The sequence below is a fragment of the Balaenoptera musculus genome, chromosome 15, assembly GCF_009873245.2.
Source record: "Balaenoptera musculus isolate JJ_BM4_2016_0621 chromosome 15, mBalMus1.pri.v3, whole genome shotgun sequence".
In the NCBI taxonomy this organism is placed as follows: Eukaryota; Metazoa; Chordata; class Mammalia; order Artiodactyla; family Balaenopteridae; genus Balaenoptera; species Balaenoptera musculus.
Genome location: NC_045799.1, coordinates 88,233,884 through 88,301,746, shown reverse-complemented (window position 1 = coordinate 88,301,746; position 67,863 = coordinate 88,233,884). Strand labels below are relative to the sequence as shown.

The 67,863-nt window shown below is 61.3% G+C and overlaps 3 protein-coding genes and 1 long non-coding RNA gene across 18 annotated transcripts in view; 1 reads left to right on the top strand and 3 right to left on the bottom strand.

Annotated features, from left to right (window-relative positions):
* Window positions 1–15,722: 15,722 nt before the first annotated feature.
* PDGFA (platelet derived growth factor subunit A) lies at window positions 15,723–34,014 on the bottom strand. Of its 10 annotated transcripts, none has more exons than XR_005016539.1 (8): window positions 33,885–34,012; window positions 32,677–32,806; window positions 31,141–31,237; window positions 26,324–26,428; window positions 24,667–24,854; window positions 18,904–19,030; window positions 18,472–18,587; window positions 15,730–16,563 (listed from the first exon to the last, which is right to left on the bottom strand). XR_005016539.1 is itself a non-coding variant. In XM_036826434.1 (8 exons), exons 2-8 carry the CDS (start codon window positions 32,737–32,739, stop codon window positions 16,487–16,489), a joined length of 666 nt encoding a protein of 221 aa, XP_036682329.1. In that variant the 5' UTR covers window positions 32,740–32,806; window positions 33,885–34,014; the 3' UTR covers window positions 15,730–16,486. The 10 variants fall into 10 exon arrangements, 6 of the variants coding, with proteins under 6 accessions (XP_036682329.1, XP_036682330.1, XP_036682333.1 ...); XR_005016538.1 differs by having other exon boundaries at window positions 15,730–16,497; window positions 33,885–34,011; XM_036826434.1 differs by lacking the exon at window positions 18,472–18,587 and adding an exon at window positions 16,838–16,912 and having other exon boundaries at window positions 15,730–16,497; window positions 33,885–34,014.
* A 2,523-nt stretch (window positions 34,015–36,537) lies between these two features.
* On the top strand, window positions 36,538–38,352 carry LOC118881471. Its single transcript, XR_005016542.1, has 2 exons — window positions 36,538–36,784; window positions 37,115–38,352. It is a non-coding gene; the product is annotated as an uncharacterized LOC118881471 (long non-coding RNA).
* Window positions 38,353–42,558: 4,206 nt separating this feature from the next.
* On the bottom strand, window positions 42,559–48,278 carry LOC118880626. Of its 4 annotated transcripts, XM_036824338.1 has the most exons (4): window positions 48,195–48,278; window positions 44,478–45,011; window positions 42,973–43,057; window positions 42,559–42,762 (listed from the first exon to the last, which is right to left on the bottom strand). In XM_036824338.1, the coding sequence occupies exons 1-4, from the start codon at window positions 48,232–48,234 to the stop codon at window positions 42,753–42,755; spliced, it is 669 nt and encodes a 222-aa protein (XP_036680233.1). In that variant the 5' UTR covers window positions 48,235–48,278; the 3' UTR covers window positions 42,559–42,752. The 4 variants fall into 4 exon arrangements, 3 of the variants coding, with proteins under 3 accessions (XP_036680233.1, XP_036680232.1, XP_036680234.1); XM_036824337.1 differs by lacking the exon at window positions 42,559–42,762 and having other exon boundaries at window positions 42,788–43,057; XR_005016352.1 differs by lacking the exons at window positions 42,559–42,762; window positions 42,973–43,057; window positions 48,195–48,278 and adding exons at window positions 43,560–43,671; window positions 45,510–46,956.
* Window positions 48,279–57,327: 9,049 nt separating this feature from the next.
* The window catches only part of PRKAR1B (protein kinase cAMP-dependent type I regulatory subunit beta), an 86,383-nt gene continuing 75,847 nt past the window's right edge, over window positions 57,328–67,863 (bottom strand). For 2 of the 3 annotated variants that reach the window (XM_036824129.1, XM_036824130.1), the window contains exons 10-11: window positions 59,028–59,109; window positions 57,328–58,699 (exon numbers count right to left, since the gene is read on the bottom strand). In XM_036824129.1, the coding sequence (XP_036680024.1) occupies window positions 58,527–58,699; window positions 59,028–59,109 (255 nt within the window). In that variant the 3' untranslated portion in view covers window positions 57,328–58,526. Of the gene's footprint in view, window positions 58,700–59,027; window positions 59,110–67,573; window positions 67,728–67,863 lie in introns of those variants that run through there. The other variant, XM_036824131.1, reaches the window with a different exon arrangement.

The following is a 67,863-nucleotide window of genomic DNA, read 5'->3' as shown; positions in this document are numbered from 1 at the left end:
ATGTGTGTCCACCGAAAGCCCAACTAAAAATCATTCTGAGATCATGTTTTCAAAGCCCTACGTAATCCTCACGTATCTGGATGCTCCGCATTCTTCCTGATGAACCCAAAGGCGTCACCTTTAAGGTAATCGCGTGACTTGTGCGAAGCACCCTGGGTCCCTCGGAGCCAGCACCACGGCATTCCTGCTCCCAGGACCCCGGACTCGCGATTACATAACCCTTGCTGGAAGTCTGAGCTGACGGACTGCCCTGCCGAAGTATGACTACCACCAATAAAACATTTTATTGCCCAATCAGGACTGCTGATAGAGTCTATATTTAAAGCAATTCTGTTAACCCTGGGAAGTGAATGCTCACTTGGCTCTGGGGCAGCTTGCAAAGCAGAGACAGTGGTTTCGGCAAACCCCTGGAGTCTTGTAAATTCAAGAAAGAAAAACTGGACGTCAGGAAAGCCAGGGCACTTGGGCAGAGCTCTCAAGGGCACCCCTGCCCTGGATGCTTCCCGGCCCTGGAGCCAGACGAAGTCGGGAAGGCCGGCCCGGGGCAGCTCTGGCTGGCAGAGATAAGACAGGAATATGAGCCCCACACGGTACAAGTGCCACAAAACGGTGCCCCAGGTGTCCCCAACCCACGGAGCCCCTCGGCCAAGCTCAGGGCACAGGCAGGCCCTCCGTGGGCCTGTCCCACAGGGCAGGACTCTCCCCGGGACTCAGCGGCCTCATAGGGCTGCTTCCGACATGGCAGCACTGGTCACGTGTTGCCACTTACATGTAAACAAATAAAAGTAAGTGACACTTCAGACACTTAGTCCCTTGGTCACACAGGCCACGTTTCAGGTGGCCATGGACACACATGCTCAGTGGCTGCCACATTGGGCCCTGTCCACACGGGTGAGCGTGTCCATCGTGGGGGAAAGTTCTTGTGGGCAGAGCTAGGCTCGCGGTGAGAAGGCAGGACCGCGTGGGTCCAGAGCTGAGGGTCCGGACGCTGCGTCGGCTGTTTCCTCCTGGAGGCTCTGGGGAGGTCTGGTCCAGGCCTCTCTCCAGCTTCTGGTGGCGCCGGCACCCGTGACGCCCCTTGTCGTGTAGAGCAGCCCCGACCTCCGCCACCATCATCACAGGGTCCCTCGCCCCAGGCCTGTGTCCACATTTCCCTCTTCTTGTGAGGACACCAGCTGTCGATTCCAGGCCACCCCACGCCAGTATGGCCTTGACTTAACTAATGACGTCTGCAAAGTCCTTATTTCCGAATAAGGCCACAGCCACTGGTCCCAAGTGGACATGAATTCTGGGGGGGCATTCCTCAACCCAGCGTGCCCCTCAGCCCGCCAGACTGCAGCTCCCTCTGCCTCGGGCCACCAGCCGTGCTGTTTTACAGAGTAGCCATCTGTCTCCACCTCCAGGTCGTAAGCCCCGGGGTCAGCACCTGACCTGTCACCCCTGCACACCCAGAGCCTGGCCCATGGTGGGGCTCAACAAATACTTGCTCATGAATGAATGAATGAATGAGTGACAGAGGGGCCACATGGGCTGATTCCAGATCTCTGAAGGTCCTAGGTCACACCATCCACCCCAAGCAGAAAAGGTGCAGATCCAGGGAGATAAAGGCCTGGCTCTGCTGGGTGACCTGGTCGGAGCCCTGTCTCTATGATGGGGGAGGGGAGGCTCCCTTCCAGGTTGGCCAGGGGGCCAGGTAAGTTGATGGGCAGGGTCTCCAAGACGGCCCTGGGCAAGGGGTGTGTGTCAGAGGAGAGCTGTCGGGGCCTCGTACAGCGGCCCTGGCGGACCCCTTCCACAGAGGCTTTTGCCCAGCAAGGTGGGTGCTCCTGCCGCCCCCTCCATCCCAGAGTCACAGGAGGTGCTAGCTGCCCAGGAAGCTCCCGGAAGGCGGCTGCCTGGAGCAGGTGCTGGACCTCCTCACATGGCCCGCCCAGGCCAGGGGGAAGGAGGCAGAGGGCCAGGGGCAAACTCTGGCCTGGCAGCTCCCCAGGGGCTCCTGGGCAGCTCGAGTTTCTAAGGAGTATAAACTGTCTTATAAACTAAGATAGCAACTCTGATGACTGAAGACATAAAAATAGCTGTGCTTACTCAGTCCCTTCTCGGGGTTCTGTGGGAAAGAGTCCGGCGGCCGGAGGGCTGACCCCAGGGCCTTGTGCTCACCCAGGGCTCGCACAGCTCATGGAGAAAGCGTGGGAGGACCTCCAGGAGCTGGGCGCCATGCAGCTGGAGAGCGGCTGGGAGGCCCACCCTCTGCACTGTCCCTTGGTGACGAGGAGGGGGCACCACTCCAAGGGCACTGGCTGCCCTAGGGGCTCAGGTCTGGCCACAGCTTCTCTGGCCCCTCATTCTGTCACTTCCTCTCCTAAAACTGCCTTTTCCCAGCCTCTCCTCTGCCCAAGGAGCAATCCTTTGACCCGCTTTTAATGTTAAGAAGGGAAATCTTAATACACAAGTACACACATGTCCTAAACCAGTTAGGATGTTCTGGCTGCAAGTACCAAAGAAGCAACTTGAAATGGCTTTAAAATATATTATGTCACGTGACAGGAAGTTTGAGTTGGTGCACAAAGCTTATGTGACATCACAGGACTTGGGGTCCCTCCTCTTCTCTGCTCTGCCATCCTCACCTGGCCCTAGTCCTCAGAATTGGCTCTCATGGTTGCAAGATGACTGCCATAGCTGCAGACATCACATCCTTATCCACCAACCTCTAAAGACACACCTGCCTTGCGCCTGTCTTTTAAGAGCCAAGAAGATGTTCCCAGGAAACCTCAGCAGTATTCTCTAAAGTCCCATTGCCAAAATTATTACAGGAAGTTTGTCTTTTTTCTTTATGTAAAGTGAACATTTATTCTTTCTGTAATAAGAAAAAAAATTAACTCATTTTTCTAAAGAAACTCTCTTTTCAGTAGAGCACAGGCTCTGGACCCCAAACTGTGGGTTCCGTCCTTCCAGGGCAACCCCAGGGTGTGCAGGGAAAATCTGGGACAAGGTGGGTTTTCTCCTGGGCCTGACAGGGCCTCTCACTCTCCTAAGCCCTACTGGGATGTTCTGGTCGGTGGGCAGCAGCCTGCGTGCTCATTCAGGGACCCAGGCTCCAAGTGACCAGGGCTCTGCCTCCCTCGGTCCCTCAGATGTCCCTCCACTCAGTGGCAGACAGGGAGAGGAGGGCGAATGGGGGTGGAAGGGCAAGCCCACACAGCATCCGTCTTCCTTCTCAAGCTGCCACAGCCCAGCCCACCACAGACACTGGGTCTCAGGTCCTCCTAACACACCCGTGACCCCATACCACTCGGCGACAGACCACCATGCACAGTGGTTGTTTCCCACAGAAGCAGGAGTTTTCAGGGCTCGGACCCCAAGGCCTCCGATGGCAGCAGGAAGCATTTTAAGCCTCACCCTGGCTCTTCCAGGAGAATAACGCCAACTCGCTGGGGTTTGTAAGAAAAAGGACACCAGTGACCTGTGTCCGTGGAGTCTCGTCTGCTCTGGCCGGCTCACGGGGGGTCACTGCTGCCCTCCGAGGAGCTGGTCTTGGCGGGGGTGCCTGCCTTCCCCCAGCTGGCCTGAGCGCTGTCCCCCCAGTGCTGAGCAAACCCTCCCCTTTGGTAAAGCATTTTGCATGATGGGGGGTAAGGACTGAAGCACCGTTGTTGTTTTTACTAAAACACAAAATTAATTAATTCAGCTGTTTCTCCTGACCTCGAAATGTCGGAGGAGCAGAGCAAGTTATGAGAGATGAATTATTCATATCTTTGGAATCCGTTCTCCCAAACCTGTGCAAAAATAAATTGGGTTTTCCTCCGAAGATGGGGCTGTTTCACCTGAGGGCCTGTGAGTTTGAGAAATGAGACTTTACAGGCAGAGACCACAGACTCCCACCGTGGTCGGGACATCAGGGAAGGGCAGCCACGTGGACGGCCCGGCAGCGGACACAGAGGACACGGGAAGTTATGCCCCAAGGGTGTCCTGTCCTGGGCAGAGAGAGGCGGGGACGAGGGGACACATCCAGGCAGAGGATGAGGGTCCAGGCCCCGAGGTGCTGACCTGCTCTGTGGCCTCACCACCCCCGCCGCTCCCCACTTTTCTCGTCTGTAAATGAGTCTGCTCGGCACCAGCGTTCTGTGACTCCGACCCAGACCTGCCTGGTGGGTTTCCTTCAATTCGTCTGGCTCAGTGTCTGGATCCCCCACCCAAGGCGGGAAGCCTTTGCTGGCCTTCGGAGTCACACAGGTCCTCCCAGGTGGACATCACCCTTGGGGCTGTGGGAAGGACCAGGGTGTCCAAGAGTTTTTACAACGTTGGCGGGTGGAGCATTTGGTCTTGTCGATATCTCTTATTTAGCTGTTCTGATGGCTAATGGGGTCGAACACCTTTCTCTGGGCTTATTTGCCACCCATACGTCTTCCTTGGTGAGGCGACCAGGGGTGTCTGGACCGGGCTCTGAAAGCCTTTCCAGAGGGGCTCACTGACCAGGGGCCGGGCGACCACACAGGGGCGTGCGAAGCTGCCTGGCCCAGTCTGGGTGGGCGGCTTTCTCTCTCACCATGGCCAGGAGCTCTGTCCCGGGCCTCTGCCTGGTCCTGACCTGAAGGCCCCCAAGCCCGATTCCTCACTTCTTTTTTTTTTTTTAATTTTATTTCTGGCTGCGTTGGGTCTTCATTGCTGCGCGCGGGGTTTCTCTAGTTGCGGCGAGCAGGGACTGCTCTTCATTGCGGTGCGCGGGCTTCTCATTGCAGTGGCTTCTCTTGCTGTGGAGCACGGGCTCTAGGCGCGTGGGCTTCAGTAGTTATGGCGCGTGGGCTTCAGTAGTTGCAACACGTGGGCTCAGTAGTTGTGGCTCGCGGGCTCTAGAGCGCAGGCTCAGCAGTTGTGGCGCACGGGCTTAGTTGCTCCGCGGCATGTGGGATCTTCCCGGACCAGGGCTCGAACCCGTGTCCCCTGCATTGGCAGGCGGATTCTTAACCACTGCGCCACCAGGGAAGTCCCGCGATTCCTCACTTCTCAATAAGGTGATGACCGCACGGCCATGTGTCCCACGCTCAGCTCGCAGTGCAGGGCGTGACCAGAGCTGATCCCACCGCCGCCAGCGTCGCCTCCACCCCTGTGAGCTGGAGGGTCTGGAGGCGCTGGGAGCAGGCCTGTGCCCTTTCTGTGTGCGGGGTGCCCCCACCCAAGCAGTCCCAGTAGAGAAGCCAACACCAGGTGCCATTTTCCAAGGATGCCAGGTTTTCTTTGCTTCCAGAAAGCCAGCCCTGGGGCCAATCGGCCGCCAAGGGAGAGGGCAGGGTATCTGGGGGCCGAGACCAGCGCTGGGAGCAGGACTGGCCACCCCAGCCAACAGGGGCAGGGAGGCTGGCTGGAAGCGCCTTCCCCTCCTAGAAAGCAGAGGCCTCGATATGAGCGAGTTGGGAATGGCCTTGGGGCCCAGCCCAGGGACCTTGTGAGCCCCACTGGGGAGGGGTCCCCCAGAAGCCTCTGCCCCCCACTTCTCCTGGGCCTTTAGTTTCTGCTGTTCGTGGAGCACCTTCGGATGCCCACATGAAAGGGCTGCCAAGGGCTGGGGTCAGTGGGAGCCCTGCTGCGGCTCCTGGTTTGGTTCAAAGCAGGGAGGCCCCGGGCTATGAGCTCTAGGCCCCCAGCAGGCCCAGCCCTGGACACGGAGGGGCACGGGGCAGATAATCCGGCCGCGGTTCCCTCCCTCTAGACCTGGGAAGCAACGATTTGGGGGCGCTGTCAGCCAGCTGATCAGAAGAGCCTGAGGAGGCACCAGACGGCTGGGGGGGGGTGGGAACCGAGGACCCACGTCATCTTCTCGAATGCTCTTGCTTTGCTACGTCCATTTGGAATAACCCCTTCTGGAAGATTAGCAAGCCTTGCTGCATTAAAACCGTTGCTTTTAGGAGAGGCTCCTTTAATGAATTTATAGCGGAATGTGAAGGGATCTTCACATTCATTTTCTGCCACGCCTGTCATGTGTCCTAGGCACACTGCAACATTTTGAGACTGGTCTTCAACTAACGAATGGTAGTGGGTAGAAAACAGTGTACGACCGAGGACCGACCTGGGACGCTGGCCCAGAGGTGGGGTGGGGCAGTGGTGGGCATCCGGAGCCTGCCCCGTGGCCCTGGCAAGACTGGGGCCGGTGGGATTCCTGACCCTCCAGGTCGTCCCTTCCTCCCGCACCCAGCGAAGCCCCAGGCTGTGAGCAGCCGGCGCCCGTCCCCTCGGAGCCCTGGACCCCCCCACGCCCCAGGCCGGACCGTTCTCTGCTCTGACCCCTGGCTGCAGGCCAGTCCCAGGCACTGCGGAGGGAGGCGGGGGGCAGGGGGTGCCAGGCACTCAGCCCCTACCCCGAGGTCACTGCCTTTAGCAGGAAAGAGGCCTCAGGCCCAGCCGAGGGCAAGAAGGACGGGCCCAGGATGGAGCCCAGGAGCAGCAACGTCGGGCTGGCTGACGCTGGGAGGAGCCTGAGAAGAAAGTGTTTCCTCTCCGCAGCCACTTTCCTTCTGTCCCCAGACACGGGTGGCTTCCCAGAGACCCACCCCGGCCACAGTGTCCCGAGAGCCTGCGCGGAGCTGGGCCACGTCCAGGCCAAGCCTCTCACACCCTGGACCAGGAGGGAGGCAGCGCCCGACAGAGGCCCGGCCTCCAGGAGAAGCAGGAAGGCCCAGGCGGCACGGTGGGCAGGAAACCAGCTCCTGATCCCGCTAATTAATGGCTTCAAACAGCTCTGAGAAGCAAGCCAGGCCCAGGAGCGTCTGGCCTCGCGACGGCAGCCTCTCTGAAGGATGGCTTTGCCTAACTTTTGTTTTAATGTTTGGAAACCGAAGGCTCACCTCCCCTAATCTCTCCATATTCGCAGAGCTTGATAACAGGTGCTCTGGGGGATGGGGGACAGAGGAGGGGCCGAGGGAGAGGGACGGTGGGCAGCCCGCCCCACCCTCCTCACCCCCTCCAACTCGCCCTGGTGCCCGGGACCCTCCTGCCCCTGCCTCACCCACGGCCCCTGCTCCCCACCCTGGGTGCCCTCAGCAGGCCTCCCCAAGTTCCGGAGAGAAAGGAGACCCTGAGGGTTCAAACACAACCTGGCTCAGGCTCAGGTTCTGATGCCTCCGCTTCCAGGATCTGAGGCCAGTTCCGTACAGAACCCTTCTGGAAAACAGAGGTTGCTGTGGCCCCAGTCCCGGGGGTGGCTGTGAGGATTAAAATATAAAGCGCCTCACACAGCTTCAGGACCCAACCGCACTAGCCAGCGCTGCCTTCTCCTCCAGGCCCCCACTTCAGTCTAGAACTGTGTGTGTGTGATTAATGTAATGCCCGACTCTCCCCCTAACGGTCAGTTCCACGAAGGTAAAGAGCCCTGGCGCCCAGCACGGCGACAGGCCCTGGTAGGAGCTGAAGAACTACCTGTTGGGTGGGTGGGTGGCGTTTGGAAGAATAAACGGGTAGATGAGGACGGAAGGACTAACCGATGGATGAGAGACCTGCGGAACCGGACAGGCAGCTCCACTCTGATGTCCCACTGAGGTTCCCTCGAGGGACACCCAGCCGACACCTGACGAGAGGAACCGTCTCCCCACTGGAACGCACCCGTGCTTTCTCCCTCGCTGTGGAATCCGGGCTGACATGGGAGCACAGGTGCACAGCAGGGCTGCAGAGAGAGTGCCTGAGAGCGGTCCTCCCATCCCGTGCCCGCTGACCAGGCGAGGAAGATGAGGCACAGACGTCACCTCGCAGGTGGCTGGCGGGGAGAGTCTGGCGCCTGGGGTGGGGGAGGCCTGCCCTTAGGCCTCAGGCAGCCCTGGGCTGTGTTTGCTCAGGATGGAGGGTGAGTGCTGGTTGCTCCGTGCAAGGCTTCCTCCCTCACCCCCCAGGTCCCTCCCGGACCCTCCCCCTAGTCCCCCCAAGACCGCCCAGCGGCTGGTGCGGGATGGAGTCGCTGTTTGCTGTTTTGTGAGAAATCCATTTACTGTCTTCATTGCTTGGGAAGTATAATCTCGAGCCTGCAGCTTCCTAAGGCGTTGCCATGGAGATGAATTTTCTGTCATAAATAAAAGTATTCTGGGGTCAGGAGATCTCAAGCATAACTAGGACAGATTTTGAGGGGGAAAATGCCAGAATTTTTCAAACACGCGAGATGCTGATTGGGCTGCTTTTTTCCGGAGGGTGTTTCTCAGGCTGTTGTGAATTTGGACAGGAGCCCAGCCACCTCGGAAAGCGGGTCTGTCCCCCCACTGTCCCCTCCTCCCCCTGGTAGTGCTGGGGCCCCCAGCCACCAGGTGTTGTCGGGGGAGGTCTGGGGCCCTGGAGATGGTTGGTTCCCAGGGGTCCTGCAGCCACAGGAGGAACCTGTGGTGTTGCTGTGTTTCCTCAGACAGGTCACGTTCCCTCTCTGGCCCTAGACCCAGCTGGCTCACCCTGGGGTCTCAGCACATTCCTCACGCCCCCTCTAAGGAGCCGGAGGGGGAGAGGGTGTGACTTCCGAGGAGCCCCTGACCGGTCCCCACATGCAGCCCGTGGAAGTTAGCTTTAGGGATTTCCTTTGTTCAGGGTCACCGCAGGTCGGTCAGGGGGGAGGAAGGTATGCAAGCCGAGGGGCCCCTGGACACCACCCAGGCCAACAGGCAGGCCTGGAGCCGAGGGCTGTTTGCCAAACCGCCCCGCCACCAGTACTAGGTAAACAGAACCCTCTGCCCCCAGGGCCTTCCCAAGGTAGCTGCAATCCCAGTGCAGCCCCAGGCACTGATGGGCTCCAAAAAAATGAAGGGGGTGGAGGGGGGAGAGAAGAGGGGGAGGGAGGAAGGAGGGGGAGGGGAGGGAGGAAGGAGGGGGAGGGGGAGGGCCTGCTCTGGCAGGTGACGTCTTTGCAGTTTGTTCCCCAGCATGTGGTCCCTGTCCCCATTTCCCCATCTAGGAGGGTCTACTTCACGTGAGAAAACCTGGCCCGGAGGCCCTTAAGATGCCCAGGGGGACGCCCTGAGAAAGCTCTCCTTAACCTACAAATATTCTGCAAACACAGCCCCATCAGCACGGGACAATACCCCAGGGGGCCCTCCAGGGCTGGGGCTCAGGCCCAGAGAGGGGATGCCTTGCTCAGGGTCAAGCCCCCCCCCCCGTACAGCCTCCCCAGACCTGCTCTAAGCCCGGGGCTCTCTGCCTTGTGCTGAACTGTGACACTATTTATTCGAGCCCCTCGACGAAGGCAAAAGTTTCAACCTAGAAGGCAGAGCTGCTGGGATGCACAACACGGTCTAGGTCGGCTGGGGTGCTTCCCCGCTGAGGCCGAGTGGGGCCCGTCCTGGGGCAAGGACCGGTCATGGGACGTCTCACCACGCTAGACGCACAGCCTGGCACCTCCTTTCTCTGCAGGAGGGTCTGTCTCTATGTGCTTGTGCAGCCCCCATGGCCTCTGTGAGAGGGGTGCTGGAGTGCCCACACGCTGCTGGCGGGATTGCAAGATGTGACAGACCTTTAAATGTGTGCTTCCACTTCTAGAAAGATTTTGCACCCAGGAGCCAGAGCCTGCAGGGAGAAGGCCACAGAAGGACCTGTGAGACGGCGGTCTCAGCCAGGTGCACTCCTGGGAAGCCAGCAGAAATCATGGTTTTGAAGACTATTTAGGAACCTGGGGAGGTGCTCTTCTCATGAGCAGAGAGAAAACATAGATAGAAGTACATACAGGAGTATTCAAGGGAAACTAGAAAATACTTTGAGGTGAATGGAAATGCAAACACACACACCAAAACTCTGGAGATGCAGCTAATGCAGTGCTTAAAGGGAAATTTACAACTGCAGACCCCTATGTTACAGGAAAAAAGAGAGATCTCAAATCAATAACTTAATCTTCCATTTTAAGAAACTGGAACAACGGCAAAATCAACCCAAAACAAGCAGAGGAATGAAAGAATCAAGATTAGAGGGGAAATAAATATTGAGATTATTAACAGAGGCAAAAATTGTTTCTTTGAAAAGATCAACAAAATTGATGAAACTTCAGCTACACTGACCAAGAAAAAAAGATTTAAATTACTAAAATCAGAAATGAAAAAAGGGAACATTACTACTAACCTTACAGAAAGAAAGAGAATTATAAGGGAACACTCTAGACAATTGTGTGCTAAGAATTAGATAACCTAGATGAAATGGAAAAATTACCAAAACTGACTCAAAAAGAAATGACTCCAAGAAAAATGAAGGTCTATAACAAGGAAAGAGATTGAATTCATGATCAAAATCTTTCTACAAGAGAAGGCCAGGCCCAGATGGATTCACTAGTGAATTCTACCAAATATTTTTAAAAAGAATTAACACCAGTGCTCCACAAACTCTTCCAAAAAATATAAGAGGAAGGAACTCACTCTCATAGAATCATTATTTTTATGTGTTGATACTAAAACCAAAGACATTACAAGAAAACACAGACCACTATCTTTATGTAGAGACGTAAAAATCTTCAACAAAATATTAGCAAACCAAATCCAACAACATATAAAAATAATGATTATACCCTATGACCAGGTGGATTTACCCCAGGAATGCAAGTCTGGTTCAACATACCAAAATCAGTCAACGTTTTATATATATATATATATATGCACTATATTAATAGGATAAAGAAAAACATATGATCATCTCAGCTGATGTGGAAAAAGCATCACTCAGAAAAAATCCAACACCCTTTCATGATAAACACTCAGCAAACTAGAAACAGAAGGGAACTTCCTCACCCTGGACGGAACCCACGGCTGGCACCATATTCAATGGAGAAAAACTTAAAACTTTCCCCCTAAGATCAGGAGCAAGATAACAATGTCTGCTCCCCCACTTCTCCCCACTGTACTGGAGGTTCTCGCCAGGGCAATCCAACAAGAAAAAGAAATAAAACACATCCAGATTGAGAAGAAAGCAGTCAGCTACTCCTATCTGAAGGTGACCCGATCTTGTACATAGAAAATGCCAAGACCCACACAAACATTAGGGCTAAAAACAAAGCAGCAAGGCTGCAGGATCGACACATAAAAACCAACTGCATGTTGATCAATACTCACCAGCAACGAACAATCCAAACATTAAGTTAAGAAAACAATTCCACTGACAACAGTGCCAAAAAGAGAGGGGGCCTGTGTGAGGTCACTGACCTCCCTCTCTCACACCTCAGGGGGCTGCCCCGCCGTACACTCTGCTGGGACAGGAATGAATGAATGAGTGAATGAACAAACGAACGAACAAGGGAACCTCTAGAGACCCAGCAGCCACAGCCACTGCCCTTGGCATCTAAAATTCGGGGTTTGGCTTTTCCGCCCATCCACCCCGGAGGAAGTCTGCGTGGGTGACCCGGGCTCCTGATTCCAGCTGTGCCGGGGTCGGGGTGGGGGGGAGGGGCGGGGACAGGGCGGAGGGCCTCGGACGGGCAGAGGAAGGGACGGTGGCTCTGGGGTCAGGGAGAGTTTGCAGGCGGGCTGTGGTGCCGAGCTGAGCCTCTGTCTTGACGAGGCGGCAGGCCTCCCGCTCCAGGTGGCAGCGCCCCTCTGGGAACACAGGTCCTGGCAAGCCTGCAGCCGCCTCTTTCTCTCCGGAAATGCAGCTGTAGGGAAGGCCCACAACCTCTCCATGAGCATCCAAGGACACCTGGGGCCCGGCGGGGTCCGGGGGCTGTGACGGGGATACCCACCCACCCTCCCTGAGGGCCTGCAGGACTGAACACGGACTGGGAAGGACCTGGGGGCAGCGAGACAGAAAGAAAGGGCCAGGGTCCCGGCACCTGTGCCCAGCCGGCCCCGGGAGAGGCCCCCACTCAAGACACGCAGGGAAGGCGCCAGGCACCCCGAGCTGCCACAGGATGGCACCCACCAGGCCCGCGCATGGCCTGAGACCAGCATCTCAGAGGTGCAGCAGGAGGAGCCGGCATGGGGCTCTGAGCCAGCCTCTCCGCCGGGCCCTCCGCTGGGCCTCCGCAGCCTGCAGAGGGCATGGCCGCCCGGAGCCTGGAAGTGCTGAGAAGGAGGACTGACCGCCAGGCGGGGGCCTGCCCGCTGCACGCTCTGGGTTCCTCGCCCCCAGGCGGGCAGGATGAGGGCCCAGGGTCCCCAGGTGAGGGTGATGGGGGCCAGGCCCCTTGGGAGAGCTATCTGGCAGCGGCTCCCCCGCCAAGCCTGGGCCCTGCAGTGTGTCCTCCGCCTGGAGAAGAGTTTCCAACTGTCCTTACACCCTACACACCAGAGCCACAAGGGGACTTCCAGGCAGGGCAGCGCCTGGTGGAGCCCCAAGGTGGCCGGCCCAGCAGAGACAGGTGCCAGCGAGGGCCGCGGGGCCAGAGGGGCGGGCTGGGGGTGCTTCACCACCGGAGTGCGCCGGGCAGGGGCCTCGGCCGGCGCGCACAGGGACGGTGTCCGGTGCGCAGTCCTCCCAGGACGGCCGCCCCCCGATCGGCAGGCCGGAGGCCAGACAGCGAACACTCCACATTTTTGGCAGCTGAAGGGCCCGGTTGGAACAGTCGCTGCTTTATTCTGCAGAAGCCACAGGCTTTGCATCCCCGGGCCCCAAAGGGGCTGGGGGTGGATTCCAGCCGGCCATGGGGGTGCGGGGGCCGCGGGGTGACGGCCAGCTCCTGCCCGCTGCTGACACCCCCAAGGCCAGGCTGGGCCCTGGCCTCCACCCCAGGGGTGACCCAGGGCTCCTCCCTCAGTGTAGCCATGACCGACCTGAGGTCCAGGGCCCCAGGGACATAGGGATGGGCTCTGAGCAAACAGCCTGCTGCCCGCTTTAGGGGCGCTCAGGGACCCAGAGAAGACTCAGACCCCAGCCCTGCCTCCCAGGGTCCCAGGCTGGTGAGGAGAAACACCCAGGAAGGAGCCGTGAGCAGAGCAGGTGGCCCGAGGCCTGGAGGGGCTCAGCCCCGCAGGGCGGGAGGGAAGCCTCCTGGCGCCGGGAAGGACCCGGAGCGGGGCACGGCGGGCTGCCCCCTGGTCCGAGGACCAGCTTCTCCCTCGCCCCTCCTCCTCCGTGTAGAGGGCTCCATGGCTCCTTCTGGAGGGTCCGCTCTGGGCCAAGCCCTTACGTTCACCACAGAGACCAGCACAGCCGTCCAGCCAAGAGTGGGGAAGTGACCTGCCAAGGTCACACGGCAAGGTCGCCCAAGGTCCCATGGTGAGATGCCCAAGGTCACACGGTAAAGCATCCAAGGTCACACGGCAAGGTCGCCCAAGATCACACGGTGAGACACCGAGGGCCACACTGCCAGGTGGTCCCAGGCGGGGAAGAGCCCAGCAGAGCCTGTTCCCACACTCCACCTCCAGCTGCCCCCCACGAGTGCCCGGGAAGGGTCTGAAGACAGACCTCTTGATAAATAGCCCTCCCCAGCCTGGGGGTGCTCAGGGCATTCACTCTGCTTCCCAGGCCAGGGGCCCCACTGGACGATGGCTGTCACCGAGCCCCAGACACGCTGGCTCCTTCACCTGGGCCGCCCCGCCCAGTCTGGGCCCCAAGACTCAGCTGCAATTTGTACCCCATGGAATGAACAGAGCTGGCGAGGCCTGGGTTGGGGGTCATGAGGCCTGCAGAGAGCACAGAGGAGAGGCCGGGGGTACTTCCCAGCCAGGCAGGGCCCAAGGCCCACCCCAGGCTTCATACTTCATTCTCAGAGAGGACGGGGGTGGGGAAGGACGGGATGCCACTTCTCTGGAGGGCAGGGGGCTGGGGTGGCACAGAGGTGGGCGCGCTAGAAAGTGCGGGTGACAGGTGGCCGGGAGGGTGCGGGACGCGTCCCCGAGCTGCGGGCACAGCCCTGCACTCGTGGGTTTGTTGGGGCTGCCGCAGACAGCCCTGTGTCCACAGCACCCCCCCAGCTCTCCGACTCAGCCCCACGCAGGCATCCCCCGACCTCCTGCCCACCTCCGGCGAGGCCCCAGGAGGGACCTTGCAGGAGCTCCACGCATCGTGTGCACAACCTGGGCAGACGGCTCTGACAGGCCCCCCAGATGAAGCCCATCTCCCCGCTGCACAATTTCACCCCTGGATTCCCCCTCCAATAAGCTTTCTGCCCCCCAGCCCTTCTCGGGCTCTGCTTTGGGGACCCAGGTTAAGGCTCCACCCAGCACCCCACTGTATAGCCACATCTTTGAATGGCACCCTGATTGCTTAGAGGAAGCTCTCCTCCCCACTGTCTAGTGCACCCAGTGGAATTCCACCCACACAGACATGGGACAAGGGAGCCGAACCAGCCGAGGGGGCCACCTGAACCCCTCAGTGGTTGATGGGGGGCAGGTAGGCTCGCCTGGGGCCCTCAGGAGTCCTCGGACTGGACGGGCGCCGGGCAGACACCAGAGCCGAGGCCGCAGGGCCTTCTGCCATCATCTGGGAACGGGGAGCTGGCCCGAGACCCTCCGTTCTGTGTGACACGGTGACAGCCCCCCCACTGACATCCTCCAGCACCAGCGCCAAGGCCCCCCTCCCCTTCTGGGACATTCCTCCTCCCCAAAAGCACACCAGGCCTTTCTGCGCCATCGCTTTAATGGACAGACCATTCATCAGATGGCTTTGCACAAAGAAAGAAAATCTGAGCAGTGTTCGCAGCATCTCACGGGACGTAAATACACAGATCACATGTTTACACATCTAGCATCAGACACGTATCCGCAGCACAGCGTCGAGCACGGCGCAGCCCCAGGACGCCAGCCACGGGGCCGGAAGCAGCGGGCACCCCTCACGGAACCTGCACAGGGGGCGCTCCCCTGTGGGGGGCCAGGGGCCACGCCACCTGCGCCCACCCCCACACCCACGCGCTCTCGCTGAAAGGCGTCACGCTGCAGCCAAGACCACACCGTGCAGATGCGCTGAAGATGCTCCTTTACAGAATCTCCATGAACAGGTGAACCCCGGGGACACAATCACCAGAGATGACCCCGTGGCAACAGAGGGATCCTGACGGTCACACGAGCCCTGAGGCGATGAGGACGGGAGCAGTAGGCCGCGGGCGACGTAAGGCTGGCCATGTCCACTGGCCCACGCACAGACACCGCAGTCAACACACTCTGTGGGATCAATTCTTCCTAGTCCACTTGGCGTCTGAGGGGATGCACGGCTCCGTCTCCGCGAGGCCACGTGCGCCAGCAGGACAGCTCCTTTGGCCGGTTCCCGTAGGTTCTGGAATCCCAAGGGCAGGCCTGGGATCACGGGCCAGCCCAGGACGCTTTCATCTCCCAGTCCTCACCCGGGAGCTCCAGCACCCGGGCCACGGGCCACGTGACAGACAGGGCATGGACTCGGCTACGCAACTAGAAAAACGTGGGCACAAATGCTTTTCACATATATGCATTTTGTTAGTGGGTTTTTTTCCTTTTGGTTCAAAAAAAAACATGGCAGGCTCTCAGGTATATAAAACTGGTAATATTAGACAAAAATACAAACTTCACCTTTACAAAAAGACAAAATCAAAAAAACAACACACACACATAATTTCTGTTGAATACACGTAAAGCGTAACATCTTACCAAAAATAAAGAGTTTAGGTTCTGTCCAAACACCAGCGGCAGCAGCAGGGAGCAACCCTGGGCAGCCACTCCGGAAAGCCACATCCCCAGGCCTGGCCGCAGCAGGTGGGAGGGACTCAGGGAAAGAGGCTCGGGGACGGCATGTGATTGGTTCACGCAGTTCTCTCGAAATGGCTTAAATTAAAAAGTGAGTAAAATGGGGCAAGGAAGAAACACGTAGAGCCAGAAACATTTAGGAAATGATGCATAGGTGGGTATACCATGTTTATTTTAATACATCTCATTTGTTTGCATCCTGCTAGGAAAGGTACCGTCCCACCGTCCTGACTGTTACTGCAGCCTGGTGTTATCGGTGTAAATGTCATCCAAGAGATAATTAAAAAAAAGAAAAAGAAAAAGAAAAAAAAAAAGCTAGGCAAAGAGTAAAAAGGAAAGCTTAATAATCACTTTATGGTGTAAAAAAAAATCCACTTAAGGCTCTCAGGAAGGTTTCCGTATAGACTTAAACACTACAGCAAGGAGATGTGGTTTCCGAGACATTCCTGGCTCCTGCGTGCCCCTGCAGAGCCCGGCGGCATCCGATCGCAGCCTTCAGAAAGCAGGCTCTGTGTCCTTGGCCAAAGCACCTGTGACCACCCTGGAAAGAGATCCAGTCTGCCGAGACGTCTGTCACTTCCATCCCTCGGGGCGTCCCTCCATTCCGGCAAATGTTTAGATATTTTTGTGAGTGAGTTTTGTTTGTCATGTTTCGTGGTTTTGTTTGCTCTCTTTTTTTTGACAAGGAAGCTTCTTATTGTTTCACCGAGTGCTACAATACTTGCTTTGATGTCACATAAACAACGTATACTGTCTCTTTGTTCTCCAGAGTGTGCATGGAGACAGTTTTCACGGAGGAGAACAAAGACCACGCTGGCGATAAGCACCGTACATAGTAGGTTCAGGAATGTAACACGCCATGTACATCCGTGTCCCGGAAAAGGGCTGCTGGCTGATCCTCACCTCACATCTGCAGGCAGAGGGGAGAGACCGACGCTGAGAGGCCACGAGCACACACACCGCTGCGTGACGTCGACTGTGTGAAACATTTAAGCCAATCAGGGGTGTGCACGCACACACACGCACGCACACACACACACACACGCCTCGTGGCAAGTCGTAGGATTCAGAGCTTTTATTAAATTTTTCAAATCAAATATGCCTCATTACCCTTTCTGTAACATCCTGACCAGAATTGGGACTAGGCTCTTGGGATCTCACAGAACACAGCTTCATAGCAAACCCCATTCTCCCATTGTACAGATAGGGAAAACTGAGGCCCAGAAAGGTTCTTATGCCTGTCTCCTCACCTTCTTCTTTCTTCCAGCCTACAGCTTGATGTGATTTCTGGAGCTCCTGCAGCCATCTTGGGCCATGAGGCAACCCTGAGGATGGATGCCACCAGCAAGACAGAGGGGTCTCTGTGACCAGGCAGAGCTACACTGAGCTGAGCTAAGAGCAGCTCTTCCCCACCCTACGTCGCCTGTCTGTTGCTCATCCCAACACTCGTACCACCACATGCCCACAGCCTGAATGCTAGCAGGGAGGCAGGGACGCCTGCCCCTCCCTTTGGGGTATCAGTCATCAGCTGGCCCATGGAGGCTAAGCCCAGTGGTCATAAACTTGGCAGCACAGGCAGGTATAAAACCAGCCCCTGCACCACAGCCTGGGGACCCAAAAGCCAAGGCTGAGCAGTCGTTTTGGGGCTGCTTCAAGATCTGTCCACGTGGACCTTTCCTCCCCAGAGGATCCTCCTGAACGGACGTGACCTGCGGGCCTCAGAAGCTCCCGACCTGGCAGCGTTCTGCAGTCACACATCACTCAGCTGGAGCCTGGGCTCCCGGGCACCTGTCTCCAAGAATTCCTCTCACAACTATTTGCTTTGGATGCCATGGGCTCCCACATGCCCAGAAGCAAGGACCAGGCTCTGCAGAGCCAGACAGGCCAACACGAAGGACCAGGAAGGCTTAAAACTGCCTCCTCCATGGTTGCCCACAACCACTTTCTCCTGGGAAGCCCCTCTGAAAGACCACTTTTCCCAGGGCCCCTTACAGCAGAGGGGTGGCCAATGAGATCAAAGCAAAAGTCACTGGGTCCTTTCACCATTATCTCCACCATAATCTTTCTTCCAGGCCTGGAGTGTAACGTGATTTCTGGAGCTTTGGCAGCCATCTCGGGCCATGAGGCAACTCTGAGGATGGACACCACCAGTCCTGGAAAGAAGTGGGTCCCTGACGATACCTTGAGACTGCCACACATGCTCTGGTCTCCCTACCTTATCTCAACCCTTGTTTCTGGCATGTTATTAGCAGCCAAACACAACTGCTATCACAGTAGCCAATAGCCCTATATGTTTACAAAGCATTTTCAGACAGGATCTACTCAGCCTTCAACAATCCTCATCTGTAATCCCTCTAAGCCTCAGTTTTTTCATCTGCCAAAGGAGGTGGGTAACCTGTCCGAGGTGATCCCAGCGCGTAAAGTCAGAGCTACCCCACTGCTGCTCAGGGAACCCAGATCACTCCGCTTGTGTGATGCCTTTGCCTCCCCAATCAACAAGGACCAAAGCCAGAGCAGGGGCCCCGGAGCAGGAGGGAGCCGTGGGCCAGGTGTCCCGAGCAGCGGGAGGGGAGGGGTTGGGGACGGGAATGCGGAGACCCGCAGCCCAGCCAGACAGCAGAAGCTCGCAGACGGATCAAGGCCAATCAGGGCGCGTCCTCGCCTTCGGGGTGATTCGCTGGGTGATCAGTCGCTGCGCCTCCCACCCCAGGACTGCGGCATGGCCGGCGGCCGGCTCCTACCTGGTTGACCGCGTTAGGTGGGTTTTAACCTTTTTCTTTTCCGTTTTTTACCTGACTCCCTACGCCTTCCTGTTGACAGAAGGGCAGGGAGGGTGAGAGGGCCTAAGGGAGGGCTGTGGGGTGGAAACTGAAGCCGTAAATACCTGGGGTGTTTGTCTTTCTGTAAAACAACTCGATGGCGCTGGCACGGAGACACTTCCTGGTCCCCTCAAGCTGGCCCAACACGGCGGTCACAACGCCGGGCTGCTCTGGGCAAAGTCTGCCCCGGGGGAGGCCAGGACCCTGACTGGCAACGCTGTGGCCAGCGCCCACCACCCGCCGGGGACAGGGCCCTTCCTCGGCCACATCTCACCCACTCACCCCACCAGCTGGGCGGCTGACTTGACCCGCACAGCGGCCAGACCTCTCTCCCTCCCCAGCAGGTCCCAGGCCACGAGGGCAGCTTAGCAAACGGGCCTTGGCTACAGCCCCCGATCCCGCCTCCCCCGCCCTACCCACCCACCGAGCCCACCGGACGTGGCTGCAGAAGCCAGGCTCCAGACCCTCCACTGCACCATCAGGACGGTGCCCCTTACCCGCCTCCTCTTCCCGGTGGTCGGGGCTCGGGCTGGCGCTCGTGCACGTGCACTCCAAGTGCTCCTCCAGCCGCACCTGCACCTCTTTTAACTTTGGCTTCTTCCTGACGTACTCCACCTTGGCCACCTGCCGAGACAGCAGCCCGCTATGGACAAGCGGCACGCAGCCCTGGGAGGGGGGATGTGCCGGGCCCCACCCGGGGTGCGAGCAGCCCGACCTCTGACCTCTGACCTCCTCCCAGTGGGAGAAGCAGGGCTATCGGGGAGAAAACAACGAGCTTCGGTGCAGCATTTGTGGTTTGGTCCTACTTTTTGTTTAATATTTATTTACTTATTTGGCTGCGCCTGCGTCTTAGCTGCGGCATGCAGGATCTTTCAGTTGCAGCATGTGAACTCTTAGTTGCAGCATGTGGGATCTAGTTCCCTGACCAGGGATCGAACCCAGGCCCCCTGCATTGGGAGCACAGAGTCTTAGCTACTGGACCACCAGGGAAGTCCCTGGTCCTATTTTAACTTAAAATAAACCTAAAGGGCTCACACACGCCGGGAGAAGGCCCAAAGGGATGCACTCAAGGTGGGAGCTCTGGGTGAAGGAAGGTGTCTGCGCCCACGTTTTAGGGACGTCTGGGACAACGTGTACTTGACTATCAGCGGCTGAGGAACAGGGCCGCCGCTCATGGTGTGCGGCTCGGGTGTCACCCTCCCTCCTGAGGGCTCACAGGGAGGCTGTCGGTCTGGATGCGGATTCTGGCCTGTCATAGACTCCAGACGAGAACCCCTCGGCCACCTGACGTGGGGCCGGGCCCAGCCCTGCAGCCTTGCCCGGGTCCCAATTCCCGGGACGGCCCTCAGGGACACCCACTCCACCCCTCGCTGTTCTCCCGGGGAGACAGGCAGGAAGGGAGCAGAGCCCACCCAGCGTTCACCCTGGGCACGTGGAGGCCCTGGGGAAGGCTGGCTCGTGGTCCAGAGCTGGCCAAAGTGAACGGGACCCCGGGCCACGAGCAGAAGCCCCCAGCCCAGGGACAGTCCTTCACAAAGAGCCTGGAGGCCAGAAGATGGGAGACCCCCGTGCAGTGGGGTCGGCCTTGCACCCTGGCGACAAGGCCGCCCACCCCACACACGAGCTGGCCCGGAGGCCCGTCCAGGCCCGGCGTGGCCACTTGGCTACACCTTCTGGGCACCTCCCCCGGTTTCCTCTGCGGGGCAGGTACGAGGACCCAGGCCCCCAGGCAGGGGGGGCGGGCTTGCCACCCACCAGACAGACCGGCCATGGGACCAGTGCACGGTCCGGCCGCGCTGCCCCACGTGGGCCCCTTGGTGAAGGACACACGACACCAGCTGCTCAAGTCTTTAGAGAAAAATCTTATTTTTCTTATCAAAGAAAAACAAACAGGAATTTATGGTTGCACCTGCTTCTGGGTATGCAAGGATTCCAGGCCGGTCTGGCACCTCTGTCTGGCCAGGAAATGGCTACATTTTTTCCCCCAAGAACACGCTATGAGTATTAAATTCTCAAAAGCGTCCTGCACAATAGCCAAGGCCACAGATCAAGACGCTGACATCCTTGGGACCCCATCCCATTGCCTCGGCCCCCAGACCCATACTGGAGCCTATTGGGGCCCCACATCCCTCCCCTCCTTCCCGCTGTTTGTCTTGGGAGCCTGGGCTGCACCTGAAAAACCTGACATTCAGATTCCCCGCCACGGAGCTGCTGTGTCATGAACACCCCACCCGCGTGTTCCCAGAGCAGACCCACCGGAGACACCATCCAGCAATGCCGTCACCCTTCCAAGCAGGGCCTTGAGTTCCTGCCGCTCACTGGCCCCCACAGCTGGGCTGCTATGAGGCAGGACGCTCCCAGGAGGGCCAGGGAGAGCCACGCCCTGCAGGGGACCCCCCAGATTATCAGAGTGCCATCCAGAATAAACACCAGCATCTGCTGAACCCCACGTGCCAGGCCTACGACACTCAGCTACCCTGAGAGGGCACAGCAGCGGCTTGTTTTACAGACGGGGAAACTGAGGCAGCATGAACAGGGCTTGTTTCGCTGGAAGGAGGCCTGGACTTGGAACCGGCAGAGGCCCTGAGCTCACCGCTTAGCCGGGGGACACCCTGAGTCTATCAGGTGAGGGCTCCGGGGCTCCACGGCCGACTCCTGGGGTCATGGCCAACGGACCTCGACCTGGCTCACAGGCAGGTGATCTTTCTCCAGGCCCGGCTTAGGGGTCACAGTGGCACAGAGAAAGCGACCAGCTCCAGGGCCTGAGGCTGATGGGCAGGGCCCCAGAGGCATGTCCACCTTCCGAGGTGCTGGCCTCCCTGACCCGTTAGGGCCCCCCCCGCAACCCCGGGCAAGCATAGGGCATCCCTACCCACCACCAGAGGGGAGGGACTCAGGAGCCCTTTACTTGAGACTCACTGCCACTGCCACTGCTTTCTCCCCAAAGCCCCAAACTAGCTCCCCAAACAGCAATGGCTAATGGGGCCCCAGCTGGGACCTCCCACCCAAAGCAACCCCCCAGTCCAATACTGGGTGCAGAGGCCCATACTGGACATCCCAGGTGGACATGCCAGACCCACCTTCCAGAAGCCTGAGGTCTAGCAAAGCAGAGCTGCAGACAACCACCCTGGACATGACCACAGAGCTGGGCCCAAGCTTCTGGAGGCCTGGCCCACGGGCTGCCCTGAAACCAAATGCAGCCCCAAACTTCCAACGTGTGAGGGTCTGGAGGCTCGCCCGTAGGTGGGGATACGGCTACTCAGAGCTGCTCCCTCGCCCTGACCCACTGCCAGCCCATGCCGGGGTCCGCACTGTGGGGCAGACACCAAGCGCTGATCATGCTGAGCAGAGGGCAGGGAAGTCGGCCCCCGGGACCCCTGCCCACCTGGCAACGCTGGAGGGTCTGCAGGGGTGCCAGGGCCCGCTCCAGATGCCACCCCGAGGGCAGGCCCTGGAGGTCCAAGGCCGCCAGTGAGCTGTGGGCACAAAAAGCCTCATGGAGGTCATGGTGGGGAGCTGGGGGGCGGGCCATCGACCCCAGCATGTCCTGACCCAGGGCCTGGGGGCTGCCTTCAGCCGAGGACACCTTGCACGGTTCGGCCACCTGGGCCTCAGGAGGGCAACCACTCCCGGCCTCACCGTTATCTCCCTTCAGTAAGGGGCGCCTCCGTCTGTGAACGACCAGGAGCGCGTCGTCCCTACCGACCCCCAGCAGCCATCACACCACACCCAGCCTGGGGTTCCCAGGGGCCCCCTCCCTGCTCGGCCTCAACCCCGAATGGAACAGGAACGGTTCCTGGCCAGGCTGGGGGGCCAGGCCAGCCTCCACAATGGGCCTCCTGTTCCCACTGACCTCTGTCTCCTCTCTGCCAGAACCCCCAGTGTCTGGGGCCGGATGTTTTCCTGCCAACCTTTGGATGGGTAGGCAGGGAGGGGACGCCTTGCCTGAAGAGGGAGACGGAGGAAGGGGGCCGGGTCTGAGGAGGGCAGCCGGCCCTTGGCTGCAGGACTGGGCCCCCTGGGCAGACGGGGGCCCGCGGGAAGCCCCGGGCTGGCTGCCCCACCCGCCCCAAGCCGGTCGGGCCTGTGCCCAAGCAGAGAGGGACCACCCATCCTCACCCGCCGTGCCGCCAGGATGCCCAAGGAGCCCTGCACACCCACCCGCCCTCAGCATGGACCAGGGCAGAGAGGCGGGGTTAATGCCCATCCCAGGACCGGACACGCCCTGGTCCTCACACCGCGGGAAGCAGGAGTGGGAGCAGTGGGGGATCCCCAAAGGCTGGAGCCCACGAGCAGAGAGCCCCACTCCGTTCCCGCTCCCCTGTGCCTCCAAGCCCCTGTCTCACGCCCTAAGGACAGGCCCCAGAGCCCACCTGCAGGACAGTCTAATCTTGGGCACCCCACCCCCATGCCCAAGAGAGAAAGACCTCAGTCACCCAGCTTCTGGGGCTCACAAGACCCGTCCAACACGCCACAAGCGACGACCCCCAGACCCAAGGAAGCAGAGGCAGGCTGGCCGGGCTGGCAGCAGAGACCCCACAGGCAGGGCGGTTAGACCTGTTTCCTCCTTTAACTGAGGAAGAGGCAGCGGCGGGGAAAGCAGGGATGCAGTGCTGGGCTGGGGGCCCTACCGCCCGAGTCTGGAGCCCTGAGGCGGAAGCCGGCGCCCCAGGCAAGCACTCCAGGGGCAACTCGGCCCCAAGGGGAGCGTCCGCCTGAGACCGTGGGGCAGCAGGCCGTGGAATTTGCTTACTCCACACCCAAAGCACGCAGAGGACAAGTCCCCAAGGTCAAGTCAAGCCCCAGTTACAAGTCTAAAGTGCTTCTCACGTGCCAGCTACAGGGTCCTTAACCCCGCACCTCACTCGGGGGCCAGCGGCCGACTCGACAGGCCTGGACTCACTGACTCACAGGGGATCTGAAATAATTCCCGGCGGAGAAATGAATTCTACTGCACCCCACAACCGAAGGCCTCATTCCGGGAAAAATGGACCCCCCGCCACTGTAGGCCCAGCTGAGAGGGGGCGGGGCTGCTCCACGTGGAAGGTGCCAAGTCCACGCCCCCAGGGTCACACGGGATCATGACCCACCCAGAGCCAGCTTTCGGGGGTGGGGGGGCAGCCCCTCCTCTAGACAGGGACCCCCCCAGAACTCTCCAGCCTCAGCCACACTTCGGAGAAGCCAGGAGACAGCCTAGAAGCCTCCCTCCAACCCTGCCCTTTTGAAAACAGAAAGACTGACACCCAGAAGCAGGGAACCTTGCCTCCAAATAGCAAGGCCAGCTGCCCCCATTTCACGGTCCCAGAGACTGAGTCCCAGTGCCTCAGACCCATTCCACAGAAGAGGCAAGTGCAGCCAGAGGGGAGCAAGCCAAGGCCGAGAAAGGCTTCCAGCCATCGGGCCAAAAGCCAGACCCCAGTCGGGCTGCCCAGTGACCCAAGGAAGCAGAATTTTCCCCCAGGACTCAGCGGAGGAGCCCCTGGACGTGTCATGTGAGCCTGACCTTTCTGCATGCCCCCGGTGCTGCCCTTAGAGGTCATCACGGCCAGCCCCCTGCCTGGGAGAGGGCTTCATGGCGAGCACTGGCCATGTGCTGGCTCCCAGGGGCCCCAGGCGGGCGGCAAAGACATCCAACCCAAGCCATGGAGCCTGTGGGTCTCCGAGCAAGAGTATACCTACCCGCAACAGGGGAGGGGCCTGGCCCCCAGGACCTCAGCACCCCCAGAAGGACCCTTCTGGCTAGCACTCCACTGACACGCACGTCCAGTGGAATGGGGGCACCCTCCCAGATTTCAGACGGGGACGGAGGCCCAGCACGGCAGGCAGTGCGCCTGGCCCCTCGGCCTGAGCCGCAGAGGAAGTCAGCCTCCCCCCGACCCCCAGCCTCCCCCCACACCGGGTCCCACCCCAGCACTCCCTGCCCGTCTCCAGCAGGGTGAGGCCCTGAGGGGACCACCAGCCCCTTGCCGTGCACCACAGCCCCCACTAAAGTGCCCACGAGACCTCTCCAGGGCCTGGAGGAGAAGTCAGGCAGCTCCCAGCTAAGTGGCTGGACACCTCGCAAGACCCGTTAGTGAGGCAAACAACTGCGTCACAAGATCCGAACTTGTTTCGCGTGACCGACCCGGACCCAAGCCCCGGCTCCGCCCCCCGGCCTCGGTGTGCCTGTCAGAGACACAGGAGCGTCCTCCAGCTCACCAGCACGCCTGGCCGCCCGGCTGGGTGGGGCTGCCCCGGGGCCGGGGGACACGCGGGCTCACCTTGACACTCCGGTGGTGGACGCGGGACGGCTGGCACTTGACGCTGCTGGTGTTGCAGCAGCCGGTACAGCGCTTCACCTCCACGCACGGGGGCCAGATCAGAAAGTTGGCAGACGTGGGGTCCACCTGGCTCCGAGGTATCTCGTAAATGACCGTCCTGGTCTTGCAGACCGCGGGGATGGCTTCCTCTGCAGAGGCAAGAGCCCGGTGAATGTTCTGGAAGCCCCAGGGCTGCAGCAGCTCCCAGGGGCCCAGGCAGGAGCACCCCCATGGGCCACAGCTTTCTCCAACAGGACCTGTCACACAGCCCCCGGTCCAGCAGAGGCAGAAAGACCCCAGCCCCCAACGGGTGCACCCGACTGGCCCAAAGATGAGCAGGGGCTTGAGGGCCGGGAGGGGAGACCCCGGGGAAGGGGGCTGCGGGGAGGCCACCCTGGGGGCGGAGGGCTGGAAATCCCCCAACACCCCGGGGGCTCACACAACCCCTGCAGCCAGCAGGGACGACCGCCTTCACCCCAGTGCCAGGGGGCAGGGGGGTGGGGGGGGCGGTCTCTCAGATGCCCCCGCCTCCTGAGGGCCCCCTCCTCCTGCACGTGCATCCTCAGTGGCCTCTAGGGACAAGGCACCAAATCAAGAGGGCTGGGTGCTGGGGGTCTGGCCGACCCAGTGGGGGAAGGGGCTCCACTCACAGCGCCCACCAGCAGGAGGGGCCTGGGGAGCCCAGCCAGGCAGGGCCAGAGGCGGAGCCAGGGACAGGGACCTTCAGTCCTGTGAGCTCTGCTCACAGGCACCCCCTTCATCTGGAGCAGGACAGGCCTCCACTGAGGATCCTGCAGCCCTGCCGGAGCACCTGGCCTTGGAGACCGGGATGTATGCTCACAGCGGCCAACGTCACCTGGGGAGGGCCCGCTGGCCTCAGCTAGGGATCACTTACCCACACACCACGCCCAAAGGTACAAGCTATAAAATCCATATCCTTGGAAGAAATAAAGCTCGGACAGAGGGAGTCACGTGCCCAAGGTCACGCGGGGGATGGGCAGCAGTCGGGACCCCCAGGTGGCAAGGGAGTGGGTGGTCACACACCCCCCCAGCTGTGCCCCTGGGGCAAGATCTTCCCTCAAGGCTGAGCCTGGGGCCCCAGGAGACCCCCACCAGCTAGTCACTCCTAAAGGGACCAGGCAGACCCGGGGGTGCTCTGCGAGAGGGAACAAACCCTGCGCGGGGGCCGGGGGGCCAGGCCTGAGTGGGCTGGGGGCCCTGGGAAGGGCCCGCCAGGCCCAGCACGGCTGTACCCACTGCTCTGCGGCGCAGCTGGGAGCACGGGGTGCTCCACGCTACGAACTGGAAATCAAACACGACCCGTCTTCCAGCGAGGCTGTCTCCAGCGCAGGCCCCAACAAGACCGGGCACTTCAGGAATTTATGACGGCTCCCCCCTCCTGGAAACTCTCGGCCCAGGCCAGGCCTGCAGCAGTGAGCAGGCGGGCTGCAGCAGGGAGGAGGGACGCGCGCGCGGGGCCCTGAGCGGGCTGTGCCTTTGTCTTACAGAGAAGAGAAGGGACGGATCCCCCGAGGCCACGGTTGGGGGAATGGGGGAGAGGGCAGGCCCCAGAGCCCCTCCCGCAGCCCCTCACCGCCCCAGCAGTCCTGGGGCTCACCGATGCTTCTTTTCCTCCGAATGGGCACAGGCCGCTTCTCCGGCGCATGCTTGGCGCCATGGCCCCCGTGGGCTCTCAGGCTGGTCTCCAAAGGCTCCTCGGCCCCTGCAGGTAGAAACAGGAGATAGCGACCAGCCGCCCACACCTGGGCACACAGGGTCTGTCCAGCCGCACGTCCCTCCCCAGACCGGACGGGGTGCCTCCACACCCACAAGGGGGGCTTCAAGATGTGCACAGGATGAGACTCCCAACTGCCAACAATGTCCCACCCACCCCCGCGCAGCTGACACGAGGTCCCCGACACACGTTGCCCCTGCTGCACGTCACCACGAAGCCGAAGCCGAAGCCGCAGGCCAGTGGGGAGGGGGCTGCAGCCAGCCTGCCCCACGGCTCCTCCTCAAGGAAGCGCAGGTGAGGGCTGAACCAGGTAGGGAGGCACCCGAGGCCAGCCCTCCCTGCCCAGGAGACCAGAGCCAACAGGCCTGCTGCTCCCAGCTGGACAGGGGACCTTGGACAGCGGGCTGGACCGAGGACCAGCAGAGGCTGCTGCCGCGACTCGCGCACTGCACGTGTCTCCCTCCCCCACCGCCCTCACTTAAACCAACCCTCGATGAGCATCCTGGCCTTCGAGGGGCGTCGGAAGCAAGGCCAGACTGGGCCTCAGCCAGACCCCACTAGTCCCTGAACTTGGCCCACTGCAAGGAAGAGGACACGAGAACCGGGAGCGGGGAGTCAGGAGTCTGGGTGCCTGTCGGGGGGACACAGCTTTCAGGAAGCAAAGTGCTTTGCCATCCAAGTATCTAAGACCTGCAGAGCAGCGGCCTCAGAGCCAAGGTCACAGCTGGGCCTAGTCCCCCGGACTGGCTACAGTCCCCTCGGTACGCACACCACCACCCTCTCTGTCCCCAGGGACCCCAGAAAGGGGGTGCAAGGGACACAGTCCTGCCACCTGCCATCTGGCCTGACCCAGCCCAAGGACAGCGCCTGCACCTGGATGAAGTGGGTCACACTTGGCCTCCCCACCCTGGCCTCCAGACCCACTGGGGGATCTTCCCACTTCTCCCCTCCGTCGCTGCCTCCCCCATAGATACCCAGGGGCAACAGGTCCCGAGAAGGCACGCCCCAGTAGTCAGCAGCTGCACAAAGATTCCCCCTCTTGCCACCCCCCCACCCCAAGAAGCTCCAGTGGTGTCCTGGCCACCAGCTCAGACCAGAGGCCCCCTCCTCGGTGCCCGGCCCACCTAGGCCTTGGTGACTGTCCACACACCCACACGTCTGGAACCTGCACTCATCGGAAATGGAGCACGAACGGGGCAAACGCGCTGGGAATGCAGAAGACATGCCTGCCTTGAATGCCGGCGTCCAGGAGAACCCAGCTCTTCCCTCAAAATGACTCAATGTTCCACTGCCACTAATTTTTTTTGAGACCCAAAATAAGATCAGAACAGAACTACTCATGCAGTAAGAATTTCCCATCAACCAACTGTTACAAGAAACATTTTTTCATGAAAAAGTGACATTATGAGTCATGTCCTGGTGGTGGCCATCTTGCCATCGCCAAACCCAGAAGCAGCTGGTCCATCCTGAGCTTCTAAGAGAAAATGGAACGGCAGCAACCCGGGCTGCACTCCCGCGCCTCCCTCTAGCCAGGCGACAGCCGCCTCCTGGGATGTCAGGGCACCCTGTGTGCAGTAGGTGCTGCCACTTCTTCACCTCGGAGGAAACTGAGGCCTGAGACGTGGAAGGACGAGCAAGGCCGACGGCCGGCAGGAGACCCCAGGGGCCCGTGGCCAGACCCAGACCGCCTTCCGCCCAGGCCTCTCGCCCCCAAATAAGCAGAGAAGACACAGCCTCCTCCCAGTCCGTCAACTGTCCTGAGACCTGAACCAGGGACTCGATCTCAGTCAGGAGTAGAGAGAGAGCTCCCGGTCAGACAAGCTCATCCACTGCCCCATCGAGATGGGTGGTCTGGAAACGCAGCTCGGACCCGCTGACGCGGAGGCAGCCCTCTGATTTACGCAGGTCGAGATGCAACTAGTGGGGACTCCCAAGAGAAGGCCACGCGTGAATCATGCCCTAAAACTGCTCTCAGAACAGTTAATCAACGGTTTTCCCTTTTGTCTGTTATGCACACATGTCCAGAGGATGGGGAGCCGTCCTCCAGCCATCCGTCCTTGAGGAGCGTTAATAGCCGAGATGGGATATTTATGTATCAGTTACTCAATGACCACGGGCGCCGGGCCAGGCTGCTCAGAGAACAAAGCTCCCAGCTCCCGCCACAGCTCTGCTGAATGGCCTGCTCTCAGCACACCCGACACACAGGCCACAAACTTCACGCTACTGGCCATTCGAAGACCACATGCTGGTCTCTCCACCCAAAGGCCACACGTGAAAAACCAACTGCCCGGTCCTCGTGCACGCTTGCAACTCGCAGGCGCTGGCACAGGAATCCACCGCCTCGGGGCCTCCAGCACAGCTTCTCACCTGTAAAATGGGAACAGGGTCCGGCTACTGGGAGGAGGCCACGCCCCCACCTGCCAATCACACAGCCCCGCCCACTCGGGAGGAGCCACTCTGTTAAAGGAGCCTCTTTCCTGCTTCCTGGGCGTCAGCCTGGAAGAGCCCCCTTTAGAGTTACAAAGAAGAGTAAGGACACCCAGAACAACGGGTCTCCTCCGCACCCAGCCCCATCCTCACTGATCCCAGACCGGCCTCTGACTGGACCTGGTGGGGAGTCCTGGGCCTGCAGGGCAGCTTAACCCTCCAAGAAATGACCCCACAGCTGTTTGCAACCTTTCCTAGCAGCCAGCTCCATTTCTACTCTTCACATTGGATAGAAACAGAAATCGGGGAAAAGACACCCCCCCCAACCCCGCAAAACAAGCTATAGAAGCAAACAGCTCAGGTCAGAGCTTCCATATCTGTGAAAGGGGGACTGACCAGGATGAAGGAGACCCACTTTGGGGTTTGTATCACAAAGGGTCCCAGAGGGGCACGGCTGCTGAGCAAGGGAGACCCTGGGGCCCCTCCAATGTTCTCACCCCAAAGTTTCCCAGGCACTAGGAGTCCCACTCTCAGACCCCAGATCTTCTGACCGGGGTGGGGGGGGGTGACGGGGGGAGGCGATCCACTCTCTCCACCCCCTGGGGCAGGAGGGAGCCGGGCTCCCGGGGGCTTTTATAAGGGGGCAATTTGAAACCAGCCTGGAGAACCGGCTGGTGCACCCTTACTTTTTCTGTTTGGACCCTCCAAGGAGGCGGTGGACCCAGAAGCCCCCAGGTCAGGAATGCTATCAGCATGACCCCAGAGCTGCAATGCTAAAAGCATTCATGGGTGGGGGGTGGGGGAGAGGCGGGGCTGCGGAGACCAGAATAAGAATGGTCCCAGCAGAAAGTGAATGGCCCATTTCCCAATGGCAAAGCAAAGCTGGTCCTGCAAGGAGGCCCAGCCTTTCCCAGGCCTCGCTTCTGCCAGCCAGAAAAAAACCTCTCTGGGAGCCAGTCTCCCCACTTTCCCAAATCCATCAGGGAGCAGCAGAATGCAGGCAAGTGTTTTCCTCGGCTAACCACAGCCAAATCCTTTCCCCCAGGGTTACACATCAAGGAACCAGATCAAAATCCCCCCCCCCGGCCCAACTCTGATCTCCAAGTGAAATTCTACCCCCTTCCTGATAAGGATCAGCCAAAGGATTTCCTGGGTCAAGAAACTACAGAAACCATCGCCCTTGCTAGAAAATGGTTTTGGCATGAAATGAAAATAGTTCAGGCCTCTCCACCACCATAATTAGGTACAAATTTCCAAATGACTAGACCATGTGATTTTACTTAATTCCCCCGCCGCCCCCCTTTTTCAGAGTAGTTTGCAGTGAGAGAAAAATCTTCATTTCACGTAAAATTCTTCCAACCAACTCCTACTGACTTTAGTTGCTCCATCTGACAAGTTCATTTGGGACCTCTTTTTATCCAGTCAACAGTAAGTTTTCCGATATGAGTATCTCCCTAGCTAACTCACATTGGAGTTCCTGCCACAAAAATGTGGGCCAGAATCCCTGTCCTGTAGGAAGGGCCTTCCTCTGGTCCACACCCAAGCGCAGTCACCCAACATCATCAGGCTCCCAGCCCAGCCAACCTGGGTCCCTCACCACCTTTGCCCACCTGGGGCCAGTCCAACCCTGCCACTGACACTCAAAAGAGCTTCAGGGTCCTCTTGTGGAAGAAACTGTTTTCTAAAGTGGCTCAGCTCCAGAGCCTGAGGGGGAGCCCCAAAATAGTCCCCAAACAGCAGATGTGTCCAAGGCGCGCCTTTTTATTGGCTCATGAAAACAGAAAGACACGGGCCTCCTACAACCACAAAGGCCCAGCCCCACGTCAGGAGCGGGGCAAGTTCGCAGTGATGACAAAGGGGCCCTGCCGGGGCGGGGGGGCACCGGTGCACGCCTGCCCGACCGGCGCCCAGGGCCTGGGCCGGCTCCCTCGGGCAGGCCCCGGGCCGCACACCTGGCCGGGGCGCCGGCGCCCTCTATGCGGCTGAACTTTCTGTGACACACTGGGCATTTTCCTTAAGTGCAAAAACAATCCCTGGGCGAGCGAGCAGCCCTCGGCCGCAGCCGGGAGAGAAAGTGGTGATTGGAAGAGAAACTCCTGACTCATCCGCCTGGGCTTTTATGGCCCGGGATTGGATTCTGACCTTTCGGTGCGCTCCTGCTCGGCGCCCGGCCCGGCCCGAACGCGGGAGGCGGCGCGGGGCGCACATACCGCCTGCCCGCCTGCCCGCCGCCCGCGCCCTCCCCGCGCGCCGAGGGAAGGGGCGCGATTTACCTACGGAGTCTATCTCCAGGAGCCGCTGGAGGTCCCGGATGCTGTGTATCTGACTGTACGCCAGCCTCTCAATGACCTCGCGGGGGATCTCGGCTTCCTGCAAGCAGAGCAACACGGTCAGCGCCCCGGGCCGCCCAGAGCGCCTGGTCCCCGGCCCGAGGTTGCCCCGCCCCAGCGCGCGCGGGCGCCTCGCACGCAGGCCGCCCGACCCCCAGCCCGGGCCCTGGAGCCTGAGGCCGGGGTGGGGCTGGGTGAGACCCCCATTTCTCCGTCCCCAGCCATGTCTGCCCTTTGCAAAAAGAAAGCGCTCCCCACCATTAAATTAAAAAAAAAAAAAAAAAAAAAAACACTCGGCCCCTCCGCCCCGGGGTGTCGGTTACAAGAGGTCTGGGGCAGAGAGGGGCCCAGGGAGTTGCTGATCTAACAGTGAAATCAACATCTAGGAAGATCAAGTTGAAATGCGTCACGGATGGGCGACGAAAGTCACGGCAGCCCTAACACTTTAATCTACCCTGGGGCTTAAATTTCACACCCAGAATCCCGGGCCGAACCTGCGGGGGAGAGGGTCTCTCGTCTGCAAACACGCGCACGCACACACACTCACACACTCGCCCCACCCCGGGCTCCGGCCCAGCCGCGGCCCTAGCGCCGACTAAGACGCCCCAAATCCAGCCGCGGCTGGGAGGGGCTGCCAGGGAACTTAAGGGTTAAACATCTACCTCTCACAGCTCCGGGTCCCCGCCCAGACCACCCCCACCACTCGGCCTCCCCCCCCGCACCCCCCCCCCACCGCCAACCCCGCTCCTTCCTGATTTTTAAAGGGAGTCGGAGGTAGCTGGGGGGTCTCAAGCACTAAGTTCCCACGACGGGGTGTAGAAAGTCATTCATCACAGCAGAGCTCCCGGGGATTCGGAATTCGAGATTGGGGGCTGGGGGTGGGGACGCGGCTGGTGGGAGGGCGAGGGCGCCTGGCCCGGCCCCGGCTCGCCTCGCTCAGCCACCTGTAAGCAGGCCCAGGGCGGGCGGGACTGCGCTGGCCCAGCCGCCCCTCCGGGCATGGGGACCGGGAACCCGGGTCTGCGGCTCCGCGCTGCCCACCCTGCCTGCCGGGGGCTCCCGCCGCAACCGCCCCTACCTGTTTCTCGGCGGCTCTTCTACCTTCCCTGACTCCGCTGGCTCACACACACACCCCCTTCCGCGCTCCCCGCACCCCGATGCTGCATTGTCCGCCGCGCCCCGGGTTTCCCTCCTCGGAGAGGAGCCCGCGCCCCCCGAAGTTTCTCCCCACTCGTCCACCCAGCCGCCACTCCGTCCCTCCACGGCAGAGCGACGCAACACGCTGGAAACTCACCAGACACACTTAGGCATGGCAGAAAATAGAACCCAGTTGGGAAAATTTAAAAATCGACCACGCTAGCAGAAATCAAAATGCGCTCTGCAGAGCCCCAGAGCCCGGGCTCCTCGGCCCGCGAGCGGCCGCAGGGGGCGTGCGCAGGGGGAGTCGGAGAGAGGACGGGGCGCGGGGGTGGCACCCACCTCGGCCAGGGCACTGGCGAGGTATCCGCAGCCGAGGAGCAGCAAACAAGCCCAGGTCCTCATCGCGTCCCGAGGCGCTGGCGGCTCGGCGGGGTGGCGAGGCCGCGGGGCGGGCGCTCCAGCCGGGCTCCTGTGGCGGCGAAATTCAGTACCATCCCTTAGGGAGCGCGGCCCGGAGGAGGGTGGCGCGGAGAGCAGGGAGCCGACGGAGCGCGCCAGGCGCGAGCAGCGAGTGCGGAGAGGCAGGCAGCGCCACCGAGGAGGAGGAGCAGGGAGTGCGCGCTCGCCGCGCCCGCCGCGCCGGGAGCCTCCTGGGCCGCCGGGTAGGGGGTGGGGACGGAAGGGGCGGAGGGCGGGGGCTGGGCCTCTTCCTTGGTGCGTTCCCGGTGCTGGCCGCCGCCGCGCTCGCTCCCCGGCGCTGGCTCTAGGAGCGACCAGGCCGGTAATTCTGCATATTTGCGGGCGTCAGCCCCGAAAGGGACCCCGGAGCGAGGCTGGAGCCGCTGCCGCCGCACCACCCATCACCTGTCTGGACACCCGGCCAGGCCCGGCGCGGGCTCGCGCTCTCCCTGCGGGCCCGCGGGCGGCCCCGCGCTCGCCTCCGGCCTCCTCTAGTCGCCGCCGCCCGGCCGGGCACGGCGCGGCCCAGCACGGCGCGGCCCGGCGGCCTGCGTGCGCCCCTCCGCGGCGCGCCCTCGGCTCCGGCGCCGCGCTCCGCCCTCCGCCGGCCCGAGCCGGGCAGAGCCCGCGGCCGCTCCGCCTGGCAGCCGCCGCCCGCCCGGGGCCTCGCCGCGCGGGCCTGAGGGCGGGCGCAGGGCCGAGCCGGCGCCGCCGCCGCCGCCGCCGCCGCCGCCGGCAGGAGAGGAGGAGGAGGAGGCGCGGGCAGGCCCGGCTCGCCGGAGTTGTGCGGGCTCCACAGGGCGCGCGTGTGGAGCCGGCCGGCGGCGGGGAGGGGGTTATAGCGCCGCCGCCGCCGCGCCCCTCCCCCGCCCCCCCCCCCTCGCCTCCCCCGGATTCCGGGCCCCGGACCCGCACCTCGGAAGCGTGCGGGGGCCGCACGGGCCGGGCAGGGCCCGGCCGCCGCCGCCGCCGCCGCAGTGAGCACACACACGCGCTCACGCAGGCAGTAAAATCCATCAAGGCCCCGCTCCCGGCCCCGAGCACAGCCGCCGGGGCTCCCCGCGCGCCCCTCCCTCGAGCTTGCCCACCCTCCAGTGCCAGCTGCAATCCTGCAGCACCGGACGGGGAGGGGAGGAGGCCGCCGCCGAAGTGCCGCCGTCGCCGGCTCGCCTCTCTCGGGCCCCAGCGGCGGCAGAGGGCAGCGCCCAGAACTGCTACGCCAAAAAGGGCAAAAGCGAGCCGGCCCCCGCCTCCCGCCCCCCGCCCCGGCGCTCCGGCCTCTTTCCACGGTTTGGATCATGGGCCCCTGCCTCCCCCTCTCCATAAAAGGAGGGGGAGTGAGTCTCTGGTGAGAGGTGGGGCGGGTTTAGGGGCGCGTCTGGGGCACTCACCTGGCGGCTGCCACGCGCCCCCGCCCAGAATCCGATGCCTGGGGCGTCTGACTGAGGAACCTCCACCCACAGTCCGCGAGGGGAGAGCGCCCAGGTCGGAGGAGGGGGCTGCAGCGTGCCTCGTCCCCACCCTGGGACCCCTCATCCTCCAAGTCCCCGCTGCCTCGTGGAAAGCCGGGCGGCGGCCTGAGCCGGGAACTCGAGGGGGTGGAAGGCAAGGAAAAGAAAAGAGCCGCTCATGAGGCACCCGGGAGTCTGAGCCTCCCGCGCCGGGATCCGCCGGGCGCACAGAGCGCCACCTCCGGCCGCGGCGCCGCACAGAGCGATGCGGGGGAGAGACGCGAGGGAGGCCGAGGCCTGAACTGGGCCGGACGGCTCCCCCGCCACCAAAGGGCGATGCGCCGGGCTGGATAGATTCCGCCTGCCTAGACCTGGCGGGATCGCACCCCGGCGGCGGGTCCCTCGAGGGGGCGGACGAGCCCCGGCATCAGGGCTCGAGGGGTGACGGGCCAAGCGACCCCGAACCTAGACGGCGAGGCCGTTAGAGGCTAGGAGACTGCCGAGCGGTGGGTGGCCGACGGAGAATTCCGCCCGCCCCAGCCCTCCACCCCCACGCCCCCATCCTGTGGATTAGGCCCTTGCCCGCCGCGGCCGCCCTCCCGCCAAAGGCAGTAAAGGCGCAGCCCCGCAGGCGGTCTTTCATCCTCGGCTCGGCCGGCTCTGGCATTTCAAAGGCGGAGTCCAGTGGGCGCTTGGGGGGCGCTCGCCTTCCCCCAAATTCCTGGGGGGAGGGGTGGGCCCCTCCTGCGATTCCCAGTGGGCCGATGCTACCAGCGCTCTTCCACTGGCCTCCACACACCTGCAGCCCCCCCAACGCACCTGCCTCGTCTACCGTAGCCCCACCTGCGACCTCCCCCGTCAAGCGCGCTTTCAGGGGTCAGGATGAAGGATGACCGAGGCAGAACTAGGGAAACCTTGGAACCATTTTAAAGCACGTTAGAGCCAGCCCCTGTCCAACCAGGTGGACCTCCACGGCTTCGGAGGGAGACCACTGGACGGTTTCTGGAAGGCCGCCAAAAGCACACTGCCAGGACAGGCTGCACCCCGAGCAGAGCCCTCCGTGGCTTACTCATCCTGATTGTTGACTGCATCACGTCTGGCTGAGCCTCGGATTCCTCGCAGGCAGAGGGGACCCGAGGACACTTCTTTGGGGTGAAAGGACTCGGTTTGATAGTGGGTGTGGGAATGAAAGAGGAAAGGTCACCTTGTATTGCAGGGGGGGCGGGGGCAGGGGCCCTTCCGGCTCTAACCTCTGTACAGAGGCTCGCTGGTTCCTGGGTGTCCCGCCACCTTTGAGCAAACCTCGATGGGTGATTCCCTCTGTGCCCCATCCCGGCCTGGCAGTTCAGGGGCTCTCAGTTCGAGTTTGGGGCGGAGGAGAGGAGATCTGGGAACGCGGAAAGGGGGGCCGCCTTCTCCGGGAGCTCCAGCCAAAGCTAGGCGGGGAGAGGGGCAGGCCTGGGTGCATCCACCACCGGGACTGGAGATCTGCGGGGGGGCGGCGCCGGCATCCTTCTAATCGCTGGCCGCTATTAAAAATAAAACCGCGGCGCGTTGTCATAGCGACCACGACAACAGCGGCTGCGCGAGGGTGGCACAAACTTGTGCAGCCGCGCGACAGCCGCTTTGGGGGGAGACTCGGGGCACGACGCGCGTTGGCGCACCAAGGCCTGCCCTGGGGTGGGACAGGGACCCCCAACCCAGCCCGCCCCACCCTCCCCCCGGATCCTCGGAAGAAACTGGCAGAAATAGATCCCTAGAAGCTGTTTCCTAGACCTTGGACTGTCTTGACCAAGAGGTCACCAACTTGGATGAGAACCCACGCACGCGTGGACTCCGGGCCCTGGCACCTCTCCCCGACACCCCTCCCCGTTTCACACTCTGGCGTCCTCATCTCTGGAGAAGGGGGCTAAGTGGGAAGGCGGTGTCGGATGCTCGGCGGGAGAGGGGGCCTCACTCCGGAGGCCGGGCGCGTGGGGGCTCCAGCACCTGCCCCTGTCGGCGATCCTTGCAGCTCAGGCGTGGTCACATGCTCCTTTCTGTCCGGGAATCGAGTTTCACTTCCAGCCGCTATTAGGCGGTTCACACGGTTCACTGCAAACATTTGATAAAGAGGCTAAATATACATCGGAGTCGGAGCAGGCGTGGGCGGTGGTGCTGAGCGCGTGGGCGCGGCGCTCCAGGCTCCGCGGGGCATCCCTGCCCAGGGCTGGAGGCCGGCTCGGACCCCCGACCAGTTCCCCGCCCCGCGTGCCCCCCCCCCCCCCCCCCCGCCGCCGGCACACACACACACAAATCGGACCCCAGACCCGGACACGTGACCCGGGCAGGCAGCGGGCGCCCCCAGGCCAGCCAGAGGGCCCCTGGCGGAAGAAGGGGGCGCTGCGGGGAGCTCCGCGGGTGGCGGGGGGAGGTGCTGGTGGGCGGTGAAGGCGCACCTGGCTGCCCGGGATGTCCGGTCGCCCCCGGAGCCGGTGCTTCCGGGCTATCTCGGGCGTCCCCGGCGCGCCCCGACGTGCCGCGGACCTATAATTAAGGTGAGTCAGGTGCTCCGAATAGGCGCAGAGGGGGGCTCCCGGCGCAGCTGGGGTGACTGTCTGGCCGTCTGCCCCTCGCTGGGTTCCCTCGGGCACCGCCCATGGCCCCCGCACCCTGGGAGGAGAGGGAAGGGCCTTGGCCGTTCCTCAGAGGTGGTGGTGGGGGGGCTTCATTAAGGACCTGTCAGCCAGCCCAGCACTTGGTGGTGCGCAGCCAGCATTTCACCCTACAGCCCCCCTCACCCCACTCCCGCTCTGCCCCGTGCAGTGCCTGCCTGGGACCTGGCACCAGCCGGCGCTCCATTATTGCTCTCATCATTTTTTTCACAGTGGGAGTCATGACTAATATCTACTGGGCACCTCGGTCCCTGAGTGACCCCTAGGAGTGGAGAGCCGCCCCACCTCCCGTTTGACAGATACCAGGAAGTCAGGCGTTTGCCCACAGCGGCAGAACGCTGTCCCAGGCGGTCGCTCCTGGGCCGTGGCTGCTCTGGACAAGCTCTCCCAGCGCTCCAGAGGGGACCCTCAGGCCGGTTGTCCTGCACCTCTCAGACAGGCATGAAGGATGATGTGGCCACCTGGCAGTGAAGGCGCCAGGACTGGAGCCCACGTCCACCTGATCCCCGGTCCCAAGGTGCTCTAGCTGCCCTCTGCCCCTTGACCTTGGCCTTGTTGGGGTGGTTTGTCCCTGCACTGCCTTGAGTCTGTTCTCTCATCTGAAAAGTGGGGGCCGATAACTTCACCATGCATGGCTGCCCCCCCCGCCATTGAGCCTCCTGCCCAGGAAGGCAGCAGCCTTGCGCACACCTGCAGGGCCTGGTGCCCTGAGGCAAGGGCACAGCCGCCCAGCTGCCTTCATCTGGGTGGTGCAGGTGGGGGCCAGCTGGGCGTCCAGACCCAGGCCTCTGCCTGGTGCCAGAGCAGATTTCAGAACAACTTGTAATGACGAAACAGCACATTTCCCTTTATCTCTGGGAAGGATTTCTTGGTTCAGGGCAATTAACCCAGGAGCAGCCTCAGCTGAGTGGGCACCTCTCCTTGAAGATCGAAAGTGTTAATTAAGTCGTCATCTCGGGCCGCCCCAGGCCCCGGCTCGGGATCAGGCCTTTCCAGTCCAGCCTCCCCAGAAAGGCAGATGAGCCAGCCAGCAGCCCAGGAGGGCATTCTCAATGTTGATTTTAAATCTCCATTAAATATTTTTATTTTCCTTTTTAAATACACAAACAGCAATGAAGTTTTAAATAGCATACGAGCCCGCAATCGTTTTGTGGCTATTTTGTGAATGAAGACCTACGGGGAAGGGGCACTGGGGGGGGCTTCAGGAAGCGAGGCCAGATCTGGACTGTCCAGGACAGGAGCCACTAGCCACGCAAGGCCATTGGGCATTTGAAACATGGCCGATCTGAGCTGTGATGTGCTGTTGTTCGTGTAAAACACACGCAGCCTCCAGGACTTGGTATGAAAGTGAAGAGTGTAAAATTTCTCGTTAATAATTTTTCCATTAATTACCTGTTGAAATGATAAGATTATGACATATTGAGTTCAGTAAACTGTATGATTGCAATTAATTTCACCCGTGTGTTTTTCCTTTGTTTAATGTGTTTACTAGAAAATTTTAAATTCCGCATGTGGCTTTAATGACATTTCTACTGGACAAGGCTGGTCTAGACACCCGGAGCTCATATCTACTCGGTAGAGCTAAGCAGGTGAGTGTGAGTGTAGGGGGCGGGGTGGGGGCATGTCCTGCCCTGGAAACCCTGAAGGACCTGGAGACCAGCAGAGCTGGGAGTCTGCTCTGCCCGCCCCCCGTTGCCTCATCTGCCATATGACCTTGAGCAAACTCTTTAGCATCTCGGAGCCTCAGCTGCCTCCTCTGGGTAACAGCCAACTCATAGGGCCACTTGAGGAAATATTCACTCGTTCACACAACAGATATTCTGTGCCAGGCACTGGGCACGGCACGGGGACGCAGTGCTAACACGATGCCCTCACGGAGCACACAGTCTCTTCAGGGAGCACTAAGCAAGTGACAAGTAAGTGTACACTCTTCCAGGTCAGGAATCTGGGGTTGTCAGGAAGGCCTGTTTGAAAAGGAGCCAGTGCGGGGCTTCCCTGGTGGCGCAGTGGTTAAGAATCCGCCTGCCAATGCAGGGGACACGGGTTCAAGCCCCAGTCCGGGAAGATCCCACATGCCCCGGAGCAGCTAAGCCCACGAGCCACAACTACTAAGCCCATGCACCACAACTACTGAAGCCCACGCACCCTAGAGCTTGCATGCCACAACTACTGAGGCCACACACCGCAACTACTGAAGCCCACGCACCTAGAGACCGTGCTCTGCAACAAGAGAAGCCACTGCAATGAGAAGCCCGCACACCACAATGGGCTTTATTTAATTAAAAATAAATAAATAAAAAGAGCTATTTCATTAAAAAAAAAAAAAAAGAAAAGGAGCCAGTGATGAGAAGATCGGGATGGAGCATTCTAGGCAGAGGTCACAGCATCCTGTGCAAAGGCCCTGAGGCAGGAACCGGCTTGGTTTGTCGAGGACCAACAAGAGGGGGTGGTAGGAGGGCATGAGCTGGGACAGGTGGGCAGTGGGCAGGTCACACAGGCCTTAGGACCAAGTTAGGGAATGTGGATTTGTTCTAGGGGGACACAGGCCACTGGAAGGCTGTGGGCGGGGACACAACATGTAGGGACATAAACAGAAACTCTACTGACCACCGACCACCTGCCAGCCTGCCAGACCAGAGCAGCTAACTGCTCCCCCCACCACCACCAGCTCCCAGGGCCTTCAGGACTCATGGCCAAGTCCCTGCATCTTGGATATGAATTCCAAGGGTTCACAGGGTCTGGGTGATCACCTGGCTTGAACCACAGCTAACCCGCATCTCCTTCCCTGGGGGCCGCCTGCAGGCCCTGTCCCTCTGTCCTGACTGTGGATGGGGTGGGAGGGGCCTACACTCCCCCTTGGCCTTCAGATGTGACAGGGCTCGCCCCCCCACCAGGCAGAGGTCGGAGCCTGGGGCTCACGGAAAGGCAGGGACACGCCTCAGTGGCTTTCCAGGCCTCCTGGAGGAAAGGCGGTGAGATGGTGTCCTCCAGAGAGACGGGCTCACTGGATGGCAAAGGCTTCCCACGTCGGGGAAGCCAGCACCTCCCTGGCGCACAAGGCACAAGTCAGACCAGAGCCGGTAGAATCCACACAGAGGTGACCTCGGCTCACAGGGAGCAAGGAGTCAAAGTGGCCTGTCGAGGCGGGGCTGAGGGGTGAGCACAGAAACTTCTAGAATGAAGAAGAGCAGGGGCTGTGAGTGTGAGAAGGAAGGTTCAATACTATAGAGTTGGAATAATCAGAACAGCGTGGCTCTCAGGACAAAAGGGCGGGAACATGCAGAGCCCAGAAAAGACTGTTCTAGAGGAATTGAAAGGATTATTTATTAAATGCCACTGGGGCAGTTTAGAGAAATTACCTGACTAAACCCTCACTGCCCCTCGCCACTAAATACATTTCAATGGATTGAGAAATTAAGTTGTTAAACAAACGCTTTGGAACAAACTCAGCCACGTGTGTCTTGGTGGAGGTCCACGCCCTCCCCTGCAGCGTTCTCACCAAAACCGTTGCCTTGGGGAGGGGGAGACACACCCAGGTTCAGAGAGGGTCCAGCAGACACCTGCTCCTGACCCTTCAGAAATATCATTGTCATGAAGAGAACACGGGGAGCGAGTTGTTGGGGCCGACGGGGGTTGAAAAGGCAGGACGGTCAGCTCGGCGCCCGGTCCTGGACTGGCTCCTCCGTCCAGACCAGCAAGCAGCTCTCAGGACATAACTGGGTCCACCGGAGAAATATTACGTTATTGTATCCAAGTCAAACTACTAGGTGTGGTGATGGTGTCACAGTAATGCAGGAGGACTTCCTTGTCCTTGGGAGACCCGTGGTACCTGGGGCGAAGAGTCAGGATGTCGAAGCTTGTTTTCACATGGTTCAAGGAATGGGGAGTGGAAGTGACAGATGAAAGATAGATGGATGGATAGATGGATAGATGGATGGATGGATGGATAGATGGATAGATAGATAGATGCATATGTATATACATACATACATGGAAGATACATAGATACCTAGTGGGGGAGACGGGTGGTAGATGACAGATAGATGACAGGTGGATGGATGGCAGAGCCCAGGTAGGGAGAGCAAGTGGGTGCTTAAGGCAGGTGAAGGGTACCCAGCCACTCGTACTATTGTTACCACTTTTCTGTAAGATTGAAATTTTTCAAAATGAAAGTTATGAAAAAATGCTAATTCGTATTTTCTAGTTTTCCCATAGTTGATGAGACTTCTAGAAGGCAGAGAGCTTTCAGAGCTCTAGAAGACATAGAACAAATCACATTTGCTATGTGTCACATTTTTAAAGTTCAAAAAGGACTATCGGATTTGACAGTATAGAAGTTGAAAACGGGTAAAAAATTTAAAAACCTGAACAAAGGGAATCCTTCAGTTGTGTGTTATAATCATGTTTTCACTGTCCCTGTGTATTTTCATCTGCACAGAGTAAGTGTATCAGCCAAATCTTTAAAACACATCATCGACCAGGGTCTCTTTGCTCATGTTCTCTCGTCAGAAGACCAGGGAAGATGCACAAAAGCGACACATGGGGACAAACTCACGGAGACACTCTACTGCCGGCCAACAATGAAAACGCAGCCCAGGGTCCGCTGTTTCCCATGGGGGGGGGGAGGACACCAAGCAGGAGGGGAGGGGCCATGGGAGCTGCTTTCCCAGCGGCTGCTGGCCGCGGTCAGAGCTGGCGGCCACTTGGATCAGGAGCCGTGAAAGTGGCCATGGTCCCTGACCCCATAATCCCATGTCTGGGCACCTAGCCTAAGAAAATGACCCAGATACAGAACGGCCACAGACTAAAGGGTTCAGGGCAGAGCTACTTGAAAAAGCAAAAGTTGGAAACAACCTAAAACCCCAGGTGTGAACAGACTGTGTGTTCTTAACCCTTCCCCTCTGGTTAGAAACGGCATCCTTCCTTCAGGTGGCTGTGAGGACGGTTTCCTGCCACGTGGAAGCTCTGGTGATGTGTCCTGTGCTCTCACCCATGTTTTCTCCTGTTAGGTTTTGGGCGCCCTGATTTTCTTTCTTTCTTTTAACATCTTTATTGGAGTATAATTGCTTTACAATGGTGTGTTAGTTTTTGCTTTATAACAAAGTGAATCAGCTATATATATACATATACATATATCCCCGTATCTCCTCCCTCTTGCGTCTCCCTCCCTCCCACCCTCCCTATCCCACCCCTCTAGGTGGTCACAAAGCACCGAGCTGATCTCCCTGTGCTGTGCGGCTGCTTCCCGCTAGCTATCTATTTTACATTTGGTAGTGTAGGTATGTCCATGCCACTCTCTCACTTCGTCCCAGCTTACCCTTCCCCCTTCCCGTGTCCTCAAGTCCATTCTCTACATCTGCGTCTTTATTCCTGTCCTGCCCCTAGGTCCTTCAGAACCTTTTTTTGTTTTTTTAGATTCCATATATATGTGTTAGCATACCGTATTTGTTTTTCTCTTTCTGACTTACTTCACTCTGTATGACAGTCTCTTGGTCCATCCACCTCACTAAAAATAACTCAATTTCGTTTCTTTTTATGGGTGAGTAATATTCCATTGTGTGTATGTGCCGCATCTTCTTTATCCATTCATCTGTCGATGGACACTTTGGTTGCTTCCATGTCCTGGCTATTGTAAATAGAGCTGCAATGAACATTGTGGTACATGACTCCTTTTGAATTATGGTTTTCTCAGGGTATATGCCCAGTAGTGGGATTCCTGGCGCCCTGATTTTCTAAGCGTTAGCAGAGATGCAGCATGGTCCATGAGGTTGGCGGGGGGCAGGGCTGCTTGTCTGGCATCTTTTCATCCAACGTCCAGGCCTGCGATGATTAATATTCTTGTCTAAGAAACTCAGTCGCTTCTATTTGAAAAGAGACGTGTGGGAATCAGAAGCCATGGCTCTGGGCTGGGGGCTGGCAGGTCCCCACCCTACCTGGGCCTCGAGTTCCCTCTGAACTGACAGCATTGCCAGGTGGCCCTCCTCCTCCAGGAAGCCCTCCCCTCATCCAAACTGCCAGCCCTGGACAGCCATCCAAGGGCCAGCTGAGCCTGGCTTCAGCCTCTTGCTGACCCTGTGACGGGGCAAATCATATCCCAGCTCCAAGCCTCAGTTTCCCCATCGGGGAAAACAGGACGATGATACTTCGGTTCCAGGGCTGTTGTGGAAAGAAAATGCAGAAGTGACGTAAAGACCCCGAGAGCATCGTGGCCACTTCTCCTGCGGCCGTGCGGTCAGCCTGGCCGCGTTCCCACCGGCCTGGCGTGGGAGGGAAGGGCTGCCTTGCGGCAGCGCCCTTGGCCTGGTGGGCTGGCCTGTGGGGGAGGGACGGGGCTGGGCGGGGCTGGTCTGGGCCGGGGTGGCTCAACGAGTCCTCCTGGGGGCAGGTGTCCTCTGGCTGGGGCAGCCGAGATGTCCCTACCCCTGCCCTCCGGGGCCAAGTGAGGTCTTCCTCAAGCAAAGGACTTCCTTGTAAAAGAGGCTTCCACACGCAGGCCTGGCCCACTGGGCACGCCCCAGGGGAAGCAACTGGGGGCGTGGAAGGCGGCTTCCCTGAGGCCAGGAGGCCTGGGGAGGAGAGGGGAGGCCAAGACGTGGCGGGGAGGGGAGGAGGGGACGGGGAGAGAGGGGACAGGGAGGGCAGCAGGAGAGAAGGAAGGAGAGGGGGAGGGGGAAATAGGGTGGCAAGGAAGGAGGCAGCAAGAACGGAGGAGGCCTCCCCCCAAGTCTTGTGCACGATCTGTGGCTGCGAGAAGGCGCTCCTCCGTCAGCCTGAACAGGACCGAGATGGCCGGTCAATGTCACGACTGTGACCCCTCCACTCAGGGGACACGTGCGTGGTGTGTGGGACGTGAAGATACCACCCCTCTCAGCTGCCGCACGGGGACCCAGCCGCACACAGCTTCCCCTGCACACGTAGGGCTCCGGATCGCAGACAAGACCCGTCAACGGCCTCGTGCACAGACTCTGGCCTGGCGACTCAGAAGGGAGGGGGTGGGCGGGGAGACCTCCTTTGTCCTTGTCAGGGAAGTCCTGGGTCAGGGGCCCAACAGGAGGCCCCCCCCCCCACTCCCTGTCATTTCCCGGAATGTGACAGTTTCCAGACAAGAAGAGAAGTCACAGCCCAGCCCCGCCCCCCCCTTCCAATTCTTTAGATCAGAACTCTTATGACAAGGACCCAACGCAAAATGCCCAAGGAAACAGAAGGTGACTGCTGGGCCAGGAGTGAGCAGTTTCAGGTGTGGCTGGATCAAGAGGCTCCTCTCCCACTTGCTCCGCAGTGGAAGGCGGCACCCACCGATACCCTCCCAGCCCCACACTTCTCAGGGCTGCATCTCACTGGCCCCGTCTGGGACGCTGACTGTAGCCAGGGGTGTGGACACATGCTCCCACTGGCCAGGCTGGACCAAGTACCCAGGACTCCTTGGGTCGCCCTTAGCCCCCAGGTAGATGAGACCACACACCACCTGCCTGCACCCAGCCTCCCTGAGAGGCGCTGCCCTGCCCTGGCTGGGCGACCTCTGAACCCGGCCCCCTGGCGCACCCTGGGAGGGGGCGTTGGAATTTGGGGCTCACACCTCTGCTCAGAGTGATACTGACTACCTCCTTCTCCCTTTGGACATGCGGCTGCCCTTTTGAGGGGAGGTGGCTGGGGCCCGGCCTGAGACGGCTGGAGGGGGCCTCTTCGTCTGCAGCTGTTTTTCTCAACAGGAGAGAGCAAAGTACGCCAGATAGTCGCATCCTTGTCCTGCTGTGACCTGCGGGCACCCCTGGGCTGTGGAGGAGGCCCCGCAGCCTCTGGACACCTCCACGCGCCCCCCGCCGTGGGGCCTCGGGGGCAGTCACATCGTAGGCAGGACAGAGCCCAGGCCCAGGGCCCGGGGAGCCAGTCCTAGGTTCGAGGACAGCTCCACCCCTGTCGGCTGTGCAACGTTTGGCAAGTGCTTCCCCTCTCTGAGCTCTGTTGGCCTCAAAGACAGAGTGGGTAATACAGCAGAAGTAGATTCGAGATGTTAAAGGTGATGCCCGAGACGTGTTCAGCACGGAGCTGGGCGTGTGGCCGGACGCAGCCGGTGTCCCACCGCCGGTGATGGAGAGGGCTGCACAGGGTGCTGTTTGCATAGACGCCATGCTTGGTATACAGCAGGCGCTCAGTGAGCAGCACAGAGCACCCCCCACCCCCGTGCCCCGACAGCCCTGCAACAGAAGCCCTGGGCGGGGCAGCCGCGGGCAGCAGGGCCACACCTGTTGGGTTTGGGGACAGCGGCAGCCCCACAGGGTCCCTTTGCACCCGGGACACCAGCTCCCACTTACCCTGGATGGGAGCCCCCTTCCCCAGGCCGGTCCTGGGGGCAGTGTCCTCCCTAGAGGCCCAGTCTCGACCTCTGCACACTGGCGGGTCCAGGGCCTTTCCTGTCCCGCCCCACCCTGGGCAGCCCCCCAAGCCTGATGCGCTGACACGCTGCCTCCACGCTGACCCTTCCACAGCAGGATCTCCAGCCCAGAGCCCCCTCCTGAACCCCAGGGCCCTTCAGTCCAGCACCTCCTCCCCTTGGGAGCCCCACAGACGAGTCAATCTTGACCCAACCAAGACAAACCCCCAGACCCACCTCTGGGTTCCCGGGGGTACCATCCCCCCCGCTGCTGGGACCAGGAGTCTCAGAGCCGACCGGGAGCTCTCTCTCTCACGGATCGTCTGAGCTGGTAGGAAACCTTGTCAACTCAGCCCTCAAAACGTCTCTGAAACCTGACCAGGCCCCAGTCCATGCCACTGAGCTGGCCCCAGCCCCACCCCTGCCCTTTATCCTGTGCACCCCCCCACCTCCTCCAGCGCCCCCAGTCTGCACAGCTAATTAGTGATCCTTTCAGACGTGAATCCGCCCAGGTCATTTCTGCTCCAAAGTTACCCTAATAAGCTCCGGGACGGAGAAGCCCACCAGGAGATGCTTAAGCAGTGCCCACCCTCATGCAGAACTCAGTGCTGGGTCAGGCTCCGGGTTGAGTCCAGCCCTTGGCGATGGGGACACGGCTCTGCCACAGATAACAGGTTATAAGTAAGTCTGTCCTCCCCACCAGGTTCCCTCTGGCAAAGCTGATGTGGGCAGAGGCAGATGCATGCCATGGAGAGAGGCAGCCTTTGGAGCCCAGAAACGCTTTCCATCCGCAGACCTCGGGGTCTGGCCCGGCCCAGCCCCACTCTGTCTCCTGAGAGATCCCGGGACTCAGGACCACCCGCTTTCCAAAGGCGGCCTGGCCTCCTGACCCGCACAGCTCTTCCACACACATGCGGGGAGCTGCATGGCCTTCGGACACGAGACCAGGCCGCTGGGCCCGACGTGGCCAGGGAGAGGCCTCCAGACGTCACCGAGTGTCTGACAAGGACCCCGGAACTCCAGCGCGGCTGCAGGGTCCTGTGTGAGGGCAGCTCAGCACCCAGGGACCCAGCCCGAATCCAGGCCCCGATTCTTCTGAGCGTGTTCGGTGTGTAAGTCATGTCACCCCCGGGCCTCAGTTTCCCGGGAGGATAACATCTGCTGTAGCTCCCTATTCCCACGGAGCAAGTGACCCCAAGACTGAGAGAGTGAAAGCACGGCCCCAGGAGAGGAGCTGGCCCTCCTGTAGGTCTGGGTCTCAGAGCAGCTCGGCTGGTGGCTCTGTCTGTCAGCCTGACGGGAAGTGGGGGCTCCTCCGTGGCTGTGGGCTGGAGGCCTCAGTTCTGCTTCCTCCAGAGAGAGTGGCCAGGGCCGGTGGAGCCGCGGCGTCCCGACGGCCTATCCTGGGAAGTCCCTGCCGTCGTTTCCACAACATCCACTGGTGACTCCGACCAGCCCTACTCCACCCGGAATTGGGGATCACCAGGGCCCTCCTTGACTCAGAGGTGCCCACTGGCACCGGCACGTGGGGGGACCCCAGCACCGGGCACCCCCTTGGCCTCTCAGGAGCAGTTCAGGGGCCTACAAACCACACGGCCTGAGAAGTGGGCACCCTGCGTCTTCCAGACCCAAGGGAAGCAGTGAGCAGGGGCCTGGCCGAGGCAGCCAGGATCACTCTTCTGAAGGCTCCCCCCAAGACCCCCGCCCTCTCAGCTCTGAGCCCCTGGTCACCCGTCGCCGCCTCTGGGTTTGAGGCGGGAGCAGCCCACACACCTGTCCTGCCTGCCGCCCGGCCCGTGGGGAGAGAGCTAACCCACCTGCAGGAGGAGACGGGGTGTCAGCACCGACACCAAAGGGTGTGGCAGACATGAGCTGGGTCACGGGAGGCACTAAAATAACCAGTGCTCGTCAAGCTCCGGACGGCAACGCCCAGCCCCGCGGAAACCACGGAGGCCAGTGGGCGAGAGTGGACACCCCAGGCAGGCCCTCCCTTAGGCACTCAGCCGGTGTGAGGACCAGCCTGGACACGGCCTCGAGTTCCCGGCCAGCCCAGGTCTGTCGGGAGGAGAAGAAGCCAGGCTCCCCAGTGGCTCCTCTTGATCCTGGGAGCCAAGGATGAATCCAAGAAGGCTTCAAGGAGGAGGTGGCATTCGAGCAGAGCCTTGAAGGATGGCAGCCAGTAGCAGGGCTCCCCAGGCCAGGAATTTTCCTTCCAGCCTGGCCCCACCCATCTTATCTCCCTCTCAGGGGAGCTGGATCGCAGGGACCTTCCTGTGAAGGGCAGCTCCGCCAGCCCCCCTCCCTGCCCTGCACTGCAGAGCTGTGTGTCACCCGTCTGGAATGTACTTTCAATTCCTCTGCCTCCCCCTCCCCCTCTGCTGCCTCCCCCTCTCCTCTGGCTTCCTCTCCTCACCCTGCCTCCCCCCTCCGCTCCCCATCCCCCCTCACTGCCTTCTCCGGTCCCCCCTTTCCCTCCCCCCAACACCATCGCCCCCCATCACCTCCTGACCCAGCCGTGCCAGAGCAGCCACCTGGCTCCAGAGACTGGGTCTGGGAATCCGCAGACTCCCTGCCACCCAGGAGTCGGGGGCGAGGAGGGAAGGGGCACCTTCTCAGCCAGGGGAGGGGTTTCCCCAAGGACCTCCCTCCAGGCCTGAAGGGAAGCGGCACCTCTCAGCATCCCCTTTTAGCCAGGGCCCAGCACAGGGCCCACTCGCTCAGGTCCGACAGTGACGGGGTCAGCATCAACCAGGCAGAGGACCCCACCTCCCCTGCACCTCCCGTCCTCTCTCTTCGCAGGTGTTCCGGCTTCAGGAAGCAACTGAGCAAGGGCTTTCCTGGTGGCCTCCCTGGAGGAGGGGCGACTCTGCCTGTGGTGGGGATTCCCTGGGGCCGCATTCTGTGGTCCTCCTCACCCCTCACCTGGGCGGCCCCTCCGGCCTCCAGCTCCGGCCGCTTCCATGGTCTCCCTCCGCTGGCTGTGGCCCCAACAGGGGGCCGGACGGGGTGTGGCCCACAGGTGCCAGGAGCAGGACAGAGTCCACGTGCACCAGCCTCCTTCCTCCGGTGCAGCCCTGCCCTTCCGCCGGCTTCCCCAGGAACCCCTCCTTCCCCACGCCCCTCCCCTGCTGCTCCCAGAGTGGCTTCTGTGTCTTTGGTTCTGAGGAGCCGTCCCGGGGTGGCCAGAGCCTAGCCAGAGAACGTCGTGCCCGTCAGAACTCTGGGCAGGGCCCCCGGAGGGCAGGGTCCATCTGCCCATCAGCCGCTGGGACCCCGGCCCGACAGCCAGCGTTTGTGGAGTTGTGGGAATGACCTGTGTGTATTTTCAGTGGAACGTGCCAGGCCCCCCTCGGCCCCACGCGCTCCCAGATTCTCAGGCTGGACGTGGGAGTGGACGGGTCCGTGGCCCCTGCTGTGCCCTGGAGGCCCAGCCAAGGACGGGCCTGGTTCACCCAGGCCTCCCAGCGCAGCACCAGGCCGGCAGGGAGGAGGGCCCAGAGGCCCAGGAGGTCACCGCCCGCCACCCCGCCCCTCCCGGCCTCCCTGCTCGGCTCGGCATGTACCCCACATGGTGGTGAGGGGACGCCTGAGGAGGGGCCCGGCTGGCTCTCCTGGGTGGGGGCCAGACCAGAACAGGAGGGTTGGTGACCGGCGGCAGCGGAGATGGAGGGACCGTGAGCCTGGCCCCCGGCCCAGCCTCCGGGCGGGGAAGACCGCTTCTGGGAGGCACGCCCCCCAGCCCAGCCTGACCCCTCCAGGCCTTACCCGGCCCCCTAGCCGGTCCCCAGCAGGTCGACTCTCACTGCTGGGCGGCCATCCTTACTTCCCCTCTCTGAGCTCGTTTCCCCACCTGGGAACGGCCCCACGGGGCTGCTGGGGAGGTCCAGGGCGGCGGGCCTGAGGGGCTCAGCGGGGCCAGGCACAGCCCCGTGCCCCGCACAGCCCAGCTGCTGCGCTCGGGTGGCCGTTCTGTGTCGAGGTGTTGCCTGCTCGAGGCCGGATTCCCCTGAAAGCAAGGGCACTTCTGAGTTGTCACTGGGCTCCAGTGCCAGTGGGGCGAGAGCAGGACAGTGGGAATGGGGAGGGGTCCACCCCTGGCCAGGCCCTGTGTGCGCTCACTGAGGGCTGAGTGAGTGAATCAGTGCGTGAACCGAGCGGTGAAGGCACCAGCCTCCCCTCCTGGTGGCCTCCTGTGAGGCGGGTTCTGATGGGTCCGCTGGGCCCCTCAGCCCGGGTCCGAAGGCGCCCCTGCCAGGACACAGAAATAGACACAGACACCCAAGGGTCCCAGAAGGGCCTGGGGCCCCAGTGCTAGGGCACCCGCTCCCCATGCGCGGTGATCAGACCCTCCTGCTCCTCGCTGAAAGGAGGGGGCCCAGACACAGGGTTCCCCGCCCTCGCACCTGCCCCCCGGGTCGCAGGGACAGTGTGTGGTCCAGGCCACCCTTGGCCAGGACCAGAGCTGGTGCCCCCATCCCCCTCCCGGCACCGAGGATGCTTTGGGGCTCTGGAGTTCACACCCTATGTCATGAGCACGACCGTCTGGGGTCGGAGACCCTAACTGAGGGTCCCGCACAGGAGGGTGTCAATGCCATGGGCGGGGCATTCCATTCCAGAAGGTTCTGGGCCTCCCAGAGCTCTGTCCTGGAGTCTGAAGTCCTGAAGCTCCCTCCTGCCCCCCGGGCGGCTGGGGCATCAGGGCCACAGAAGCTCGAAACCTGCCCCCTACTCACGCCGGTGGTCCTGGACTCACACCCACCCCGAAGGCCCGAGACTCCCCCTTTGGCTCTTTTCACGTCACAGCGTTCTCGGGCCAGGTGGCTGTGTGCCAGGCCCCGGGCAGGCGGGGGGTAGCAAGGGGTGGGAGCACGAGCAGGGGAAACGAGCTCTGAGGAGGAGCTGGGGGTCCAGGACGAGGGCGGATGCAATGGGGTGGGTGGGGCGGGGTGGGTCTGCGGGCGCCCCGGGGCGCATCTGGGGCTGGGCTCTGTGGAGGGAGGGGGGAGCCAGGAGCCAGCAGGAGGCCGGCGGCAAGAGGACCACAGGGCCTGGACTTTGGGGGGTGGCCGCGGAGCTGGAGACAAGTGAGGCACAGGCGGCCAGCCCGGGACCGGGACGAGTGGGAGGTGGCGGGCCCAGCGGGCGTGACCTCTCCAGCTCAGAGGCGGGTGGCCAGGCTCTGGCCACTGCCCCCCTGCCCCACCTCCCAACCAACCCTCAGGCCAAAGCCTCATGGCTCCGGAGCATCCAAAACCCAGGCCCCAGGGTGTGGCCACGGCCTTGGGCAACATCCGGCCACCCTCACCCCTCCAGGAAGAAGAACAACGCTGGTGCGGGAACTCCACTGGCTAATTTGGAGCATTTACACTGGGATTATCTAAATTAGTGACGTTTTCCTGTCATGGTTTATTTAGTCTACAGAAAAAATGAAGCAGGAGTTCCTAGGAGTTCCCATGTATGCCCGCTCGCTCGGGGCTTTTCCTTCTGAAGCATGAAAAATCAGCTGAAGTGTGTTTGGAAACAATGATAATCCTACCAAAAGCAAAATAACGAGTTTTCTTCTGACTTGGGCAGCTTGGAGGGTTGCGTGGGGGTCTGGGGGGCGCGGGGGGCGGGGGGTGGCCCCTGTGCTCCAACCTGGGCTCTGGCATCTCGCCCGGCTCCGCCTCTGGCTCTCAGTATTCCCGCCTGTCTAAGGTTCCTGGAACTCCCGAGTGAGCAATTCAGTTCATTCTGATCCTTGCAAGGGCTTTTGTTTGGGTTTAGAGGTAATCACACATTCATTCAACAGACGTTTGCGTGCCTAATGTGTGCGTGGGCCTGGGGGACAGCGTGGACCAGGACCACGGGGGAGACACACCTCCTGGAGGAGCTGGCCTGTCCCCACAGCGGGACCCTGGAACGGTAGGAGGGGTCTCCATCCCAAGGACGTAGAGACACAACAAGGTACAGCACCACGTGCTCGGCTGACCCTGACCAAAGCCCGTTCAGGTCAGGACCGAGTTGTGGCAACCAGGAGAGAGCAGAGAGTTCAAAACAAGATTGCAAATCCTCTGACGCTTCTCCCACCCAGAGGTGGGGTCCATGTCCCCTCCCTGAGTCCAGGGGGGCCGGTGGAGGTGACGCTGCGTAACTCAGGACACCATGTCCCAGGAGGCGGTGGCCGGCTCCTGCTTGGCTGGAGTTGCTGCTCCCGGAGGCTTCGGGGCTGTGTGGGCGTCTGACCACTGAGGCCACCACGCCGTGCGGAAGCCCAGCCACCTGCAAGTGCCTCGGGTTCCGCTCGAGGGCCCAGCGTGCATCCAGGGAATGGAGAGTGTCAGCTGCCGAGTCGCCCCCATCACTGAGGTCTTCGCAGCCGGCGTCCTGGCCCCAGGGAGCCGGGGGGAGCCCACCTCACCGGCCCGGCCCCAAATCTCCACCTGCAGAGGCCTGAGTGGGTCTTATGCTCCAGGCTTCAGGGTGACATGGCACAGCGATTGCAAACACGGCCAAGGGCAAGCAGCGTGTGCTGGGAACATGTTTGTCACCTCCACAAAACTGGGGTCCCCTCATCCTCAAAGCCCGGCCCCAGGAGCAGGAGGAAAGGTCAGGGGGGACACACCACCGGCTGGCATATCGGGGAGGGGGCACTGCAGCTGTCTTGAAGGACGGCCAGGGCGGGGGCGGAGGAGCCTGCCAGGCCCCAGGCGGCCTGAGAGGGGAAGCCAGCCAGAGCCAGAGGATGCCAATGCAGGGCATGAGGACCCACGCGTCCGGGTAAAGCCAGGGGCCTGGTTACCACCGTCAATGTGTGTGTGACATGGTTAGACAGTCTACGTAACAGCAGCTCCAAATCTGTGCGTGTTTTCTCGGCACCAGACCCCATGCTAAGTGCTTTACACATACGATCCCATCTCTCGGGCACAGCTAATCCCGGGAAACAAGTATTACTAGTCCCACTTTATAGACGAGATGCCTGAGGCCCAGGGAAGTGAAGGAACTTTCCTGGTACCACAGAGCTCATATGAAATAGGACCAGCACACCGTATGCTGGCCCTGATGCGTCACGGCACAGGGGGTCAGGGATTGCCTGGCTGGTTGTCCAGTGTGTTCCTGAAATACACCAGCCTGATTTATTTTTCCAACCGCCAAAAAAAGGAATATTTGACCAGTGAGGTTGGTGAGGGGGCTCACAGTCTAAACTGGAAGGGAGCTCTCCAGTGGAATGCCACAGGGCTCTGTCCTAGAGACAGACCCGATATCCAGCTAGAGTGGGCCCCTGCTGGGAGCAGCAGAGACAAACCCAGTGACCTTCTACATGGCTGAATAAAAGACCCACATGTGGGCTTCAAAATCCACTGTAAACATGTTAGATCTACCTTTGTTAAGCAATACCCATGAAAAGGTTCTGAGGGCCTTGGTGGCCCCCAAGCACACCATGGGTATTGGGTCTCCAGGCCCAGATTAAGAGACTAAGAAGGCCTTCCTGCTCGTGGAGCCCAAGTCAGAAGCAGACTAGATGACCCCTGGAAGAGGGGGGATGTTCAATCCAACGGGAGATGGGGCTGGCGCAGAGCAGTGAGTCACTGACTTCCTAAATTGGTCACAACCCAGGAGGCGAGAGAGGTCCAGAGGGGAGAGAGAGGTCAGCGCGGTTGGTGGCATCAGGACAGTCTTCCTGGCAGGATGTGGGACAAGCCACACTCGGATGGGAAAAGGCAGACCCCAGGGAGCCATCTGGTCTGAGCCCCTGTGGCCTGCAGGACCCCCAAGTCACCCGGACTGGCTGGCTCTGGAACCGCCCAGCGCCCGCTGCTGGGGCTCTACCCGCTCCAGCCCCGGCCCTGCCTGAGCCCCACCTGAGTCCACTCAGTTCAGGGAGGGACTTCGGGACCACTACGTTCTTCCAGATATACTGTGGGCTGCATTCCTAGGCTACTTTAGAGAGGGATGGGTGGGGCCCAGAGATGTCGAGGGACTTGCCCGAGGCCACACAGCAAGTGGCAGAGCTCCGTGCAGGGACAGGGGCTGGGGTAGGGAAGGGAAGGGTGCCGTTCAGGTGTTAAGGGCTTGCTGATGCCTGGGTGTCCCCTCTGCCCCCGCCTGTCCTGTCCTGGGAACGCCGCCAGGTTAGGGAAGCTGCAGGATAACCCTGGCCACTCACTACACAGGACCTTCCACAGCATAAGTCAGACTCGCCCCAGAGTCCCAAGCTCTCCAGCGGCTCCTCCCTGCCCTTCTAGTGGAATGCAGACCCCTCCCCACATCCCACCTGCCCGCCTTCCCCATGCTCCAGCTCCCTCAGACACCCAGGCTCTTTCCCTTCTAATAGAAACACACAGAGGGATCGGGGTGCCCTGTACCCAGTCTCCTCCAGTGGTGACATCTTGCAAAACTCCAGTGCAAACCTCGACCAGGATCTGGATGTGGGTCCAGTGGAGATGCAGGACGTCCCATCAAGGCGAGGACCCTCGTGTCCCTCCCACCTCAACCTGAGCTCCGTTCCTGTGATTTTGTCACTTCAAGGCTGTCACGTACATGGCATCATACAGCGGGTAACCCTTTGGGGTCGGCATTTCCTCTCAGCATAATTCCCCGGAGGCCTGCCCAGGCGGCTGCTGTACCAAGAGTTGGTTCCTTTGTACACTGAGTCACCTCCGTGGTGTGAGGGCCTCAGCCTCAGGACGGCCTCACGGAGGACGTCTGGGTGTTTCCACTTCCGCGGACAAGGCCTCGTGAGGCTGCCTGTGCAGGTCTCTGTGTGAGTAGCTCTGCGATTCTCTGGGGTAAGTGTCCAAGCTGCCCTGGCTGCGTCCTATGGTAGCTGTATGTTGGGTTTTGGTTTTGGTTTTTTGACAGAAGCCTCTGCCTGCCAGAGTGGCCGCACAGTTCTGTGCCCCCACCAGCCACGTGTGAGCGACCCCTTCCCCCTGCTTCCTCGCCAGCCCCGGCTGTGGTCGCCGTTTCTCATCTCAGCCTTTCCTATGGGTGCGGAGCGCCTCGTCCCCTGTGCTGCCGAGAGACCATCTTTCCTGTGCGTATCTGCCGTCTGCGCAAGCACGTGAGCGTTCACTGCCAAGTTCCCGGAGCTGGTCACGCACCCCGGGTGGGAGGCCTCTGCGGGAGGTGCGGATCGACGATCATCTTTTCCCCTTTCGTCTTCCACACGGGATCCTTCGCCGGCAACGTTTTTAATTTTCAGGAATTCCAATTCGTCCAGTTCTCCTTTCATGGCTTGTGCTTTGGGTGTCAAGTCTCAGAACAGTTTGCCTGGCCCAAGAGCCCAAGGATTTTTCTCCTGTTTGTTCTTCTAAACGTTTTATGATTTTATGTTTATGTGTAAGTCTGTGAGCCATTTTGAATTCATTTTTGTAGACGGTATGGGACTTTCATCAAAGTTTCTTATTTTTTGGCCCGTGGAAGCCAGAGCCTGAATTTCCCCAAATTTCCTTCCAGTAACCCCTAGTTTATTCACTTTTCTTTATTATTCAAATATCTCTTGGTGCCGACTGAGCTTCTGGCCCCACAAGGTCCTGGGGCCCACAGGTCGAGTGTGTAAGACCCACGCCTGCCCTCTGGGGCTCACCGTCAGGCCTCGACTGGCCACGCCCTGACCCTCCCAGAAGCTGCCTCGGGATCAGACGGGGGTGTCCACGTCAGGCCCCCCAGGGCAGCCGAGGGGAGCGAGCCACCCGGGGACTGTCTGCATGGACCCCGTCCCGCCGTCCCCTTCCACACAGCGCCCCTGGCACCGCCCTGGGGGCCGCGATGGGGCAGGAACAATTGCCCGGCTTGTAGTCTCAGGCGGACACAAGCACGCTTTCACGAGCCCACAAGACCGGGTCTGTGCCGCCTGGCGCCAAAGGGAGCAGGCCCAGTGCCCAGCTGGGGAAGATGCTGCCCTGGCCACGCCCCCAGCGGGCAGCAGGCAGAGGCTTCCCGCAGCCTGCAGCCTGGGTCCCCGTGCCCCAGCCGAGCAGGCAGCCAGGGCCAGACCTGCCCTCCAAGGAGGGGTGCCTGCCACGCCCCACCGCATCCCCGCCCAGGAACACCCTGGGCTTCTGGGAGGGGGGCCCCAAGTTCCAAGCAGCACAGGGTGGGGGGTCGAACCCGCACTCAAGGTTGGCAGAGCTCTGGTCCAATCCCAGCGGGGCCGCCGTATGAGTGTCCTGTGGCTGCTGTACAAAACGCCCCAAACTCAGCAGCTCAGAACAGCCCGACCTGCCACTTAGCCCTCCAGCCTGGAGGCCGCAAGTCCAAAGGCTCCCGTGAGCTGCTTCCTGCCGGGGTTCGGGAGGGTCTGTCTCCTCCTCCAGCTGCGAGCCGGTAGCTTGTCTCCGTCCTCCCCACACCCTCTCTCTGGCCCTGGCCCTCCCACCTCCCTCCTGTTAGGGCCCTCGTGATGACAGCGGGCCCCCCCCCCCCGCCGGCACGGGCAGCTTAGAACTGGTGGACACAAAAAAATGAATCTCACTTGTTTTACTTTTATTTTGTACACGTGGCTCCTGTTGTGTTATATTTATATTTATACGTGCAGTGGTTTGCAGCGTACAGATTCGTTTTGATTATTCAAATAGATATTTTATAAAGAAAACCAAAGGACGTGTGCATTGACCTCCTGACTCTCCTGCTGCAAAGAAACCTGTGGCCTCGGCCAGCCCTGCGTCCTGGGCCACACGGCCCAAACCCTCGGGAGGAGCGGGGGTCTTAAGGTGGCTGCTGTCTGTTTTCGGGAAGCACGTGGGGACCGCGGGACCCCAGAGCAGGACAGCCAGCCCAGCCCAGGGGGCCGGGAGCGCTTCTGGGGGAGTGTGGAGCAGGACCCAGTCCCAGCTCTTGGCATGCGGGGCCATCTCTGCACCGTGCGGTGGGCCACCTGCCCCAAGAGTGATGGACATGACAGCCCCCCCAGGGCTCGCGGAGCTGCAGCTCCCACCCCAGCTCCAGGGACCACCCCTCACAGCCCACGAGACAAGGCCCAGGGCAGGTGCCCGCAGGGCTCGCACCCGTCGTGGACCCAGGAGCTGCTGCCCAGCCCAGCGGCAGCGACCTTCTGTGGGTCAGGCCCCTCTCCGGGTCGGTCTTTATTCTGGAACCCCCGTTCGGCTTTCCCAGGGAGCCTGCTCTGTCCAGCCTTTGGGGGGAGCCGCGTGGCAGGCTGCCCCCGCCAACTCCCATGGACCCTTCCCAGCCTTCACGGAAAGGCCAGAGCCTGGACACTGGCCCGAAAGCTCTCTGGGCAACAGGGCGGGTGGCGCGCGCCCCTGCTTGGTTCTGGGGTTGATGGCGGCCTCGAGGCGGCCTTCTTGGGAGAGGCCGGGAGAGGCTCAGCCCAGAACCCCGCTGCTCCCCAAAGTCCGGACACGAGGGTCGTGTCCCCAGCAGCACCCCCTTCCCGAGTCGCTGCTTAGAAACTCGGCCCCCCGAGGCCATCAGACCGTGGTCACCTGGGGTGGGCCCGGGACCTGCCTCCTGCCACACAGCGCTCAGCCCCGCTGCCACCCCCCGGCCCCCGCCCCTGGGAACCGTAGCCAGCCCGTCACATCATGACCGTGATAGAGGGCTTAAAACCCAAGGGTCCATCACCATCGACGGGCGAACGGAGAAAGAAAATGTGGTCCATCCACACAACGGGATATGATTCAGCCTTAATGAGGAAGGAAACGCTGACACAGGCTAATGAAACTTGAGGACGTAACAGTGAAATGAGCCAGACGCAGAAGGACAGACACTGTGTGATTCCACTTCTACGAGGTCCCTGGGGGGGTCAGGGTCACAGAGACAGAAAGGAGGAGGGTGGGGGCCAGGGCCTGGGGGAGGGGGAGGGGGGGTTAATGTTTAATGGGGGCAGAGTCTCAGTTTGGGAAGACGAGAAAGTTCTGGAGACGGACGGTGGGGTGTCTGCACAACAGTGTGAATGTACTTGATGCCGCTGAACCGGACACTGAAAAACGGTTAAGATGGTAAGTTTTATGTTATGACTATTTTATCACAATAGAAACAAAACAAAAGGAATAAAATCTTCTATTAAAGACTGCAGACCAAAACACGGAGTCAGGAAGATGTACTTCATTGCACATTTAATAGCACATGCAGCATTCAGAACATCGCGATAAATAGGGCAGGGCTTACACACCACAGAAACACCCACAGGCAAAGGCAGGGGTCACCCCGGACCAGGCAGCCTCCCCGGGCTGCACGGGCAGGAGCAAATCGGGGTAACTGCACTACTTCGTTTGTCCTTCAGGTCACCAGGAGTCCTGTGAGGCACGGGCCCCAGGCCCCTCCAGCTCACGTGAGAGTTGGCCTGACGACACTTCCCAGGGGGAATCGATTGATTGATGACTTAAGTGTGTGGGCCCAGGGCTGGTGAGACTCACATTTGTCCCACATGGGGGAGGCGAGGCTCGGATAATGGGCTTTCCCACCAGGGCGAGACCCCTGGTTAACGGGAGGCGTGTCTGCTGGAGAACCACGCACCGGGGACTCTGCTCCTGACAACTTCATCCAGAATGTGTTTTAGAAAATCCCTCCACTTCCTCCCCCGTCTCCACGAGGCTGCTCTGCGGAGCTGTGGAAGGCAGCGGGGCCCTCCCCCGGCCCCGGGAGCAGCTCACCGCACCTCGGAACGCCCCAGACTCACACGGCGCGCCCTTCCTCTCCCGGGCGTCTCAGCCCAGTGAGGGTGACCCCTGCCCCTGACGGCCAGGCGAACTGGTCGGTGCGCCCAGCTTTCCAGGAAAGGGGAGGGTCACGCCCACTCCCCTAAACATGCCGTGGCCTCCTGGGGGCCACCCCCCCTCTGAGGCTGGAACTAGCTTAAGCCGCCAGAGCCCCCCCACCCCTGGCATCTTGGGAGGACCCTCTGTGGGGCGGCGGGGGCGAGCATCTGGGGGAGGGGCTGGACCCTCTCTCTCTTCAGCCTCAGCTTCTCGCTCCAAGCCCAAGAGTGCCTGTGGGGACCCCCTGGGATGTCATCGCCCCAGGCCCTGGCCAGAGACCGGGTGGCCGCGCATCACGGGGGTCGGCCGCCGGCAGCTGCCCAGCCTGATCGGCGAGGAGGGCCTCCCAGAGCTGGGCCCTGACCCCGGAAGACGTGGGGAGGAAGGCGGGGCCCTGAAGAGGAGCCAGCGGGGGACGGGGAGGGGAGACGGGGAGGGGGCCGCCACCTCTGGGGGTGACCCCTTGGCTCCCAGGTGGGCCCGAGGGAGGGGCGGTGCCCGGCTGCCAGCCTCAGCTGGACGCGCACGCGGACAGCAGCAGGCGCGGCGCTCAGACGGTGAGGGAGATGAAGCTGTTGTAGCGCTGGATGCTCCTCTGGAGGATCTCAGAGCAGGGGCCCAGCACGCGCTCGAAGCGGGGCCGGTCCAGCTTCACGCACGTCAGGGGCCCCCGGGCCACCACGGTGGCCGCCCGGGGCCGGTTCAGCAGCAGCGCGATCTCCCCTGGGGGCGAGAAGGGGCGTCAGGGCTGCGGGTTTAGGGGCAAAGCGAAACCTCAGGACACGAGGCCGCACCTGAGCGAACATCTGGAGCGAGCGTGTCCCACAAAGCGCTGGGACCACACTTGCACCAACGCCTGGAACTCAGACCGCGCCGGGCCTGGTCCTGACCCGCGTCCTGCCCTCCCGGGGCAGCCGGCACCCAGGACGGGCCGTCAGGGCGCCCAGGCCTCGGCCAGGTCCTCCCGCGCCCCTGCGGACCTCATCTCAGGCCCTCCTGGGGCCCCGCGAAAGGGCCGCCACCCCAGGAGGGAGCGGACTCCACGACTCACCGAAGTAGTCGGAGGGCCCGAGGCGCCCCACCTCCACATACTCTTCACTGGGGGACCGGCGCTGGAGGACGGAGGCTGTGCCCTGCGAACGCCAAGGGGACCCGTGAGCGTCGGCCGGCTGGGTCGGGGTGGGCAAAGGCGGGGGTGCCCAAGGCCACCGCCAAGGGGTCACCCCCGAGGGGCCCCGCCCGCATCCCCCTCCCACTGGCTCCACGCCCCCCATCTAAAAGTGAGGCGTGGGGTCTGGGAGCTGCGGCCGTGCTCTGGCCGAGGGCACCTCCCGGGCACCACCATCCTCACCGGCCCGGTTCCTGCCCCAAGCTGTCTGCCCGCGGGCGGGGCGCGGGCAGAATCTGGAGGGGCCTCCGAGGGCAGCGCTGCTCCGAGCTGACCTTGGCTTAAGTTTCAAGGACGGGAGGCGCGTGGCTAAGCGACGCGGCCCCCTGGCCTCCAGGCGGGGTGTCCGCGACACTGGGGCTCAATGATTAACGCCGGCCTAGGCAGCTGGGCGAGGCCGCGTTCCACACCAGAGACTCGGCCTTCGGGGGCCGCAGCCTCGGCAGCAACGAGCCGGCACCAGTGGCTTCCGCGCACAGAGCCCCCTGGCCTGCCGTCTGGGGGGACCCGGGGGCCGGAGCCTCGTCGGAACCCGGAATCATCCCCACACGCCTGAGGAGTAGCAGCAAGGCCTTATGAATCACCCCGCCAGCCCCACTGGCCTCACCGGCCGCTGCCGGTGTCCTGGACGCACAGAGGAGCGTGGTCTGTCTCGAGGTGGGCCCGGCTCACCCTGGCTCACCCAGACCCGGCCTTGCAAGCGCTAGCCTGGCCGCGCCCGGGTTAACGGGTAACCCCCTCCGCCTGGGCCGCAAGACACTCGGTCAGAAGACCCCGCCAGTGCCCGCCGCAACTGGGACCTCCGGACCCCCTGGGCGGACCCACGCCGGCCCCCACTCCAGCCACAGGGCCGCTCGGCTCCCAGGCGTCTGGGGTGCTTATGAAGCTGGCTGACAGATGGAGCAGGACCCGGAAACAGCAGACCATCTCCACCCGACGCGGGCATTCCGGGAGCGCTCCCCGGGCCGTGCGCCCACAGGACACATGGTCCCGTGCTGACCCCACAGAGAGGAGTGGAGTCCTGCTCCCACCTGCCGCTGGAGTGGAGGGCAGTCAGGTCCAGGGATGACGGCACTGCGGCGCTTTTCTTGAGACAACGTTGCATTAACCTAACTATCGTTTACATGCATGCCTTTTCACTTATATAACTTACATGCCTTTCATTCCCATTTTAGACAATTTTCCATTTTACAATTGGATCATTTTCCTCTTCAGGACCCCAGGGACGGAACTGAAGTTCCAGTTTACAGAATTACTCAGTGAAACTCCAGGCTTAAAGCATCTGATGAGATGCTTCAAGCTCCAAACAACAGAAAACCCAATTCAAGGTGTCTAAAGGCTACTAAGGGTAACTGCTCTCCCGCAGAACCAGAAGACTGCGAGAGGGCTTTCAGGGCTGGCTAATTCAGCGGCCCACAGACATATCTGGACACAGGCTTGTCCTTGCCTCCTGCTCTGGTGGCCTCAGTCAAGTCCTTGTGCTGGCACCGTGGCTGCCACAGTTCCGGGAGTCACCCAATGCCTCCCCCATGCCATCAGCAGGAAAACCTTCTGGAAGCTCCCGGCAACCTCCCCTCACACCTCACTGGCCAGAGCAGGTCACATGCAACTAATGTGATTGGCTCCCACTCCTCAGGCTCTGCCCTGCCCGCTTGGGATAGGGGTGAGGATTAGGGCTCAGTGGGCGCAGAAGAGCAGGGATGGGCTCGGGTGGGCCACCGTTCTGTTTCTCACTTGTCCCCCGCCCCATGCAGACACCTCCCTGCCCTCTGTCTTCTCTGGAACCAACCGTATCCCCCATGGTCACTGGCAGCATTTCTCTCCTGGTCACATGTGGACCGGCCCATCTTACGATCGAAGGCAGGTTGACGAGATGAAATCTGTTTCCACTGGGATGGATGGAGCTTTCCCACTCGGGACCTTGACACAGAGGATGTACGCGCACCCGTAAGACTGAGGTAATAACAGACCCTCCAGGCTGGATGGCATGAAGATGAAAGGTCCTCAGGGGGAGCCCCGAAGAAGCAGAACCAACAGGGAACAGGCCGGCCACTCCGCCCGGTCCTCCCACGTCCCAGGGCTGCAGGAGCACGTGGCCACGGGACCACGTTGTCCCCAAGGGGGTGTGCACTGCACCACACTCTCTTCCCGCTGCTGGCAGCCCAGCCTCCACTGGGGGACGTCTGCCACGGGCGCCAAGGGGCAGTGGGGCCACGAGAGGAAGGGCCACGCGGGACAGAGCCACGGCCCCCAGGGGTGCCCGTGATGGCCGTGGGGTCACCACTTCACAAGACAGACACTTCCTTATTCTCCACCGCAGTGGTTCGGGGGCTCTTTGTTGCAGCAGCCGAGGCTGCCAGGCCGCCACCCCCAAGCCCTGACGCAACGGCAGGACGTTCCTGTCCTGGGAAGGCACAGCCGCCAAGCCCGAGGGCGGGGAGCGAGGGAAACGGGCGGATGGACTCGATGGGGTGGGACCTCCAACCCGCAGGGCCCGGCGTTCCCACGACACGGGCCACAGGCGCGACCAGCACACGCCCGGGTCTTCCCATCCCAGCGAAACCACCGCAGCCCTGGAATAGTCGCGCTGTCCAAGCTCGTTTCCCAGACGGCCGTGAAGGCAGCTTAGACATCCTCAGGGAACTGAGCGCCGGAATTCTGGGGGCTGGAAAAACACACTTGCCAAAACTCTGGATCATATTCCCCAAATTTCTCATCGATTCTAACCCAACTCTAAAAATAAATCAGGTCACATAGGAATCGGCCGGGGAGGATGCAGGAGAAAAATGTCACTGCTGGAGTCTGGGGGAGAAGGGGTTACGGAAGACCCGTTTTCCTTTCAACGCTTTTCATTTTGTACATTTTTCTACAGAGTCGAAACCCAAATCAGCTCTTTGGTTTCGACAACGGGCACGCGTGACCCTTATGAGACAGAAACCAGCCAAGGTCGAGGAGAACGCACTCCCTGAAGCAGGGCCTTGGGCTTCCCACTCCCTGAAGCAGCCCCTCCAGCCTGGCCTAGAGCCCCCCCCGACCAGGTCAGGCGATGCCACAGCCGGGAGGCGCGGTCCCGCCCGTGCGGGCCTCGCCCTCCCCAGGGACACGGCCCGCCTCCCTCTCCTCCATCCTTCGGGCCGTCACCCACTCCTCCTGCTTGTGAGCCGGACTCCGCTAGAGGGTCGGGAAACCTGCGCAGTGGAGAACAGCAGGCACGGGCGCCCCCCAGCATCCACACCCTGGTGGGGGTCAGAGCAGATAGATCAGGGCTGTGGGCCGCTGGCCCCGCGCCCACGGTGCGGCCCGGGGTGGGGATGGGGGACGTCAGGGTCAGCGGCTCAGTAGGGGCGGCGCCTGGTGAGAGAGGAGCCCCCGCCAGGGACTCGCAGCTGTGCCGGGCAGAGACTGGAGCTCGTGCGCGTCCAGCCCGACAGGGGAGGGGACACACAAGCGTGTCCGTGTGAAGGCCAGCCGTGCAGTGGGCAGTCGCTCTCAGATCCCACTGACACCAAGTTCAGGGAGAGGAAGCGCTATTTTATTTGAATAAATATCTATCTTAAAAGAGACAGTATCACAGCCATAATCGGGAACCAGCATCACTTCCCGTAAGTTAAAGGGCAACTGAAAAAAGAAAACACGAGGAGGCAGGTACAGGAAGGTGTGAAGACAGCAGCCTCCACCCGAGGTGCCCTCGACGCGGCCTGAGCCCCGCGCTCTGGGCGGCTCCCCGCGGTCCAAGCCCGGCTCCACGACATGCTGGCCGCGGCCCGGGGAAGGCCAGGCACCGCCCGAGCCCCGGTTTCCTCATCTGCAGAACAGATACGACGCCGGCCACCGCAGACGCGGGGAACCAGGACGCGCAGGCCTGCGGCAGCACGGCCGTCATGGGGCCAGAAGCCACCCTCGGGCCACCCAGCTCCCGGCCAGTGGGCGGCAGTGGGTGAGGCAGTCGACACCCCCGCACGGGGATTCGTCCAGGACAGCGCATCTGTTGGACTTTCCACGGACAAATCAGGCGTCTTTATGGCAACGGTCTTTGCACGCTGCTTATCTCTCCTCCCCTGGTGCCAGGAATCCCGTCCGGGGTAAAGCAGGACCTCGGAATCCAGCAAATGAGTTCCACATCTGTCTGTCTGGGAACGCCTCATGCTGTGTGCGGATACCAGGGAAACCAGAGCTGGGAACGGCTGCGGATGGGGAACACAGGCCCTCAGGGTTCCTCCAGCCTCCTGAGGGGGGCCAAGGGGAGGGAGGAAGACGGTGCTTTTATACTTTTTTGGGGGGCGCATCCCCAACTTTTAAAACTGTTTCTTACGTTAATTAAAAAAAAAAAAAAAATCAGAAAGAAGCCAAGTCAATGAGAAGGACTGTCTGAGGGCGCCACACACACCGTCACGGGGGCAGAGGAGGTGGCGTCACCCTCTTCTGAAGATGCTTCTGAGCACCCAGGCTCCAGGCCTCGGCACCCAGACGCGGACCTCGGCAGCCTCACGGGAACCTTCACATACTAGGTGCTCCTGGGGACGCACGGCCGAGGAGGCCCGAGGCACACGACAGCACGTCAACCTGGGGGCACCGCGTGTGGGCTCAGTGTGTCCGCCCACAGGGGATGTGGTCAGGCCACTGCAAAGCCCAGGAGTGCCCGCCTGGCCGGCACCGGGAGCCGTCCTCACCAGGGAAAGGGTGACTGAGGTGCACGGGCTGGGGCCTACAAAAGGGGGGGCTCCAAGAGGATGGGCCCCCAGCCCCGGCCCCCAGATGACAAGGTGACGAGAAAGGAGACGCGTCAGGACTGGGAGCCCCTTGGACTCCTCTGACCCTCTCGGTGGACATCAGAGCCGCCCGAGACAGGGCGTGGGCGATCCCGGGTGTGAGAGCCCCCCGGTGGGACCAGGAGTGGTGCTGAAGAGCACCAAGCAGACACCAGGTGGGGGGGCATCTCCAACTCCTCTGAGATCCAGCAACTGTGCTCCTTGGTATTTACCCACAGGGTCAGGTTGAAAGCTCATGTCCACACAAAAACCCGCACGAGGATGTTTACAGCAGCTTTATTCATAGCTGTCAAAACCTGGAAGCAACCAAGGTGTCCTTCAGCAGGTGACGGGTAAATAAACTGGTCCATCCAGACGGCAGAATATCATTCAGCATCAAAAGAAACGAGCCGTCAAGCCCTGAAAAGCCACGGAGGAAACTTACATGCGTATCACTGAGTGAAAGGCGCCCTCAGGCTGTGTGCTTCCAACTACACGGCATCCCGGGAAAGGCAAAACTAGGGAGACAGTGAAAAGACTGAGCGCTGGGGCGTGGAGGGCGTGACCAGGTGAGCAGAGATGACTTTTACAGCAGGGAAGCTACTCTGTGTGATACAGGAACAACCAACCCGTCGTATGCATTTGCCCAAACCCACAGAACGTACAGCACCCAGAGTGAACCCTACTACGTGGACCCTGGGTGACTGTGAAATGTCCACGCAGCTTCATCGATCGTGAGAGATGCACCATCTGGCGGGGGTGTTGGTAGTAGGGGAGGCTGTGCCCGTGGGGGGGGAGGGGCTGCTGGGAAATCTCAGCACCTTCCCATCCACTTTGTTATGGACCCAAAACTGCCCTTAAAAGATACAGTCTCTAAATAAAAAGAACTCCTCTGAGATCCGGATACCTCTCATTACTGGTGACCCAGCTGGCATGAAGGACAGAGGTCCGAGTCGGCCGGGACCGGTGGACATGGGTGCAGCGTGGCTCCCAGCCCAGCCTGGCTTCTGGAAAAGCGTTCCTTCTGGTTCAGTCCAGAAGGAAAGTTTATCTTCCTGCTACTTTCTGGACCAAGACTGCCGTCCTCTGATACTGACTGTGGCCAGAGGGCACTGCTCTCACTCCCTGGACGGGGAGGGTCTGGCACCGACCACGGAAACCCCACGGTAACTAACGGGAGGCGGAGACCTCACTCACCCTGCGCAGATGCCGACCGGACTCGGGCACCTCCTGGCGGGGCCCCCGAGGCTGAGCCGTGAGGGACGCCGCCCGTCGGGTGGAGGGCCGGGGTGAGCCCCTCAGACAGGTTCTCCGGTGAGGGAGGGTCCCAGGACGGGAGCAAACCCACCAGGCCCGTGGGAGGCCCCTCGGGAGCCGGAGCCTCAGGGCGGGATGGCTGTGGGCGTCTGGCTCACAGGGAAGCTTGGGCAGCTGGACGAGATGTCCCTGACCTTGCAGGGGACACAGAGTGGACGTCCAAACTCCTTGTCCAGAGCGCAGGGTGTGTGTGGTCCTGCTGCCCCGAAGTTGGCACTGCCCCCCGCCCCCACTCAGCCCCCAGCACCCCACCTCCCACCACACCTGGTGCCCCTGGCCTCGTGCCCAGTGTTCCTCTGGATGCCCTTCCCCGACCTTCTCCATTTCGAGGACTCCTACTCATATGTCAGTGCCCAACCCACCGCCACCCAGGGTCACTGCTCCACCTCCCTGGCCTTCCCTTCTCCATGTGGGGCGGCAGCCATTGCCCCCCACCCCCTCCCCCAGTACACTGAGCCTCGGCCTGGCGCACAGTGGGGGCACGGACGGGCTGAGTCACAGATGGCTGTGACCTTGGATCCGTGCACTGCGGCCTGCAGCGGTCTCCCTAGAAGTTCCCGAGACGACGGCGAACTCGGGACACGCTTCAGACGCGAGGGGGGAGCAGCAGGCACTGAGATCGGCTAGGAAGCCCCCGGCCAACGGCAGCTCCGAAAGGGGCTGCCTAGCAGTTGCTTCAACATTGTGGACATTCATAAAGCGCTTTCCAAACAGAGGAGATGTATCCAATCTCACGTTTCCATGGCAATGCCTCCAGCTGTGCAGCTTGCCTGGGAGCCGGCGGGGAGGGAACCCGCTCCTGTCCAGCTGCCCCCAGGCCCCGGAGGTTCTGCCAGGCGTGGAATCTGGCCACGGGGAGGGTTGCAGCAGAGGGGACCTGAGACCCAGGCCTGGCCCCGCCCACGTCCTCTTCCCAGGGTCTTCGTGGAGGGAGAGGAGGTCCAGGGGGTAACCTGAGTCTGCAAGCCTCACAGGACTTGGCACGTGCTCGACGCGTCTGGCCCCTCCCTGCCAGCCCCACATGCCCTCTCTCCCTGGGGGAGGCCCACCAGGGTCTGTCCTGCCAGACGCAGCCGGGAACGCCCGCAGGTCCCACCGCGGGCGGCCGAGAGCTCCTCGGGCTACCGGGCATTTCAGGCCTCGGTAATTAAAGAGGTCCCGGGAACAGCCAGGGCACCTACAACCCCCCGGGCTGCGGCAGGTCGAGTCCTGAGGGGCCAGGGATGCTTGGGCCCCTGGGAAGACCCACTGGTGCTTTCTGCTCTCACGTCCGTGAGGCCCCAGGTTGACAACCGCAGGCCTGCCCTGGTCGGCTGAGAACATGCGCCAGGAGCTTTGGGGGCCAGGTGTCCGAGGGGCTGGCAGCGCCCACAGCTTCAGAGACAGCTGGTGTGAGCACACAGAGCTCAGAGCCAAGGAGCCCCCTGCCAGGTGGCTTGGCACGGAGACCCTGGGGTCACGCGAGCCCCGCTCTGCCAGCCCCGCCTGGCTCCCAGAGGCCAGCACGTGCTGTTAAGGACTCATCAGGCGCCTGCAGGAGCCGCTTCTCACGTCTGTGCAGGTGCGGGTCTCTGCCAGCCTCCACACCTGGGGAAACAGCTCCCAGAGCAGCCTGTCACCGGCCCCAGGCTGTGCTCACCCGCACCCACCCAGGAGAGCAGAGCAGTGGACTGAGGCCCAGCCAAGGGCGGGGGCCCGGGGGAGCCCGCGCTCCCGCTCCCCTAGATGAGGCCTTGGCACGGCCTGCGGTCCACAGGGGAGGAGCGGGACTCGGCCAGTCCACACGCAGGGAGCCGGGGGCCTGGCCCCAAGGCCGGCATGGCCCCCGCAGGTGTTGCTTCCACAAAGAGAAAGGGCAGCACCAGGCCTGCCAGCCACGGGAAGATGCCAGCCAGGGTCCCGCAGCCCCGCGCCGCCCGCTGCAGCTCTGGGGCCTCGGAGCAGCCGGGCCCCTACACCCACCTGAGCAGAGGCCTGACTGTTCCGGAAGAGTCGGAAGGCAGTGGTACTGGTCAGGGCTCTCCGGAGAAAGAAGACCAATGGCCTGTGCACTTGGAGAAAGATTTACGTTAGGGAATCTGCTCGCACGACTGTGAGGCTGGCGTGCAAACTCTGCAGGCAGGCCGGCAGGGAAGAGTGGGTGCCGGGACCCAGTCCAGAGGCCAAGGCCGGCTGCGGGGAATCCCTCTTCCTGGGGGACCTCGGTCCTCTTCCTCTTAAGGAGGCCTTCAACTGACTGGACGAGGCCCACGCTCACCACAGAGGTCAGGGGCTCCACCCAAGGTCAACTGACATCGGTGTCAACCACATTCGAGAAGCACCTTCACAGAAACACCTGGAGACCCGCGTTGGACCGAACATCTGGGTTCTGAGGCCTGGCCAAGTCGACCCATGAAATCAGCCCTCACAGCGGGTCTCGGGGCCTGGGGCCCTTCCCGGCGTATCCGCAGCGGAAACGTCTTTTCCTGTCCGGCCGTCAGCTTCGTGGGTGTCACGAGAACACGGGGCGGACAATGTGCTGAAACATATCCATGTGCAAGCAGCCTGTTCGAGGGAATCTGCTCAGATCTTCCCGCCAAGTCCTCTAAAGGCCACGTCGGCTCATACCTTGGTAGTCTTGGGAGAGAACAGGGCTGCAGGGCGGACATCACACC

Coding starts and splice junctions, on each gene's coding strand:
- PDGFA (XM_036826434.1), bottom strand. CDS start 32,739: ATGAGGACCTGGGCTTGTTTGCTGCTCCTCGGCTGCGGATACCTCGCC. Junction 31,238..32,676: donor TCGCCAGTGCCCTGGCCGAG/GTGGGTGCCACC, acceptor CTCTGCTTGCAG/GAAGCCGAGATCCCCCGCGA. Junction 19,031..24,666: donor TCCACCACCGGAGTGTCAAG/GTGAGCCCGCGT, acceptor CTGTCTCGGCAG/GTGGCCAAGGTGGAGTACGT.
- LOC118880626 (XM_036824337.1), bottom strand. CDS start 48,234: ATGGAAGCGGCCGGAGCTGGAGGCCGGAGGGGCCGCCCAG. Junction 45,012..48,194: donor AGGCCGGAGGGGCCGCCCAG/GTGAGGGGTGAG, acceptor CTATGCAAACAG/CACCCTGTGCAGCCCTCTCC. Junction 43,058..44,477: donor CAGTATCACTCTGAGCAGAG/GTGTGAGCCCCA, acceptor TTTCCACAACAG/CCCTGGAACCGAAGTATCAT.